Source organism: Cygnus atratus, chromosome 18, assembly GCF_013377495.2.
Source record: "Cygnus atratus isolate AKBS03 ecotype Queensland, Australia chromosome 18, CAtr_DNAZoo_HiC_assembly, whole genome shotgun sequence".
NCBI lineage: Eukaryota > Metazoa > Chordata > Aves > Anseriformes > Anatidae > Cygnus > Cygnus atratus.
In genome coordinates this window covers 330841-402929 of record NC_066379.1, presented here as the reverse complement: position 1 = coordinate 402929, position 72089 = coordinate 330841, and the positions used below count along the sequence as shown (strand labels likewise).

General features: G+C 41.7%; 1 protein-coding gene and 1 pseudogene across 2 annotated transcripts; both read left to right on the top strand.

Annotated features, from left to right (window-relative positions):
• The first annotated feature begins 13049 nt into the window (after nucleotides 1–13049).
• LOC118255618 (myosin-1B-like) lies at nucleotides 13050–30512 on the top strand (annotated as a pseudogene).
• An 11313-nt stretch (nucleotides 30513–41825) lies between these two features.
• Nucleotides 41826–65973, top strand: LOC118255619 (myosin-1B). Of its 2 annotated transcripts, none has more exons than XM_035561951.1 (38): nucleotides 41826–42029; nucleotides 42119–42262; nucleotides 42355–42511; nucleotides 43072–43099; nucleotides 43190–43301; nucleotides 43381–43473; nucleotides 43593–43656; nucleotides 43744–43842; nucleotides 43951–44054; nucleotides 44149–44287; nucleotides 46447–46565; nucleotides 46670–46819; nucleotides 47420–47590; nucleotides 48353–48658; nucleotides 49453–49524; nucleotides 49776–49863; nucleotides 49950–50067; nucleotides 50966–51089; nucleotides 51176–51312; nucleotides 51843–52098; nucleotides 53727–53969; nucleotides 54060–54236; nucleotides 54316–54461; nucleotides 54543–54633; nucleotides 54721–55110; nucleotides 55739–55865; nucleotides 56880–56998; nucleotides 57331–57527; nucleotides 57964–58147; nucleotides 58225–58390; nucleotides 58560–58684; nucleotides 58891–59199; nucleotides 59298–59501; nucleotides 60575–60700; nucleotides 60798–60968; nucleotides 61055–61159; nucleotides 61430–61525; nucleotides 65824–65973. In XM_035561951.1, the coding sequence occupies exons 1-38, from the start codon at nucleotides 41826–41828 to the stop codon at nucleotides 65971–65973; spliced, it is 5811 nt and encodes a 1936-aa protein (XP_035417844.1). The 2 variants fall into 2 exon arrangements, with proteins under 2 accessions (XP_035417844.1, XP_035417842.1); XM_035561949.1 differs by having other exon boundaries at nucleotides 48353–48662; nucleotides 49451–49524.
• The last annotated feature ends 6116 nt before the right edge of the window (nucleotides 65974–72089 follow it).

Sequence of the window (72089 nt, the reverse complement as noted above, 5' to 3'; positions counted from 1 at the left end):
GTGAGCCTTCTCTTCTCCAGACTACATAACCCCAGTTCCCTCAGCCAATCCTCATAGGACTTGTGTTCCAGGCCCTTCACCAGCTTCGTAGCCCTTCTCCGGACACGTTCCCAGGCTTCGATGTCCTTCTTGTACTGAGGGCCCCAAAGCTGAACAGTACTTGAGGTGCTGCCTCACCAGAACTGAGTACAGGAGAACGATCACCTCCCTGGTCCTGTAGGTTACACTATTCCTGATACAAGCCAGGATGTCATTGGCCTTTTTGACCACCTGGTCACACTACTGGCTCATGTTCAGGTGAGCATCAAGTCTGACAAACCTCTAATAGTGAAAAAACAGGATCACACAGTAGAATAACAGGGAAAAATGGCATCAATATAAAGAAACTAGCAGATTCCTGTCTTCCTGAATGCCAGAGGAAGGCCATTTAACCTCCTTCTCCAGACCTTTCTCACTTTCAACCCATTGCAGAAAAGAGGTCCATGCTACTCAACACATCATCAAAGAGCAAACCACTGCATGAAATGAATGGGGATCATTATATTCTAATACTGCACTTTATGCTAAAGCATTAGACCACCCTTTCAAGCATTAGCCACTCTTAGAAAGCAGTTGTCCAACATGACAGGAAAAGAGCCTCAGGATGACTTGTCTGTAAAAGTTTGTGCAGCAGTAAGAAGGGGCCTGCCATTTTTATTTACTGGAACTGACAAAAAAAAAAAAAAAAAACTGATATATAATTGTCCTGTTTGTTCAAAGAACTCTAATGTTCCCTGTTACTGAATATACAGTGTTTCCTTAGCATTTTCCCCCTTCAATTTGGAAATTCTGGAGTCCTGCCTTGCTTTGCCCTTGATCATTTTCACAATTAGTATACAAAGAAATGTTTGGAAGTGCAATGTTGCAGTCTTTTAACTTACAGCATTACTCGCCCTTGTAGGTTGTTTGCTCACTTATTACTTCCTAGAGTGTGGGGTGTGAGCTCTGCCTAACGGCCAAGCACCCACCCAGCCGCTCACTCTGTGCTGCCCCTCACACTCAGTAGGACAAAGGGAGAAAATAGGAAAACCAAGAATGATAGAGGTCATGAGTTGCAATAAAGAACATGAGATTGCTTACCAATTACTGCCATGGGCAAAGCAGACTCAACTTGGAGAAAATTAACATTGCCAATTAAAATACATATTTTTGAGAAGTAAGAAACAAAAAGACAAATATTAAAACAACATTTTTCTCCCTCCTTTACCCAGGCTCGGCTTCACTCCAGGCTCTCCACCAAGCAACGCAGGGGTTTATCGTCAGTACACAGCAGTTCCTCTCTGTTACACCTTCTTTCTCACACTTCTGCTCCAGCATGAGTTCTCCACAGGCTGCAGGGAATACCTACTTTACTATGGAGCACCTCCTCCTTCTCCTTCTCTGACCTTGGGTCCCTCTGCTGTTTCTCAATCTTTTTGATCCCTCCACCTTTCTTTCTTCCAGCATTTTCTATACTTTCCCAAATACATTTTCACAGAGAAACCACAAGTTTCACAGATGGGTTCAGTTGTGTCCTGCAGTAGGGAACTGTCTGTGTCCAGCATGGGGCAGCTTCTGGTCTTTTCTCACAGAGGCCACCCCTACAGTCCCCAATACTAAAACCTTGATAAAGACACCCAATACACAGAGTTAAGTCACTTACCACTATTTTTTTTTCTTGAAGTGGGAATTGTCTGTGGTATATGTTTAAATGGAGATCAAAACAAGAACTTAAAGAGGATAGCTGGCACAAAGTTAAGGGGGGATTTTAACCACCCTAATAACTACAGTAATGTTAGTACATTACAGCACAAAAAATCCAGAAGATTTGAGTGCATTTATTACAACTTACTGACACAGGTAATTGAGGAGCTGACAAGGAGATGCTCTGCTGGATCTGATACTTACAAACTAGGAAGAATGGGTCAAGGATGTGAAGGTCTGGCTGTAGTTAGCATGAGATGGTGCGATGCAGGATCCTGAGAGGAGAGAAAAAATAAAATTGCAAGATCATAATCCTGGACATCAGGAGAGCAGACTTTGGCCTGCTCAGGGATCTATTTGGAAAAAAAACATGGGAGATACCCTAGAGGGAACAAGAAAGCTAGCTAATTTTCAAGGATCACCTCCATCAAGCTCAAGACTCATCTATCATGACATGCAGGAAGTCCCAGAAAAGTGGTAGGAGCCATGCATGGATGAACAAGGATCTCCTGACTAAAATCAAACAGAAAAGAGAAGGCAAACTGGAGATAGACGCAAGATAACATGACCTGGAAGAAATATAAAGACACTGTATGAATGTGGAGGGAAGGGGTTAGGAAAGCCAAAGTCCATCTCGAGTAGAATCTGGCAAAAGGTTGTGAAGAGCAACACGAAGGGCTTCTAGAGGTGTATCAGCAGCAAAATGAAGACTAGAGAGAAGGTAGGTCTGCTGCTGAATAGAGCAGGGTACCTGACAGCAGGGGACATAGAAAAGGCCAAGATACTGAAAGTCTTCTTTCACCTTCATTTTCACTAGTAAGATCAGTCTTTAGAAACCTCAGAACCCTAAGACTAAGAAATGTCAGGGAAGTATGAAACAATGAAGACCTAACCTCAGTAGAGTAGAATTAAATTAGACAAAATGGCATGGTTTCAGCTGGGATAGTGTTTTCTTTGTAGAGGTTCATATGATGCCCTGTTTGGGATTTTTGATTAAAACAGTGATGACAAAACACCAATGTTTTTAGTTGTTACAGAGCAATGCTTAAACAGAGCCAAGGACTTTTCAGCCTCTCATGCTGCCCTGCCAGTGAGGAGGCTGGGGCTGTACAAGAAACTGGGGCAGTATAAGAAGCTGAGAGGGGACAGAACCAGGATAGTTGACCTAAAAAGAACAAAAGGATATTTTATATATACCATATGATGTAATGCTCACCAATAAAAGTTGGGGTAAAGGGGGAGGGGGAGGGGAACATGGGGGGGACACATGTTCGGAGTGATGGAGTTTACCTTCCCAAGAAACTGTTACGCGTGATGAGCCCTGCTTTACTGAAAGTGGCAGAACACCTGGCTGCTGTTGGGAAGTAGCGAGTGAATTTCTTGTTTTGTTTGGTTTGCAGGCACAGCTTTTACTTTACCTACTAAACTGCCTTTATCTCAACCTGTGTGTTCTCACACTTTTACCTTTCCAGTTCTCTCCCCCATCCTACCTGGGGAGAATGGGAGAGAGGCTGTGTGGTGCTCAGCTGCCTGCTGGGGTTAAACCACAACACAAAAACTGAAGAATTTGGATGTACTCAAATCCATGTGACCTGCTGGGATACATTCACAAGTGCTAAAGGGGGTTGGCCAATGTCACTGCAAAGTCATTATCAATAATCTTTGAAAGATGGTGGTGACTGGGGAGGTTCCTGAGGACTAGAAGACAGGAGGAAAGAAACCAGGAGGTTCCTTCAGTTCACTGATGATAACTTTCTGATGTAAATGGTGGATGTGCCAACTAGGAGAGGAGTGCTGCTGGATCTTGTCCTCACTAACATGAAGGGTCTGGTTGAAGTGGTGAAGGTTGAGGGCAGCCTTGGTTGCAGTGACCATGAGATGGTGGATTTCGGGATCTTGTGTAGCAGAAACAGAGAACCGAGCTGAATCACAACCCTGGACTTCAGTAGGGCCAACTTTGTCCTTTTCAAGCAATTGTTAGGGGAAATCCCATGAGACAAGGTACTTGAAGAAAAAGGGGCCCAAGAGCTGGTTAGTGTTCAAGGGATGCTTCTTCCGAGCTCAAGATCAAAGCATCCCAACAGGTAGGAAGTCAAGAAAGGGAGCCAGGAGACTTGCATGGTTAAACAGGGAACTGCTGGGCAAAATCAAGTGGAAGAGGAGAGTCTACAGGTCACGGAAGGAGGGGCTAGCCACTTGGGAGGAATATAAAGCTGTTGTCAGAGAATGTAGGGAGGCAACTAGGAAAGCTAAGGCCTCCATAGAATTAAAACTTGCAGGAGGGGTCAAGAACAACAGAAAGGGTGTAGTGGGTTTACATGGCAAGGTTTTGGTAGCATGTGGGCCATAGGGGTAGCCCCTGTGAGAAGAATCCAGAAGCTGCCCCATGTTAGATAAGGGCCCCACTGCTGGCCAGAGCCAGGCCAAAAAGCAATGTTCTTTGCGCCTCTGTGAGAGCATATTTAAGACAGGCAAAAAAAGTTGCTGGGAAACAGCAGCTGGGAGAGAGAGAGGAGGGAGAAAGAGCCTTGCAGGCACCAAGGTCAGTGAAAAAGGCTGGGGAGAGGTGCTCCAGGCTCCAGAGCAAAATTTCCCCTGCGGCCTGTGGTCAAGACCATGGTGGAGCAGGCTGTCCTTCTTCAGTCCATGGAGTACCATGGTGGAGCAGGGTTCCATGCTGCAGCCCATGGAGGAGACCACGGTGGAGCAGGTGGAACTGCACTGATGGAGGCTGTGGCCTGTGGAGGACCCCCATCGGAGCAGATTCTGGGCCGGAGCTGTAGCCCGTGGAGAGGAGCCCATGCAGGGGCAGGTGACCTGGCAGGAGCTGCTGCCCATGGGGGACCCAGATTGGAGCAGTGTGCTCCTGATGGATGGACCCCGTGGTATAGACCCATATCTGGAGCATCTTGAAGAGCTGCTGTCTGCTGGCCACACCACATCAGTTCAGCGAGGGACCCCACGTTGGAGTAGGGGAAGAGAGTGACCGAGAAGGAGCATCGAAGACAAAGTGTTATAGACTGACCACAACCCCCACTCCCCCATTCCCCTGCACCACTCAGGGGGAGAAGGTGGGAGAGGGTGGATGGGGGGAAGGCGTTTTTGGTTTCTTCCCTTTGTTTCTTACTTCTCTAGCTTGTTACTAATAGGCAATAAATTTTACTATCTCCCTGCTCTGAGTCTGTTTTGCCCATCATAATAATTGTTGAGCGATCTCCCCGTCCTTATCTCAACCCTTGAGCCCTTTGCATCATATTTTCTCCCCCTTACCCTTTGCGGAGGGGAAGTGAGAGAGCAGCCATAGTGTTACTTGGCTGCTCACCCGAGTAAAACCACCACAAAGGGCTTCTTCAAATACATTGCAGATAAAACTAACACTAGAGGCAATATAGGCCCACTAATGAATGAAGTGGGTGCCCTGCTGGCAGAAGATAAAGAGAAGGCAGAAATACTGAGTGCCTTCTTTGCCTCTGTCTATAATGCCAGAGGCTGTCCCGAAGAGCCCCGTATCCCTGAGGCCCCAGAGGAAGTCGGAATAAAGGAGGAGTTTGCCTTGGTTGATGAGGGCTGGGTTAAGGACCAATTAAGCAAGCTGGACATCCAGAAGTCCATGGATCCTGATGGGATGCATCTGCGGGTGCTGAGGGAGCTGGCAGAAGTCATTGCTAGGCCACTCTCCATCATCTTTGGTAAGTCATGGGCATTGGGAGAGGTGGCTGAGTACTGGAGGAAAGTAAATGTCACTCCAGTCTTCAGAAAGGGCAAGAAAGAGGTCCCGGGTAACTGTAGATGGTCAGCCTCACCTCCATCGCTAGTAAGGTGATGGAACAACTTATCCTTGGTGTCATTTCTAGTCATATCAAGGATAAAAGGGTCATTAGGGGCAGTCAACATGGCTTCAGCAAGGGGAAGTCATGCTTGACCAACCTGATAGCCTTTTATGAGGATATATCTGGGTGGATAGATGATGGAAAGGCAGTGGACGTGGTGTATCTTGATTTCAGTAAAGCCTTTGACACCATCTTCCACAGCATCCTCACAGCTAAACTGAGAAAGTATGGTCTGGATGATTGGGTAGTGAGGTGGACTGTGAAATGGCTGTAGGGAAGAAGCCAGAGGGTTGTGGTTAAAGGGATGGAGTCGAGTTGGAGTCTTGTATCTAGTGGAGTCCCTCAAGGGTTGGTGTGCACTGCCAGCAAGTTTGCTGATGACATTAAACTGGGAGGAGTGGCTGACACGCCAGAAGGCTGTGCTGCCATCCAGCAGGACCTTGACAGGTTGGAGAATAGTGCGGGGAGAAATTTAATGAAATATAATGAGGGCAAGTGTAGAGTCCTGCATCTGGGCAAGAACAACCCCAGACATCACTGTAAGTTGGGGACTGCCCTGCTGGAAAGCAGTGAAGGGGAGAAGGACCTGGGGGTCCTGGTGGACAGCTGGATGACCATGAGCCAGCACTGTGCCCTTCTGGCCAAAAAGGCCAGTGGCATCCTGGGGTGTATTAGAAGGGCTGTGGTTAGTAGGTCGAGAGAGGTTCTCTTCCCCCTCTACTCTGCCCTGGTGAGACCTCATCTGGAATATTGTGTCCAGTTCTGGGCCCCTCAGTAAAAGAAGGACAGGAAACTGCTTGAGAGAGTCCAGCACAGAGCCACAGGGATGATTAAGGGAGCGGCGCATCTCCCTTAAGAGGAAAAGCTGAAGGAGCTGGGTCTCTAGCTTGGAGAAGAGGAGACTGAGGGGTGACCTTATTAACATTTATAAATATGTAAAGGGCAAGTGTCAGGAGGATGGAGCCAGGCTCTTCTAAGTGACATTTAATGATAGGACAAGGGGCAATGGGTGCAAGCTGGAACATATGAGGTTTCGCTTAAATATGAGATGAAACTTTTTCACAGTGAGGATAACAGAACACTGGAACAGGCTGCCCAGGGTGGTTGTGGAGTCTTCTTCTCTGGAGACACTCAAAACCTACCTGGACACATTCCTGTGTGACATGATTTAGGTGTTTCTACTCTGGCAGGGGGATTGGACTTTTTCAAGGTCCCTTCCAAAATCCCTAACATTCTGTGATTCTGTGAATCTGTGATTTCCAGAAGGAACTGCAGCCCATGGAGATCCCATTCTGGAGTAGGGGAAAGTGTGAGGTGGAAGAAGCATGTAGACACTATTAAGGAATGACTGATACCTCCAATTCCATATTCCTCTGTGCCCTTTGTGAGTAGGGGCAGAGGAGTCAGGAATGAAGGAGTGAAGTTGACTTTGGGAAGTGGTGGTGGAGGGTGTTGTTTCAATTTTTTGTCTTTGTTTCTTACTATCCAACTCTTTTTAAATTGTCAATAAATTAATTTTCCTCAGATTGAGTCTGTTTTGCCCATGACAGTAACTGGCAAGCAGTTTCCCTGTCTTTATTTTGTCCCATCATCTTTTCCATGCTATTGTCTCCCCCTGTCCTGTTGAAGAGGGAGAGTGAGTGAGCAGCTGGGCTGGAGTTTGGCCCATATCTGAGGTAAAACCATGATATTATTATGACTCTTCTCTGTGGTATCCAGTGACAAGAAGCAATAGGCACAAATTGAAATAACAGAAATCCCATTTAAACATAAGAAAAAAAAATTAACAGCAAAGGCAAACAAGTGCTGGAACAGATAGTTGAGAGAGGCAAATCCGGAACAAAGTCCCAGCTCCTACTTATTCAATGCAACACTAAAAACTGTAGTTTCAACTTTGAGAAAACTGGAGTTACAAACTTTTTAGTTATTTCAGTTGCAACTCATCTGCTTAATCATTTTATTTCTTCAAGATGAAAGTCATTTAAATCAGATTATTAGAAAAGATCATATAATGAAAATTAATCAGAAAATGTCATGAACCATGTAGTTGTTCCAATCTGTTTGAATTCCAGTTCTTTAGGTGCAAGGTGACCTAAACAACATGAAAAAAAAAATACAAATTGCAGATTAGGTAAAGTAGATTTGTTCATTATTTATAATCTACTTTTATTTTGAAATTGAGTGAATTTTACATTATTGGTTATATTTTTTCATCTTCCTATTCTTTTTGAGTGTGTGTGTGTGTGTGTCTGTGTGTCTGTGTTTTTCTTTGTTTTTGATTTGTGTCTTTTTTGTATCATTGCAATATAGGAGACTGAATGGATAAGCAGGTTTTTTAATAAGTATTTTTTACTTCATTGTATTTTTTTTCACTCTCTCTGGCTTTTAAAAACTTAAGTAGCCCTCAGAAGTTATAGGACACCTAACGAAGTGAAGAAAAAAAGGAAGGAAAAAGAACTGCAATGGAATCACAGAACCACAGTATCACAGAAGGTTGCCCAGGACCTATCCAGATAGCTTTTAAAGATCACCAAGGAGGGAGACTCCACAGTCTCTCTGGGCAACCTGTGCCACTGCCTTATCATCCACACAGTAAAGAAGCGCTTCCTGATGTTTAGATGGAAAAGAGATTCCTCTGCCTGATGTTTAGATGGAAGAGATTGTTTCTATGATTAAATAAATAGATATGGGGATAAGGGAAAAGACTTTGAAGATATGGGAATAGGTAGATTTAATAAAGACTTTAAAAATATAAAAGACAATAGATATGGGGATAAATAGACTTTAGTAAGGGTTTTGACATTGTATCCTATGAAATCTCATTCAGAAAAATGGACTAGATAGATGGACTATTAGGTGGTTTGTAATTGACTGGACACCTGAGGTCAAGGGATTGTGATGAATAGCATGATATTCAACAGTCAATAACAAGTACAGTGGTTCAACACTGTGACCCATATTGTTCAACATTTTCATAAACACCTGGGACAATGACGATACAGAGTGTAACCCTGGCAAATCTGCAGAAGTCAAATCCAAACACAAGCCAGAAGTGCATTCTTATTGTGAAGAGAAACAAATCATATATGAGGCTACATTAGGAAGAGTGTGACTGCTACTTTGAAGGAAGTTATTATTCCCCTGCTATTCAAGAAGGATGTGGAGAAAGTGGCGAGGGTGCAGTGGTGGGCTACCAAGTTGGTCAGCGCACAAAACCTACAAGGAATTTAGTTTGGCAATAAGGCTACATGGTGGTATGGCAGACAACTATTTGGCAAGCAGTTAAAAGGATGATGAAGACAAGTTCTTCTTTTAGTGTCAGAATATGAAACAAAGGCAATAGCCACAAGTAGTAGCTTGGAATGTTCAGCCTGGACATTGTTTTTCACTAGACATATAGTGCACAATTGCAACAGATTTTCAAGAGAGGTGGGATATTTTCATGACTTCAAAGCATGACTATGAACCTCCAGAGGTCCTTTCCCACTGACATTTCTGTGGTTCTATGAAGTTACCGTTTATTTTTCTACTGCAGACAGATGAATTTGGGGAGCATTAACCACTGTTTCCACTCAGTAGCCTTAGAATCAGGACAGGGTAAGAGGAACATCTCATCTCATACAGCAAAGTAAGGAAAAATGCTTCTGACTTGGCAAGGCTCGTCTCAGAGAGATGATAGATATAAAGGTTGTTTATAGTCACTTTTCCAACCTAGATGGAGAGCGAAGGCAATCCAAAAGAACTCTAGAGCCACAGAACATCGGGTGGGATCTGGTGGTATACTTACTGCGGGGAGAATATGTGAAAAGTGCTGTATCTTGAAATAGGCAGATGAAGTCCACGGATTGTAGAAAGCTGTCCTTTTTTACCAGGTTTCTAAGAAGGGAAGATAAAGACACAGGGAACAGAAAAATGACAAGTCATCTGTCATTCCCTCTTTAATCCATTGCCTTCCCAGATGATTCCTATTAGACCTAGGAGGTGAAACAAAATACAAAATGTCAGACAGACAGACAGGATGATATACTGTGTGATCTTTGAACCAGTGTACTGGAATCCAAGTCATCTTCTTCAATTTACATGTGCAGAGGAACCAAGAAGGAAGCTGAAATATAAAAAATAATTTTGAACCAATACTAGACTTATGAACAAACTAAGGACTGTATAAGAGGGTATTGCCAAGGTCACAGAGAGCCTTAATCAGAACTAAAATGTTGAGAGGTTTCTTACAGCTGTACGGATTTCAGCTGCTAAGCTTTCAGGTCCTGAACAACTTGATAGTCATTATGTCAAAAGTGAGAGGCAAGTTTATCAAAAAACTACAGATCCAACTTGGAGTTAATTTCATATAAAGAATAATCAAGTCCATTCTTTGTTAATTATATAATTTATTAGAATAAGAGAAGAATTAGAATAAGAATATTAATTAGAATATATTTTCTCTCTCTCCCTTTATCCTGTTTCTCATGCTAGATGATGAATAAAACCTTTCAATTTTCTTCTATGACATTCCTGCAGGAACTCAATATTATTTTTCAAGTATAAACTATAAAGTCTCTATAAATACATGCCATCATTTTTCTTCTATCACTTTAATTGTTCAGAAGGATACTGGCAGCCTCATAAAAGAATACTTTATCTCAGATGTTTTAGTTGTACACGCAGTATTGGAAACATATGGAAGATCTTTAAAGCAGTGAGTTGAGAAGACTGGTGATCCTCTGTGACCCCTCTTGCAGTGCTACAGCTCCCAGATATCTGAAGGAGAGTGTGAGCCTTTAAAATATGATACAGAATCATAGCAGCTCATCCTTGCTCCATGCAAGGACTTCAAATGGGAAATGGTACCTAACTCTTTGCAAAGGAAATGACAGATCTGTAGGTCAGAGAAGGTATACACAGAAACCTCAAACTTTTATTATATAGAACAGCTACACTATTCTACTTGTGTCTTTTGCCCTTAATCCCTTCCCATATACATTTGTTCTTTCTATTGCCTATCTGTAGCACCAGAGAATATGGACACACCATGGTACATAAAATGTCAAACAAATTTCGAAAAGCCATGTAAGTGGTTTTTCATTATTTAATGCACCTCTTCCCAAGTTTACCTAATTTTCCCCTTCACTGAGAACTATCATGCTTATTCTAATAGCTATTTGAACAACAAAACTTATTTGTGGACGGATAAGCAAGGTGACTTTCTTAAGACACAATGCACTGTCACTGAGGTATTGGAACATGCCAAGCGCTCTTCTTCCTCCATATACAGCATCCAAAACCTTAGTGAATTTTGTTCAAAATAATTATTATTTCTTGTTTTTGTTTTTGAAATGACAAGGCATTCTAAAATTAAGAAAAAACATCCTCCATGATCTAAAACTGTATGTTATGGCTAACAGGTTAGTTTTGTTATTACTTTATGTTGAATGAAGTATCTGGCAGAATAAATCTACCTAGACTACCTAGAATTTGCACTGCTTGCTATGGGAATCAAAAACATCATGCCTATATCCACTGCCAATAAATCTAAAAGAAAAAAAAAAAGAAAAAAAAAAAGCTGATAATCACTGTTAATTTGACCTGACTGAAACCCCTGCTGAACATGTCTGAGGGAACTAGCTCAGCCAGATATGGAGAACAGCAAGACAATACCTTTGAAATCTGATTTCCAGCCATAGCCAATGTGAAATAATTCAGAGAATGTAAAAGGTGGTATTAAATGTATGGATTAAGGGTTATAAAGACCCTTCTCTGATCTTTTGAAATTGACCAGCAAAATCCCAGAAGAAAAACACTGAGAAGGTGTAAATAGTTGCATTAACATTAACATGATGTGGTTGCCCAAGCTTTTTCAATTAAATTATTCTAGATGTTCCTATTCTTTATTTGCAGAAATATCTCAGAATAGAAACTCTCCAAAGGTCTTTGCAATATCTATCCATCTCACTACTGCTGAGTTGTGAGGAACACAAATCTTGTATGTCAGACAACAATTCAGGAATCAGGAGAACAGAAGCCAATAACTCCAAGTCTCAGTGTCCTGCTCTATTTGCTGGACAGCATTTCCTCCTTTCAGATTCCTAGTCAAAATATTTATAGGAGATTTATTCGTGTAGCAAGTAAGACTTCAGATATTCCTAAATATATCCATGATGAGCATGAATGGGAATCATGTACTCAGTCAAGTTTGCCAAACGGTGCTTTGCCAAAAATTTTTATACCTAAGAAAGTGGAGAAGGGAGTTGTATGTACAGATCAGAACCTATAAAAGCACTGGTAGGACAAGTCTTTTCTGTCTTCACAGAAATCTTCAAGGTAAGAATATAGTTGTCTGAGTGCTGGCAGAATCCCATTGAATTCCTGCTGCCTGTGGAACTGCTTTCCTCAAAGGACTCTCTGTATCAATTGAGATTTTTTTTCTGCTTTCAAGCCACTTGCATATTTTCACCCTGTGGTTTATCCTTGACGTTCTGTGCAATAATAATAAGGAACTTGTCTTTTCTATTCACCAGTATTCACCAGCCTCCAGCCTGCAAGCCAGCTGGTATTAAAAAAGGTAAGACTTTAATTTACCTATTCCATAGGAATAGACCCTCCAAGATGGGTTTTATGCAACTGTATGTGCACTTCCCATAATCCCATACAACTGTGCATTCCTACTTGGGTTGTGCAAAACAAATAAAACATCAAATTTGCCTTCATAACACTGATTCACACATTTGTTTGATACCTGCTGATAAATAAATAAACTCTTACTATACAGAAAATTTAATAGGAAATTGACTGTAAATAGAAATTAATGAAAAAGAAGATGAATTAACTGAACTTATACAGCTAAGACTTTGTCAAAACCCTCTCAGTGTTTTTTGTTGAGAAGTTTTCTTATTTTGGTACAGCTCACCCGTAACAGATCAGCTTGAACTGGAGAAGACAGAACCACTGGAGATGCTAGAACTCCAATTTCTAGCTCAGGAAAATGTGTTGCTAAAGAACATAAAATTCACACTTCCGCTTCTCCTTACTACAGATCAATTTTACTATGCTGCTCCATTTCCATAGTCAAAAAACAATACATAGTCTAAAATATGGAAGAAATACAGAATATAATTGTGTCTTCATAATTTTAGTAAGATAACTTCCATTGGTATCTTTGTTGCTAGATATAAAGTACGTTTACTGTGACAATCAATACTTTTTTTTTTCACTGTAGGATACTGAAAGACTACTAAAGAATCTAAATCTAAAGAACAGAAAATGTAAACTGAAAAAGGGAATGAAAGTAAAAATAGTCTAACTCAAAGACCACTGTCATGCTTAAGATTTAAATAAATGAAAGGATATCTAGGGGACAACAGCTTTTGCAGAGAGAGAAATCTTAAGAATAGTCACAGTAGAACACTACAAAGTCATGTGTATGGTACAAAGGCATTTCTTCCTTCATTCAGACTTGAGTACATTTGTTCCATTTAGCCCCTTGCAGAATAAATTGCAGCCATGTCATCAGACTCTGAGATGGCCATCTTTGGGGAGGCAGCTCCCTACCTCCGAAAGTCAGAAAAAGAGAGAATCGAGGCCCAGAACAAGCCCTTTGATGCCAAGACATCAGTCTTTGTGGTGCATGCTAAAGAATCCTATGTGAAAAGCACAGTCCAGAGCAAAGAAGCAGGAAAGGTCACTGTCAAGACTGAAGCAGGAGAAGTGAGTAAAAAATCAAGGCTTAAGAATACAATTTAATCTTACGCTAGACTCTTAGATGACAAATATGGTTCTTTCTTTTCTTTGGCAGACTCTGACAGTGAAGGATGATCAGGTTTTCTCCATGAACCCTCCCAAGTATGACAAAATCGAGGACATGGCCATGATGACCCACCTCCACGAACCCGCTGTGCTGTACAACCTCAAAGAGCATCCACGCAGCCTGGATGATCTACGTAAGTACCAGCAGCTGTCTTCCTTTGGGTAGCTGGAAGGCCTGCTGTGCCAGGCTGAGCAGAAGCCAACGTGCTGTCTCCCTTCCTCACAGACCTACTCGGGTCTCTTCTGTGTCACCGTCAACCCCTACAAGTGGCTGCCGGTGTACAACCCGGAGGTGGTGTTGGCCTACCGAGGCAAAAAGCGCCAGGAGGCCCCTCCACACATCTTCTCCATCTCTGACAATGCCTATCAGTTCATGCTGACTGGTGAGTGCTTGATCTCATTCAAAGCAATCTAAACCAAAAAGCCTCATGGCTCTTACTGGAGCATGTGACAAGACAGCTTCAAACACCATGGAGCTGAGAGAGAGAAATTGGCAATTGCAAGCCAAACTGTACCAGAAGCATGCATAGATTCAGCACTGTGTATTATTGTACCAAATTCCACACTCTCCCATCGCAGAAAGAAACACTGGACTCACAGTTTGCTACTTTTTTACATTGAGGGACTAGAAAATATTATTATTCCATACAGTCCTTTACCTAATCACAGGTAGGCAGTTTGATTCGATTCCTTGATGAGAACTGTGTGAAGGGCAAGTGCATACACAGTTTGTCTGAGGACCATGTGCCTCTGACAGTTGCGTGGGTCCAGCAGAGCTTATACTTACTACTGAGGGATGTGGAAGGAAATCCAGTACTGTCTTCTAGGAGTCAGTGCTTAGACTTTCCAAAGAAGCCCCAGCTTACATTTACAGCTTTACTTTTCAGTCAGGTCAGTGCTATTCAGGACAATGGCTAAAACTTTCATTCTGCCTTTTTTGCAGACCGTGAGAATCAGTCAATCCTGATCACGTAAGTACACTCACTCCCTACTCGAGTCCCTGAGGGGCTGCCCCATGCCCAGGAACCACACACTCTCTGGTTCCATGTTTGATTTGACAGCGGAGAATCCGGTGCAGGGAAGACTGTGAACACAAAGCGTGTCATCCAGTACTTTGCAACAATTGCAGCTAGTGGGGATAAGAAGAAGGAGGAGCAGTCTGGCAAGATGCAGGTGGGCTCCTAGAAGTAGGGCCCTGCAAGTGTCTGATTGATTTCTGAGCTATAACATGACAATGAGGTTTCTATTTTAGGGGACACTTGAGGATCAAATCATCAGTGCCAATCCCCTGTTGGAGGCTTTTGGTAATGCCAAGACTGTGAGGAATGACAATTCCTCACGCTTTGTAAGTTGTCGCCCGGCGTAAGAAAAAATGACTTTTTTCTTATCAACACAATGCAGTCAGATTTGGTGAGGTGGACCTAGATCTTTTTTATTATTATTATTATTATTATTTAATTTCAGGGTAAATTTATCAGAATCCATTTTGGTGCCACGGGAAAACTGGCTTCTGCTGACATTGAAACATGTAAGACCAGGCCTCCAGGCCTGATCACATTCCTTCTGACTTTGATCCTCAGTTCCTGTGCTAACTCTCTCCTACCGTCCTTCCCAGATCTGCTGGAGAAGTCCAGGGTCACTTTCCAGCTCAAGGCTGAAAGAAGCTACCACATATTTTATCAGATCATGTCCAACAAGAAGCCAGAGCTAATTGGTAGGAAATACCGGTAACTTCTCCAGACACAGTTCACTGAGCAACATTTTTCATTCCTTTCCATGCCAACTGTCTTTTGATCTGTATATGTTTTGTCCTTCTTCTCAGAGATGCTACTGATCACCACCAACCCATATGACTACCAGTATGTGAGTCAAGGGGAGATCACGGTTGCCAGCATTAATGACCAGGAAGAGCTGATGGCCACAGATGTAAGCAATGCACAGAAGGTTTCTTAGGTGGACTCTGATCTATGGACAGGCATGGTCCTTGCTTTTACGTATTCTTTAATTATTCCTTCATTAGAGTGCCATTGACATCCTGGGCTTCACTCCTGATGAAAAAACAGCCATTTACAAGTTGACAGGGGCTGTCATGCACTATGGGAACCTGAAGTTTAAGCAGAAACAGCGTGAAGAGCAGGCAGAGCCAGACGGCACCGAAGGTATTATTACTACAATAAATACTGAAACACTCACTACTACAGGAAGGGTTCAGGGTCCATGATTCAGGGTCGTGATTCATGTCATGAATCCATGATTCAGGGTCAGAATCATGGACTCCATCTGCATTTTTCCCCCGATGCTAGTATTGCAGCACATCAGTGTGTCCTAACAAGAGGTCTTCCCTGGAAGAACACAACTGAGCAAAAGATGCAGGTTTCTTTGGACTATGCAAAGTACAAGGATCAGTAAATCCCAAACCACACTTCCATCTGCTGACAGAGTAGTAGTCAGGCAGAAGAAAGTTGGGCTTTGCTGCTCTACTGAATGGCAGTTTCCCAGATGTGGCCCGTAACCAAGAGCCGCTGTGCTCACTGACTTAAGTTTAAGTACCCAGGGAGAAAACAGTCATTTATCATCTGCTGTCATCACCTCCTAAAGCTATTGATTCCAGGTAAAACTAAGCCAAAATCCTGAAGCTGTTCTGCCCCAAAGCCAGTATTCTTGCAAGCAACTCCCAGTGCCTGAAGTGAGAGCATTGTGCTATTCTATTTTGCGTAGAAGGTTAAAAAGGAACATCAGTTAATACTGCAGCTATGGCTCTTACGTTCTACATTTTCTGTAGAGTTTCAGCATGTTTCCAGGAATTCCATTTGAAAAATAGGCAGCTAACATATGTCTGCTGTGTTTGCTTTGCCTAGAATTGTTCAAAGGTATATTCCTTTACAAGGTCATGGAAGTATTTTCATGAAACCAGAGTTATTTTTGTGTATTACGAACGTGTCTTATTGTCAGGGGGAGGTTCTTGTTTTGTTTTCATTTGCTTTTTAGGAAGGTTAAGGCGTTAAGTGAAAATGCATGGAATACAATAGCAATGAATCTGATAATGATGAATATTCATAGTACAATATACCACAAATAATGTCTTTCATCTGCCTAAGTGATGTCAGGTGTGGTATTTTGCTGACAAATCTTGGAAGCATTTGGAGCCGTGTATGCAACACCGATTCCATTGGAATCAGTTTTGTTTCCGAGTCTCAGGTCAACGTAAAGTTTGGCCATTACTCTGAACCTGTGAACAAATTTCTCAGTGTGGCAAAATCATCTATTATTGTGCCAGTTCTGTTTGCTCTTAAACCTGGGAGAAGACTGTGGCAGTTTATCTTCTCTGCCCTCTGTTTACTTCATTTAGTGTGCATTTCCTCCTACTTTGCATTCTTCTGAAGGCACCAAGGAAAACAAGCAATTTATTCCAGTATTACACTATCTTTACTCATTGGATTTTCTTTTCTGTTTCTAACCTGAATATCTATTGATGTAATTTAAGGATGTTTGGTCATTTCAAATATTAATGCAGCAGTCTGCTGTGTTTTTTTCCTATGTTTTCACATGATATATATAGGCATTCTTGGGCAAAGCGTTTTGCATACCATGCCTGTTAACAGGGTCCGCATCTAAATTCATTGTTACAAGTAATAGTAGAAAGTAAAATGACAAACTTTTTGAATTCTGCTTGAGCATGCACTTCTAAAAACTGGTATTCATTTCAGGTGTAGGTTCTTTAAGGCATAAATTGACACCTAAGCATTGTCGTCTCTTGAGTATTATGTTTTTAAGGTTACTTTATCAGCAGTCACTGAAAGAGATTGCACTGTCTGGTTCTGAGAACATCTGTGATTGTCTACAACCTCACTGTCATCCCAGACTTAGTTTTCCCTTTTCTCTTTTAAAACATTTCTTTAGTTTTGTCTACCTAAATGCCTCTAAATTAAATTTTCATTCAATAAAATTCAAAATAAGCCAATGGTGAAGAAAATATACCCAACACAAATGCTCCACAGCTTCTGGGGAATGCTGCTTATGATGAAATACAAATATGTTACATTTTTATCTTAATTGGCCTTCTTATCTTGACTACAATTGCCTTTCACTACTAGTTGTTTTGTTGTTGTTGTTGTTTTCTATTTAAAACAACAACAACAAACACAGTAGTGTCTCCTATCAAGAGACGTATCAATATCTCCTATCAAATCAAGAGAAGGTTCTATATCTGTATGTATGTGTCTTAGAGTATTTATAATTTCTGCAGAAGCCATTCTGAATTTCTACAAGATACACCTGCTGGTAAGCTAATACACGCTGCTGCTGTGTGTTTGTATAGTTGCTGACAAGGCTGCCTACCTGATGGGTCTGAACTCAGCAGACCTGCTCAAGGCCCTGTGCTACTCCCGAGTCAAGGTTGGGAATGAATATGTAACCAAGGGTCAAACTGTGCAGCAGGTAAGAAAAATTTGGTGTCTGGCAAGAAGTGTTTTGATAACAAAAACACTGGACTTCCATTTTTGCTCCACATGATAACTGCATACTTTCTGGTTTTGATTTAGGTATACAATTCAGTAGGTGCTTTGGCAAAGGCTGTCTTTGAGAAGATGTTCTTATGGATGGTTGTTCGCATCAACCAACAGCTGGATACGAAGCAACCCAGACAGTACTTCATTGGTGTCCTGGACATTGCTGGCTTTGAGATATTTGATGTAAGAGCAGTTTTTTATTAACATAATTTTAGAAGTAACTCTGTTTGCTGAAGAATTTAAGAAGAAATTATGCCTTTCTTTTTACAGAAATGGGTTTGATACATTCAGATTGCATCTAAAGCATCATGATTGCTACAAGCTTTTCATTGAGAATAGTTTTTTGCTGCACATATGCCAATTGAAATTCATAAAGGCAGAAAATTTGCTTAAAAAGTTCTTTATCCCTACCTTTCTGAATTTACATTAATAATAATCTGTCTCTATTCTGCAGTTCAACAGCCTGGAGCAGCTGTGCATCAATTTCACCAATGAGAAACTGCAGCAGTTTGTGCTGGAGCAGGAGGAGTACAAGAAGGAAGGAATTGAATGGGAGTTCATTGACTTTGGGATGGACCTGGCTGCCTGCATTGAACTCATTGAGAAGGTATCTTTGTAACTCACAATGCCTTATGTTTTCAGAAATGCACCAATTTAATATATATACAAATTTAAATTGAAAGGGTAAATGTGATATTGTAAATACACAGTTTTATATTCTTCCATAGCTTGCTCTGCTGTGTAGAATAAAAATTCCACTTTAAAAGTGCATGGGAGTTTTAACATCCTCCCACTCGGTAAGATACTTCTTTATCTGTGATTCTTTCTGCCTTTTCATGTCTTACTTCTGCATCCTCCAGCCCATGGGCATCTTTTCTATCCTGGAAGAGGAGTGCATGTTCCCCAAGGCAACTGACACCTCTTTCAAGAACAAGCTCTATGACCAGCATCTGGGCAAAAGTCCAACAACTTCCAGAAGCCCAAGCCTGCCAAAGGCAAGGCCGAGGCCCATTTTTCACTTGTGCACTATGCTGGCACAGTGGACTACAACATCTCTGGCTGGCTTGACAAGAACAAGGACCCCCTGAATGAAACTGTTGTGGGGCTGTACCAGAAATCATCCCTGAAGACACTGGCCTTACTTTTTGCCTTTGCTGGTGGAGAGGCAGGTTAGTTTTTTGATTGTTTTTTTTTAATGTCTCCTCCAGAAGATTAAATGTGAGTAAAATGCACTCCAGGAACTGCATTTTGTGCAGAGTCTTCCATGGCTTTAATTTATTAAGAAACGAAAAGATCAAATATATGTCAGGCCTCCGCTCTGCCATGTTAATCCCGCAGATTCCAGTGAGCACCTTATTTTGATTCTCTACTCCTTTAGACTGAATGTTCTCTTATTTCCCACTGCATACTAGTTTCCTTTTTAGCATGATTGATACTTATGACCAACATTCTTGCAGTCTCATAGAGAAAAATTCTACAACTCAAAGTTGTAATACCATCTTTTTTTGCTATTCTTCAGAGAGTGGTGGCGGTGGCAAGAAGGGAGGCAAGAAGAAGGGTTCTTCTTTCCAGACTGTATCAGCTCTTTTCAGAGTAAGTACAGAAGTAATTGTCTCTCTTTATTTTTTTCTCCTTTTTCCCTTTTTTCCTTGAAGATTCTGACCCCTCACAGTAAATCCAACAAGGCCACTTTACTGTACGTGTTAACGTTTTTCTTTGTGTCAAAAACATCTTCTAAGTTATTCATAAAAGAGCTAGCATCAAATCAGCTGAGGCCAGGGGTAAGATACATGTCTATTTTGTCTTTCTATGAATGTTGGAAAAAGTACTTAGATCAGGCTACAGTTTCATTTACTTGCGAGTATATCAGTTAGTAGGACCAAGATCCTCCCCCTCTCCTCTGTCTTGGGAGGACAATGGTGAATGTATCTGCCTCCCTGAGGTATCTATAATCTGGATCTGCACATAAATTTGCATATGAATATACATAGGAAGACAAGACAACAGGGAAATGCCAAAGCTTCCACTCCACCAATGGACAGAGCATAAGGCACTCTTGTTTGAGCACTAGCTACTATCTGGTATCCTGAACAGTTTTTCACATTGTGTGAAAGAGGTGTATGTCTGAACAGCTTTGCCACTACTCCAAACCAGGACCTCAAGACTAAAAGGTAGAAAAAAATGCAAATTAGCATGGCTCTAGGTGCAAATAATAGATCCATTATTCCTTTCCAACAATTATCATATCTGACAGTAATAACCGAAGAGGTAACATTTGTTAATGAAAAACATTTGCACATAATTCTACAGGAGAACCTAAACAAGCTGATGACCAATCTACGGAGCACTCATCCCCATTTTGTGCGCTGTATCATCCCCAATGAAACAAAAACACCTGGTAAGAACCTCAAGTAGAGAGAAATCTGACTGTGATGCAACCGTTACGCTCTATGCTTTATAATGAAATATCAAATAATTGTCTCAATTGCTTAGGTGCCATGGAACATGAACTGGTGCTACACCAGCTGCGCTGTAATGGTGTTCTGGAAGGGATCAGAATTTGCAGGAAGGGATTCCCCAGCAGAATCCTCTATGCAGACTTCAAACAGACGTCAGATTCCTTTCTTCTCTCTCAGCTTCATCTTTACTGCATAAGCTGCTTACGTTAACTATTTTAACACGGTTATTATTAATGTGGTTATTTCTGAATTTCATAACTACCTAAAACTGAAAGAAAGGCAAAGTTGCTGGAATATATAGCCAAACACATGTATGGCAAGGGAGAAAATGTTGAGAAATGAAGGGCTCCTCAGGTGTCCTTACTGATTTTTGCTCATAACACTACCGAGCTTTGCCAAAGTTTCTGATTATGAAAGCAAGCTAGAGCTACACAAACCTGTGCTTACAAGATTATAAAATGAAGATTGATATGTAGATACAACAAATTCTCATATAAAAATTACAAACTTGTGTAGAGTGCTTTAAACATCACGTCAGCTGCTAGTTTCAGGGGAAGATGATTTCTTCCTACACACATGGTAGCAACGTTCCTGTCTAGAAATTTTCTATTCAAGAACAACAGCACAGTTTAAGAAAAAACAAAACAAAACAAACAAACAAACAAAAAACCAATGAAATAGTTAGCAATCCACATCCCATTTTCAACTAAAGACTGTAAAATTTTCCTTAATTCTGTCCTCGGATTATTGACTTGATTACAAATGTCATCTCTAAACAAGGTATGGAATACTAACTTCCACAGCCTCCTTCTGCTGCACAGAATACTGTTAATTTCAATAAAGAGTCTAACCTTATGACTTGAGATTGCATTAATTCATATTTCCTTTCATTCAATAGGTACAAGGTGCTTAATGCCAGTGCCATCCCAGAGGGACAGTTCATTGATAGCAAAAAGGCTTCTGAGAAGCTTCTGGGGTCAATTGATGTGGATCACACCCAGTATAAATTTGGTCACACCAAGGTACAAACTCTTCCTGACTCAATCGCTATATGCCTGTGCTTTGTTCTACCTGGCAGTGATGTGTTGCAGCATTCCCTTTCTCAAGGTGTTCTTCAAAGCTGGGCTGCTGGGGCTCCTGGAGGAGATGAGGGATGAGAAGCTGGCACAGCTCATCACTCGCACACAGGCCAGGTGCAGAGGCTTCCTGATGAGAGTGGAGTACCAGAGAATGGTGGAGAGGAGGTAGATATCGCTCATCTTCAGTTCAAGTCACTGTCCTGTGGGGGGAAGCGTCACCATTCATCACACTGAAAATAATCAATGTATAATTTAATTATGCTTCAGGGAGTCCATCTTCTGCATCTAGTACAACGTTCGTGCATTCATGAATGTCAAGCACTGGCCCTGGATGAAGCTGTTCTTCAAGATCAAGCCCTTGCTGAAGAGTGCAGAATCTGAGAAGGAGATGGCCAACATGAAGGAGGACTTTGAGAAAACTAAGGAAGAGCTTGCAAAGTCTGAGGCAAAGAGAAAGGAGCTGGAGGAGAAAATGGTGTCTCTGCTTCAGGAGAAAAATGATCTGCAGCTCCAAGTACAGGCAGTGAGTATTATTAATATATTTATACCAGGGGAAAATAAGCAAGGTCTTGCTTATTGCAAGGTTGCTTATTGCTTGCTTGCTTGCTTATTGCAATTGCTCTTGCAAGGTCTTGCTCTTTCATGGTACAGAACTCTCAAGCTGCACACAAAACTGCTTTACAAAATATTCTAACTTGTATCACTAAAGGTAAAATTGAGACACCTCAATGTCACCATTGTAATGTTGGTGTTCCAGCTTGGGAAAATTTTCTAAGTCTCAGAACTCACAGGTATGCGACTCCATGTAAGCTCACTGTATGTGGCCCAAGTGTAGTCACTAGAGATTTGGTATATACAGTTTATGGAGTCAAGAGAGTGACCCAGTTGACTACACATTCTGTCTTTAAACAGTTGCCTAAACAAAAGGGCCTTCTGATATTTCTTATTATATATGGTATCTCACCTGTAATCCTGCAGCTACTACTCAAGGAAGACAAAAATACCCTCTACAACCAAACACAACTGCCAACCCTATGTAGGTCTACAACGCCCTTTGGAACACCAAAAGTTTTGGGAATATTTTGGCAATCCTCAAATGCCTCTAAGTGTCTACTTTACAGCTTTAAAATACTGTCAAATCGACACTACGAATTGCAATTAGATTATGTACTGACTTAACAAATTCTAAATTAGTTATGCCAAAAAAAGCTCTTACAGAGATAAAACAAAAAGATCTGTGCACAATTCAGTTATTAACTTTCAAGCAAATCAATCAAAATCCTCAGTTAAAAAAAATTAAATTTTACATATATTATACACCTTCATTATAAATAAAGCAAGAGAATACCTGATAAGAACATTTAAAAGATGAGACAAAAAAAAAAAGACTTAAAACAGGCAGTGCAAAAATCATTTCCCACAAGATAAAGTCATAATTCCATGTTTGTTTGTTTGTTTGTTTGTTTGTTTTCTGTATGAAATACCCTTTTCCTATTCCAAGTTTCCTAAAGTTGAGACTAGAAAACATGACTATCTTTCTCCCCATCAGGAAGCTGATGGTTTAGCTGATGCTGAAGAAAGATGTGATCAGCTCATCAAAACTAAAATCCAGCTGGAAGCCAAAATTAAGGAGGTGACAGAACGGGCCGAGGATGAGGAAGAGATGAATGCTGAGCTGACAGCCAAGAAGAGGAAACTGGAGGATGAATGTTCAGAGCTGAAGAAAGACATTGATGACCTGGAGTTAACATTGGCCAAGGCTGAGAAGGAAAAACATGCCACTGAAAACAAGGTATGAGGCAGAAGACGTCACTCACACTGTGCTATTATGGGAGTCTTGTACCTATTTGCTTTAATTACACTTGCTCCCTTCTCATCAAAGGTGAAAAATCTCACAGAGGAGATGGCATCCCTGGATGAGACCATTGTGAAGCTGACAAAAGAGAAGAAAGCCCTCCAAGAGGTCCACCAGCAGACACTGGACGACCTGCAGGCCGAAGAGGACAAAGTCAATACATTGACCAAAGCTAAAACCAAGCTGGAGCAGCAAGTGGATGATGTAAGCACACGTGCCTCCAGCAAGACAGGACAGGTATGGAGTTCGACCTGCCTGGCATTAATGGTGTTGTTGTGTTTAGCTGGAAGGGTCCCTGGAGCAAGAGAAGAAACTGCGCATGGACCTTGAAAGGGCTAAGAGGAAACTTGAGGGAGACCTAAAGATGGCCCAGGAATCCACAATGGACTTGGAAAATGATAAGCAGCAGCTGGATGAGAAACTGAAAAAGTAAGTGTGGTTGTGAGAAACCTGATTGCAGGTCAGGTGCATTTATTAGGTACATTTATTCAGGTGTTAACACTGTATGCTTTGTGCAAAGGAAAGACTTTGAAATCAGCCAGATCCAGAGCAAAATTGAGGATGAGCAAGCCCTGGGCATGCAATTACAGAAGAAGATCAAGGAGCTGCAGGCAAGTCTCTGGTCCTTGCCTTCCACCCTTCAGAAGGACACCAGTACAAGGAGGGCATGGGTGTGAAGGGTCTCGCATTTTCCCCAGGCCCGTATCGAGGAACTGGAGGAGGAAATTGAGGCAGAGCGAACCTCTCGGGCAAAAGCAGAGAAGCACCGTGCTGACCTCTCCAGGGAGCTGGAGGAGATCAGCGAGCGCCTGGAAGAAGCAGGAGGGGCTACAGCAGCTCAGATTGAGATGAACAAGAAGCGTGAGGCAGAATTTCAGAAGATGCGCCGTGACCTCGAAGAGGCCACGCTGCAGCACGAAGCCACAGCTGCCACCCTGCGGAAGAAGCACGCAGACAGCACAGCTGAGCTTGGGGAGCAGATCGACAACCTGCAACGAGTCAAGCAGAAGCTGGAGAAGGAGAAGAGTGAGCTGAAGATGGAGATAGATGACTTGGCCAGTAACATGGAGTCTGTCTCCAAAGCCAAGGTACAGAAGTACTTTATGGGATCTTTGCCCAATTGAAATTCTACAGAATTCACCTTCACCTATCAGTTTTATTGAAAGTGTGAACTGCTTATTCCTCCCATTCTGTATGTTGACACACAGACAAATCTAGAGAAGATGTGCCGCGCACTGGAAGACCAGCTGAGTGAGATTAAGACAAAAGAAGAGGAGCATCAACGTATGGTCAATGACCTCAATGCTCAAAGAGCTTGTCTGCAGACAGAATCAGGTGAGACTTTCATATCTCTAATGTGAAAATGAACAATGTCACAGAATTGGGACTTCCTGGATAAGGGAATCAGAGTGGATCTCATCAATGTCTATAAATACCTGAATGGAGGACAGAGACAGGCTCTTTTCAGTGGTGCGCAGTGTCAGGACAATACACAATGGGCAAAAAGTGGAATACAAGAGGTTTCATCTAAACATTAACGAACACTTATTTACTGTGCAGGTGATAGAGCTGCCACGGTTCCACAGACAGGTTGTATAGTCTCCTGCCTTGGAGATTTTAAAAGCTATCTAGATGGGTCCTGGGCAACCCTTTCTAGGTATCCCTGCTATAGCGGGAGTTGGGGTGGAGCAGATGACCTCCAGAGGTTCCTTAAAACCTTAACAGTTCTGTGGTTCTGTGATTCAGCTAGTGTATAAATTACCCTTCTGGGCACATGGCCTGTCCAAAACAGTTGTGTCTCCTGTAAGGAGAAATGTATGTAATAAGATCATAAGCTTTAGTAAGCTCTGCTAAACACACTGTCTTAAAGCCCTAACTATGCACAACACTGCCATCAGTGAGAATGAAAGGCCTATGTATCTGCAAACTTTCCCAGGTGAATATTCACGCCAGGTGGAGGAGAAAGATGCTCTGATTTCTCAGCTATCAAGAGGCAAGCAGGCGTTCACCCAACAGATTGAGGAACTCAAGAGGCACTTAGAAGAAGAGATAAAGGTGAGGAGGCTTTCCAAATTCTGTCTTGTCCACTGGATTTTTCCTCACCAAAATGTGCTTCAGACACATATGAGATTATAGAGACATCATGCTGAGAGGGAAAAAAACACAAGCACTTAGTTCATTCAGTGCAACTTACCTTTGCTCCCTGACACCTACCATCTATCCATTAGATTTCCATTTTGCAAATTCCCAGCTCTCCCGTCCTCATTCAATACATTGCGATCATTCTCATGGGAGAATAATCCAGTGTGCAATAACATTTCAGTCAGGACATTTCCACATTTCCCAGGAGATTTCTATTCCTTGTCCCACAACTATTTTTCCCCCAGGCCAAGAATGCCTTGGCCCACGCCTTGCAGTCTGCTCGCCACGACTGTGACTTGCTCCGGGAACAATATGAGGAGGAGCAGGAAGCCAAGGGAGAGCTGCAGCGTGCCCTGTCCAAAGCCAACAGCGAAGTGGCCCAGTGGAGAACCAAATATGAGACAGACGCTATTCAGCGCACGGAGGAGCTGGAGGAGGCCAAGTGCGTGGGGAAAGTGGGGAAGGCTGAGAGAAAGTAATAATGGAAATTTCAGGAGACCACTATAATAGTGTCAGGAAGAATCCAATGCTGCACTTTGGGGTGGGGTGGCAGGAAGAGGGAAAATATAAGCAAGAGAGAATATGCACTGAGAAAAGCAGAAGCACCAAAGCTCTTCAGACGCAGAATAGAAGAGTGACCAGTGCTAGAGTGAATACCAGAGTGAACAGCAGAGAGTGACTTGCTAGAGCTCAGCATTCAGACACGGAAATACTATGACTGTCTAGAAGAGGTCTTACACTCTGTATAAATGGGGGTCACACAGTACAAAGTGGCCAAGTGTGCTCTCCTGTAAAAAAAAAAAACACGCAGGCTGTATGGTTTTTTTTTTGACTGAGAACTTGCTTTCTCACTGGGAACTGTGCTTACCACCTCCCAGGAAGAAACTGGCACAGCGCCTGCAGGATGCAGAGGAACACGTTGAAGCTGTCAATGCCAAATGTGCTTCCCTGGAAAAGACAAAGCAGAGGCTGCAGAACGAGGTGGAAGACCTGATGATTGACGTGGAGCGATCAAATGCTGCCTGTGCAGCTCTGGACAAGAAGCAGAAGAACTTTGACAAGGTATTTTGACCTCCAGTGTGTGGATCCTGGGCAGAGCATCTCATCACAATTGCCACTCACGCCTTGTTGCTCCTCAGATCCTGGCAGAGTGGAAGCAGAAGTACGAGGAAACACAGGCTGAGCTGGAAGCTTCCCAGAAGGAGTCTCGCTCTCTCAGCACGGAGCTGTTTAAGATGAAGAATGCCTATGAGGAGTCCCTGGACCACCTGGAAACGCTGAAGCGTGAGAACAAGAACTTGCAGCGTAAGTTGCTGGTCCTCTACTCCTGGCAGAGCTTTCTCACAACCGTGTCTGACTTTCCACAGGTTTTTTTTGCCTCCAGGTCTGCAAAGATGCCTGTTGCCTCGGTGTGGCAGGGCGCTTCCCCTTTTGCCCTGTGTATGAAAATGCTGTTCATCTTTTGTTTCCACAGAGGAGATTTCTGACCTCACAGAGCAGATTGCGGAGGGAGGAAAGGCAATTCATGAGCTGGAGAAAGTCAAGAAGCAGATTGAGCAGGAGAAATCAGAACTTCAGGCTGCTCTGGAGGAAGCAGAGGTAGCTGGCATTATTTATTTCTGTCTTACAGGTCTTGGATCTCTCTCTCGTTATAAGCACTATGAAGTCATTCCAGATACAAGAGGATAAGAATGCTTCTATAAAACTGTAGAGATATCATCAGAAACACTACACTTTCCTTTACTTAGAGCTTGAGGTTCAATATTTTTCACGTAAGTATTTAATTTGCATTCATTCCTGTACAGGCCTCCCTCGAACATGAAGAAGGAAAGATCCTACGTCTCCAACTTGAGCTCAACCAGGTCAAGACTGAGATTGACAGGAAGATAGCAGAGAAAGATGAGGAAATTGACCAGCTGAAGAGAAATCATCTCAGAATTGTGGAGTCCATGCAAAGCACCCTGGATGCTGAGATCAGGAGCAGGAATGAAGCCCTACGGCTGAAGAAGAAGATGGAGGGAGACCTGAATGAAATAGAGATCCAGCTGAGCCATGCCAACCGCCAGGCTGCAGAGGCACAAAAGAATCTGAGAAACACACAGGGCGTGCTCAAGGTCCATTGAACTAAAGATGCTCATAGACAAGTCTTGGCTAAAATTTTCTGTTCCAAAGGACTCAGGTCTGCTTATAATTTCTTTCACTTGTACTGCAGGATACCCAGATACACTTGGATGATGCTCTCAGAACACAGGAGGACCTGAAGGAGCAGGTGGCCATGGTGGAGCGCAGAGCAAACCTCTTGCAGGCTGAGATTGAGGAGCTGCGGGCAGCCCTGGAGCAGACGGAGCGGTCAAGGAAAGTGGCTGAGCAGGAGCTTCTGGATGCAAGCGAGCGTGTGCAGCTCCTCCATACCCAGGTCTGTGAACAAATATATTTAATATTTATATTTCTGCTCCATACAAAGGAAGTACCTGGAGACTAGCTGAAGTGTAACAGCATTTAGTTAGTTATAAGTAAGTGTAGTTAGTAGTTATAAGTAAGTGTAAGAGCATTTACTAAGTTATATGTTGCAAAGGTCACAGTATGGATAAGAAATACTAAAAGTGAGTTTTCAGCCTCAGAAACAAGATGGAATTCATTAGACTATAGTAGAGATTATTTTAAAAGTAATAAATTAAGAGGAGAATTGGAGGTTCATGCCCTATTGCTTCTGTAAGTTCACCAGCTTTCCTACGTCTGAGGTTGTAAAGTCAGACTTAGGTCGATGATTACGCTTATCACAGGAATTATGTTCAAACAGGAATACACTAATACTGTCCTTAACATCTTTTAGCAAAGTTAGTGTAAGTATTCTGTGGAACTGCCACTAGACTGAAAATGATAAGGAAAGATTATGTTGTTTTTCTTTGCAAGTATAAATTCCTTCTGTGTTGACTCACAGACTGTGTGGAAATTTTATGGAGGACGTTCTTGAAATATCGGAGCTCATCACTAAGAAACTAGCTAACAGCTACTTAAACAGCTAAACTAGCTAAACAGCTAAGAAACTAATAGCTACCACCACAGCTCCTTTAGAACAGAATTCCATGGGACCTGACGGCACAATTTACATTAAAAAAGAATATTTTGCAGTGTTCTTGATTTGATATTACAAGGTAATGGAAAAAAAATTGTGATGTTTTTGCTCTTCAGCAGCACACCAACTTGATCAACACCAAGATGGAGCTGGAAACAGTTATTTCCCAAATTCAGAAGGAAATGTAAAAAACTGTTCTTAGAGAACTGACATAATCATTAAATCTATTTTCATTTTTTAACAAGTGTATCTCAATGATTCTTTGGCAGTCTTCTACCACAGCTATTAATCAGCAGTGTATATTCTTCATATAACACGTTAACAGAACTTTAAACAAAAGTGGGGAAATTATTTATTGCCAGAGATGGTATATTAAAGCTGCTGGAGAAAACACTATGTTTTTTCTCAAACAGAACACCAGCTTAATCAACACCAAGAAGAAGCTGGAAACGGACATTGCCCAAATTCAGGGTGAAATGGAAGACACCATCCAGGAAGCCCGCAATGCTGAAGAGAAGGCCAAGAAGGCCATCACAGATGTGAGCTGGGGGCTCCTTTCACTGCTGATGGTGGATGTATCCCCCCCCCAAAAAAATGTCTTCATCCGCAAAACGCCTTTGATTCTTTCTTCTCCAGGCAGCCATGATGGCAGAAGAGCTGAAGAAGGAGCAGGACACCAGTGCTCACCTGGAAAGAATGAAGAAGAACCTGGACCAGACAGTGAAGGACCTGCAGCACCGTCTGGATGAGGCTGAGCAGCTGGCCCTGAAGGGAGGCAAGAAGCAAATCCAGAAGCTGGAGGCCAGAGTGCGTGGGGCTGGTATTTGTGCACAAGTGAGCACGTCCCTTGGAGAAATACCAAAGAAGCTCCAAAGACAGATTTTTCATTGCAGGTGCGGGAGCTGGAAGGGGAGGTTGATGCTGAGCAGAAGCGCAGCGCTGAAGCTGTGAAGGGTGTGCGCAAGTACGAGAGGAGGGTGAAGGAGCTGACCTACCAGGTAAGGTAGAAGAGAGTTTTTTTGTGGTTACACACCCTTCTCTCTGGAGGTCAATATGTTGGCATAGTGCTTTCATGAGGGTTTTCTTTCCATCCTTCTCAGTTAGTCATTGACACAATTAGCAAGTTTTTTAGCTCTGTCCGAATGAACAGCGGTGCTCTGTAAGGCATGTAACTCTCTCTGTTTCATCTAGAAGAAATTTAGGCGGATAGCAAAAGAAGCGTTGCTATTATTTACCATTTTCTTGCTGTTGTTTAACATTGTCTGTAGTCCGAGGAAGACCGGAAGAATGTTCTCAGGCTCCAGGATCTGGTCGACAAGCTGCAAATGAAAGTGAAGTCTTACAAGAGGCAAGCTGAGGAGGCTGTAAGTATCATTCTGAAAAGTGCCAGACTTCCTTCTGGTGAAGCCAGAACTCAGTTTTGGTGTTTCCTTCTGTCTAGGTTTTTAAATTTTTTACTCTTTTGATGTTTCTTCTCCCACAACACCAACACATTTAGTTATGCAAGAGTAAGAACATTTGGAAGTGACTACACTGCTTCATCTCTAGTTTTGCTCTAAGCCTCAATTCCCCCCTCTATCCCTTCATCTTTACCCGGGGTATTAGAAGCAGCTGCCAAACTTTCTCTCTGCCATGGACTCACCTGTTACTGTGCTCTGTCTACACTGGCCATGGCCTTTTTGACAGCCTAATGTCCTTTTCTCTTCTGGCACACACGGCACCCTTAACAGCTTCTTTCCTTATGTTTGGAAGCTGCCCTGCTTGCCCAGCATTTGAATTTTTGTTTGGCCAGTTCTAAGATATTAAATGCCTTAGAAATACTTTCCCCATTAGGTACCCTGACAACACAAAAAGCCTGTTGTTTTCATGACTCTCTCTCCCTGCACAGGAGGAGCTGTCCAATGTCAACCTCTCCAAATTCCGCAAGATCCAGCACGAGCTGGAGGAAGCCGAGGAGCGGGCTGACATTGCAGAATCGCAGGTCAACAAGCTCCGAGCAAAGAGCCGGGAGTTTCATAAGAAGGCAGAAGAGGAGGAATAAGGCTCATAAGGCTAAAAAGTGACCTGAGGCATGCATAAAATGTAAACTTCTGTGTTGCTTTTTTACGTAACTACCATTTATATCTAGGTAATAAAGACAGTAGAAACCTTCGCATATGAACAGTGATTAGCATGTTGTCATTATTTATTCCAGTATTCATTACTTTTAGAGTGCATGTATACTGCTTATGTTTACATTTAAGAGTATGTTAAATAGGAATACATTTTTGCAATAACATTTTTAAGAATGCATGGGGAATAATGATGACTAGCACAAAACAATTGCCATTTCACAGATGAGGAGAGTAGAAAGAATCCACAGTTTAAAGAACATGGAGAGAAAAAGAGCTGGGCTGCAGACTCTGAGGTGTAGACAGAACCGTGTCTTTTATGGACAAGAGAAACATAATTGAACATATATTATCAAGACAGACAAAGGTGATGGAGTGTTTTTGTTTGGTTGGTTGGTTTGGTTTGTTTTTTTGAGATACAATGTAATATAAAAAAATAACATCATAGATAAATAAGACAAAGTCAAAGTGAAAATGACTTCCAAGTAGAATGGTTAGAGGTTTTTGTAAGGTGTTAGTATGGTATTGGAAAGTTTGCTACACTTACGAAACACTGGACTTGAATACAGATGGGTATTTCTATATTGGAAAAAAAAAATCCTGCAGTTTCTCTAAAAAACAGTTACCTAGTTTCTAGTCTGTGAAACAAAAGAAGACTGCAATCTACTGTTTATTTTGCTAACTAGCAGTATTAGAAATGAATGTCTGAGTGCAAGATAATCATCTCATATTAAGTGATGATAACTCATTCAGTTAAGATTAAGAGAAAGGATACACAGAATCTACTCCAAGTTTGATTTAAGGTTTTTACACAGTAAGGAAAATCTTTAACACAACCATTCATGGATTTAAACAAAAGTTTAGACTGCAAGAGGTGTAGCAGCTATCAACAGTGGATGGAGATCTTTTATATCTGTTGATGTACATATGCAAAAAGTGACTTCTGTAGAAATCAAGCATCGTTTCATAGTGAATTACACGTTCTGAATGAGAATGCCAAACAAGTCCACTATCTTCTTCTTGCCTATGCAACCAACTCCATGGCAGGCAAATCTTCAGTCTGGGCAGTTTCTTAAAAAATTTAGTTCTCTTCCTCAAATGCCTAAAGCAAAGCTTTGGCACTGGATGGAAGAAATCTGCACCCTTTTCCACAACTCACAAGCTAAGACCAGTGCTGTGGGCAGGTGTGCCATGCTGTAAGAAAAGTTAGCCTCCAGCAATCCTCAAGAAATATCGCAGTGAGAGGGGGGTGATGCATGCCTCACCCTCATAACAAGAGGAAGAGGCTGTTGCACTCTGCCAAGATCCTCTGTGAACAAAATTAATCAACCTTTTACTCTGCCCATAGGCCCATTTCAAGCATCAGGACCAGTGGCTCTGCCTGTCCTACTCAGGCCCACCAGTTCTCCTGCCTCCTCCTTCCCCTCATCACTTAATAACCCTAAGTTCCCCGTCGTCTGTTCACAGACTATCTTGCCTGTTTATTGCCATTCTCAGCATACTAGGCTTTTCCATTTTCCTAACAACAGTTTATTAGCCCAAAACCATGGTGTAATTAAAAATATGACCTGATTGCTATCACAGACACTTGGTGGGGTGGATCACATAACTGGAACATTGGAATAGATGGCTATAAACTCTTCAGAAGGGATAGACAGGGAAGGAAGGGAGGGGGTATTGCCCTCTACACTAGGGAAGGAATTGATTGGGAAGAAATGCTTCTGAGAAACAGCCACAGACAGGTTGAGAGCTTATGGGTGAGAGTTAAGGACCACATCAATAAAGGACAGCTTGTGGTTGGGGTCTACCACAGGCCGCCTGATCAACGGGAGCCTGTGGATGAGGCATTCTTGCTTCAACTACAAGAAGCATCGCACTCGCACGCTCTCATCCTGATGGGGGACTTCAACCACCTGGATGTCTGCTGGGAAAACTACACAGCAGGCTGTGAGCAATCCAGAAGATTCCTAGAGTACACTGAGGATAACTTTCAGGTCCAGGTACTAGACAAACCAACCAGAGGAGAAGCATTACTTTACCTGGTGCTCACCAATGCAGAAGAGCTCAATAAAGAGGTCAAGATTGGAGGCAGTCTGGGCCACAGTGACCACACCCTGGTTGAGTTTACAATCTCGAGGAATACAGGCCTGGCAAAGAGCAAAGTCAGGACCCTGAACTTCCGAAGAGCAAACTTCAAGCTATTTAAAGACCTAGTAGCTGAGATCCCCTGGAACACTGTCCTTAGGGACAAAGGAGCTGAGCAGAGCTGGAGACTCTTTAAGGATGTTTTCCTTAGAGTGCAAGAATTCTCCATCCCGCTGCATAAAAAAGCAGGCAGGGAGGACAGACAACTGGGATGGCTGAGCAAGGACCTGCTGGTCAAACTGAGGTGCAAGAAGGAAATGCACAGGCAGTGGAAGCAGGGACACGTGGCCTGGGAAGAGTACAGGGATGCGGTCCAGATGTACAGGAATGGGATAAGGAAAGCCAAGGCACAGATGGAACAGAGCTTGGCAAGGGATGCAAAGAATAACAGGAAGGGATTCTAGGTACATTGCTCATAAAAAGAAAGGCCAAGGAGAGTGTACCCCCTCTGATGGATGAGAAGGGTGAACTGGCAATGACAGACATGGAGAAGGCTGAAGTACTCAACAACTTCTTTGCCTCAGTCTTCACTGGTAGTCAGGCTTCCCAAGTCTTTCATTTTCCTGAACCCATAGATGGAGGCTGGGGGAGCAAAGTCCCACCCACTGTAAGTGAAGAGCAGGTTCAAGACCACCCCATGAAAATAAACACATACGAGTCTATGGGGCCTGATGGCATGCATTGCAGGGTCCTGAAGGAATTGGCTGATGTAGTTGCCAAGCCTCTCTCCATCCTATTTGAAAAGTCCTGGAAAGTCAGGCAAAGTTGTACTGGGTCTGGCTGGGATGGTGTTAACTTTCCCTGCAGCAGCCCATACAGGGCTGTGCTCTGCATGTGTAGCTCGAACAGCATTGGTACCACATCAGTGTTGTGTCTGATGAGCAATATTGGCACAGCATCAGGACTCCCTCCAGCCCCTCAAGAGCCGGCAGGCTGGGGGTGGGCAAGAGGTGAGGAAGGAACACCACCAGTCAAAGGCATATTCACTACCATATGATGTCACATTCAGCAATAAAAGGTGGAAAAAGGAAGGAGAGGGAAGGGGTGGGCTCTCATTTTGAAAATGTCTGTCCTCCCAAACAACGGCTACATGAGTTGAGGCCCTGCTTCAAGGACGTGGTCAAGCATCGCTTGTTGGTGGAAAGTAGAGAGTAATTCCTTTCCTCCATGCTTCCACATGGCCTTTGCTTGTTTGTTTGTTTGTTTGTTGTGTGTGTGGTGGTTTTTTTTGGTGGTGGTGGTGGTCTTTTTTGTTGTTGTTTTATTTTCCCCTTTCCCTTTTCTCTTTAGCTATATTATTTATTTAATAATAATTTTCCCTTAATAATTATTTTTCCTTTAATTAAATTATCCTTATCTCAACCCATGAGTTGTTTCTTTCCTTTTCTTCTTCCCCTCCTCTACTGATGAGGGGGAGTGAAAGAGTGGTTGTGGTGGCATTCAGCTGCCTAGCAAGATAAAACCATCACAGAAGTCCCTGGTGACTGGAAAAAGGAAAACATCACTCCCCTTTTTAAAAAGGGTAGAAAGGAGGACCTGGGGAACTACAGACCAGTGAGCCTCACCTCTGTGCCTGGCATATGTAAGGCAAAGAGGTGGTCTGAGACAGCCAGCATAGCTTCACCAAGGGTAAATCACACCTAACCAATTCGGTAGCCTTCTATGATGGAGTGACTGCATCAGTTGACAAGGGAAGACTGATCGATGTCATCTGCCTGGACTTCTGTAAGGCTTTTGACACGGTCCCACATGACATCCTGGTCTCCAAATTAGAGAGAGATGGATTTTATGGGTAGACCATTCAGTGGATAAGGAGTTGGCTTAAAGGTCACACCCAGAAAGTGGTGGTCAATGGTTCTATGTCCAAGTGGAGGCCAGTGATGAGTGGTGTACTGCAGGGGTCTGTACTGGGACTGATACTGTTTAACATCTTCATCAGTGATATAGACAGTGGGATCGATTGCACCCTCAGCAAGTTTGCAGATGACACCAAGCTGATTGGTGAGGTTGATACAATAGAAGGAAGGGATGCAATCAAAAGGGACACCATCCAAAGGGACCTGGAAATGCTTGAGAATTGGGCCCACATGAACGTAATGAAGTTCAACAAGTCAAAGTGTAAGGTGCTGCACCTGGGCCAGGGCAATCCCGGACATAAGTACAGACTGGAAGAAGAACTCAATGAGATCAGCCCTGCAGAGAAGGACTTGGGGATTCTGGTGGATGAAAAGCTTGTCATGAGCCAGCAGTGTGTTCTTGCAGCCCAGAAGGCCAACTGCATCCTGGGCTGCATCAACAAAGGAGTGGCCAGCAGGGGAGGGAAGTGATTGTCCCCCTCTGCTCTGCCCTTGTGAGGCCCCACTTGGAGTACTGTGTCTAGGTGTGGAGCCTCCAGCACAAAAAGGATGTTGATCTGTTAGAACAGGTCCAGAGGGCCATGAAAATGATCAAGAGGCTGGAGAACCTCTCCTACGAAGAAAGGCTGAGAGAGCTGTGGATGTTCAGCCTAAAGAAGAGAAGGCTCCGGGGTGACCGCATTGTGGCTTTTCAGTACTTAAAGGGGACTCATAAAAAAGATGGAAAGCGACTCTTTGCTCAGTCAGATGACAGCATGAGGTGGAATAGTTTTAAACTAACAGAGGTGAAGACTTAGATTAGAGGTTAAGAGAAAATTCTTCACTCAGAGGGTGGTGAGGCACTGGAACAGGTTGCCAGAGAGGTTGTGGATGCCACACGTGGATGGCTGTGTTGTGGATGCACTGTGGAGGTGTTCAAGACCAGGTTAGATGAGACCCTGAGCAACCTGATCTAATGGGTGGTGATCATGCCTATGGCAAGGGGGTTGGAACTAGATGATCTTTAAGGTTCCTTCTAACCCGAGCCATTCTATGATGATTCTATGATTTTGTATTGTGCTGAGCTAGACATTCAACACTTACATGTTGATTGCAAATACAACATAAGATAGGGTACAGCATTTTTTGTATAAGCTCTAACTACTGTCCATCATTTACAATCTGGTAAGTAAATTAGATGGTTTAGGAATGCATTCAGTGTGTCTAAGGGCTCCGGTAAATTAGCAGTGAAGTTGTTATTCAGGGACTACAAGGACTCCTGTTACTGGTAAATAAATTTGTCTTTACCAAGCCACAGGGTAAGAGCATGAGTTTGACTTGGCTGGTATTTTTGGCATACATAACAAGCTTTAGCAGCTACCTCAAACTGGCTGTTTATTTAAAGTAAGTGCTAAACATCTCTGGCTGTCTCTCCAGAATTGTCAGTCCCTAGATGACCTTCAAGTGTCCTTTCTGGATATCTTTTCTAATCCTCCAGCCACCCCTCAAGTGCTGTAAAAAAAAGAAAAAAAGAAAAAAAAAAAAAAAAACAACACTGGCTGCAAATGCTAAGGGTTTTTTAATACAACGTGCAAATAACATTTGAGCAGCAGAAGACAGCTAGAGATAGGAAGGGACACTTGTCAGTCCATTTTAGAAATCACAGTTCAGGATCCACCATAGCTGAGCACCTCTGGTGCACTTAGTGCCCTTTGAACCTGTTAGGTTATTGCAGCACCCTTTATATAAGCAGCACCTATCTTCTCTGTGACTCTTGTAATGCTGAACACAACCAAAGTGGCAGTGAGAAGACGTCTCACCCACAGCAGAATTTTTAAGTATACTAATATATGCCCTGTTATTCCAAAGGTTCCATCACAGAACTGTAAAAGATCACAGTTTTTCATACCAGCCACTTCTCAGAAAGGATGGCAGGAGGTGTGCAAGGTGTTTTTGGTAATGCACTTACTTGTTTGGCATTACACCAGCCAAGAGATTTTTTTATTTCTTCCTGCAGCCATTCACCTCCAGCTCCCACACCACAGTCACTGGGTGTGGGAGGCAGGCAGCCACTGCCTGAGTGCAGCCCCAGAGGCAGGAAGCCTCTGGCAGCACCCCACACTGCCCTCTCCTGTGGGGTGATGGCCACTGCCGACTGGCTCTTGGTTGGGCCGTTCCAGGTCAAGTGTGCAGTGACATAGGCCAGCGAATGCCATCTACAAGCTGTTTTTAAAATCCCATTTGGTGGTCTAGTCAGCACTCTGGGCATTTCAACAGTCCCTTTCCACTATTTGCTCAGCCCCAATCACCCTGTGCTGTGCCTACAACACCTCATGTCCGGAGTCTGCCTTGAGTTCCAGCCAGGTCTCCTCACCTGGCACAGCCTGCCACAGGCCCAAGTAGGCCAAGGGCCCCTTCCCTCAGCCACGGGACAACTGAGTCATTCTCCAGAATCCAGGATCTTGAGCTCCATCAATGACAATGGAATCTCAGATACCTGGCTCACAGGTGGATGTCATGCATGTCTGCATATAGATTGTTGTATGGTGAAGGACTGTTGTTAATGGAGGACAATGAATGCCTGTTGTGAAAAACTGTGAAAACTTGTGGCTGACTTTGTTCCACCTGATTGAAAAGTAATTATTGTTCATTTAAAACAAAAGATTTCCTGACATTATAGAGGAGGCAAAAAAGTGAATTTATTTATGAGCTGCCACAGTTAAAAGTATTTAATTTTGTGGGTGTTTTTTGTTTGTTTGTTTGTTTTTGTTTGTTTGTTTGTTTTCATTTACCCTCAAAGGAAACAAAATATATACATGGCTTAATCCCCCCAGTTTCTCTCTCTCTCTCTTGGCCTCAAGCTTTTACTCACCTGTATTTTTTCCGAGATTTTTCCACCTCAGGCTTCAATTTTTCAAAAGGTTTCAATTTTTATTTGATGGCTACAGAGTTTCTTCAAATTAAGAAAACTGCTCTTAAAATGACAAAAATGAAAAAACAAAAGCAAGAATAAATACAGAGAGAAAACCAGTAATCGCATTCTGTTGCATTGTCAAGCAAAATGAAATGCAAGCAAAAGTAAAGGAAAAGAATGAGAAAAACAGACCAAGCAAAATTTTATGGGTTATGAAGAATTTGAGTTTCAATATTTTGAAATATACTTTGAAAAATTATTCATAAGTTCTTTAGTCTTCCAAAAGTTATGTACATTTTTTTTCTATTTGAAAAAATATTGCAAATGAAGACTTTTAGCCAGCTGTCATCTTAATACCAGTATTATATATAATTCTGACAAAACCTTATATGCTAAAACATGTGTTTTTCTTTTGTTTGTATCCAATTTTAATTCAGATCTAAAGTGAATGCATCATTGAAATGAGACAACACAAAGTCACTGAAATATCTGAAATTCACATCAGATTGCAGTTCTCAAGCAGTATAACTGCATTAAAGACATGAAAGAAGTCCTGTTTTCTACTCAGTTAAGGAACTAGCTGTTAAGGTTAAACCATATGCCTGTTATATTCTTCAGTGTGGATTTATTTACTCCAGATGTGAAGCTGACCTCTGCCAACTTCGTCCCCAGCCCCAAGATTACAGTGCCATCACAGTGCCATCAGCTGAAAGAAGAGGAAGAAGGAATTTCCTCACTTTCTTATCCAGACCTCTGCGTAGGTGATGCTAAAAGGGAGTGAAACACAACAGGTGTTGCTAAGTGGGCTGGCAGTATGCTATGGGATCAGGTGAAGCTGCTGAGGTTTGATTTGGTTCAGATTTCCTTGTTTGTCATAGGAACTGGAATTTGGAAAGTGAAGAACAACATATGGAAAGAAATCAAGATACACTGCGTGGGCGTGAAAGTGTTTCTCAGCAAAGCAAAGGGTTGCACTGCCCCCCCTCACTTTCACCTCCTTGTGCTGTTGCAAAACATGTGTAACACCCTCTGTCATCTGAGTTGAAGGTATCCTGGGCATCAGCACAGTAGAGAGACTTTTTAATATACTATTATGGGGTTCAACTCCTTCTAACAATTACTGCCTCCCTTCCAGGCTATCACTGGATGTGACAGTTTCTCTTCCAGAGAAACTAAATTTATTCATCCTTTCCTCCATCTAGCACACTTATCCTGCAGAAGTAGTGCTAGTCCCTTAAGTTGACAGCTGTTTCCAGTGAGATACGTGTATTAAGTTCAGTATAACAGCTCAAAAGCCTTTTTTATATGATCCTTGAAACCCTTCAGCCCCAGAAACAACAGAGTTGGATTTCTGTACCTTCCATCAGGGATCTGTCAGTGACTTCAGTCTTAAAGAGTTTTGTCCTCAACTCTAGACTTGTTTAACTTGTTTTGCCCTTTTCATGGTCCTTGTATCTGTGGTGACCTGCTGTTATCACCTTCTACTCACACTCCTATTTACTCCCTTTTCCTTAACCCTTTCTTCCTTATCACTACCTTTAGACTCATCCTTTTCCCCTTCTCTTGCTTTGGCTTCAGTGCATTTTGCTACTTTGTCATTAACAAAATCCCTTTATTTACACTCCTTAAACCTCAGCTCCTATTCAGATGCTTCCTCTTGTACTGTGATTCCCTTCCCCTAACAATAACTCTGCATGTCAGTGGGAGACCTTGAACTTATCCACACTGCAGACTTAGAGCATTTGCAGAATGCAGTAATCTGCACCTTCACCTCTCCATCCCTATATGTTTCCTTACAATAAATACGCTGGCTCTTCTGTTTCTCTACTCAAGTCAGCATCTGCCTGATTACAGTAGCCATGTGGCCCTTTTCATCTCCTTCTTGCACCGCACCGCACCGCACCGCACCCCACCCCCCCATCTCATACTCTCTTGTTAAATTATTTATAGGAGATAGATTCACAGACCTGTTATGGCTAATTATATCCATTCACTTCTAATGAATGGGAATTCTGCTAGCAGTTAAGATTGCCAAAAATGTTTGACCTAAGAAAGAGGAGGTGACTGCTACGTATGTAGATCAGACCCTATAAATGTATCCTGGGATCAGTGTGTCTTGTCCTTCTTCAGAAATCTTTAAGGTAAGAGTGTCAGAGGCTTTGGTCTGGGGAGGTGGGGGATGAAGGAAATTGGCCCTGCATTCCGCAAGCACCACCACTGCATTCCTGCAGGCACTTACATTCATTCCACAGGGAACTGCCAATGTCAGCTGGGACTTTCAATCTGCTTTCAAGGCATCTGTACATTTTCTGTCTGTAAATTTTCTCTGGAATTCTGTGCAGCAGTAAGAAGGAAGTTGCTAATTCTATTTTACAGTACTGACCAGCTTCCAGCCTTGCAAGCCATTCATCTCGTCTCTCAAAAGGTAAGATACTGATTTATTTGCTCTTTAGGGACAGAGAGAGATGCTTTAAGATAGGACTTCTATGCAGCTGTACTGGCCATCCCTGCATCCTTTATATTTATTTCCATTTTATAAATACAGTATACTTGGGCTGGGTTGCTTATAACGACAGGATTCACAAAGACAGTAGTCTTAAAGGTGCTTTGTTGCCTACAGGGAGTGGAAGAATCCTACATTTACACACATTAAGTTGTAAGCTTAGGAAGAATGGTCCTAAGAAGAAAAAAACATCACGTAGCAGTTTCCAATTTCTTACTCAGAAATTAAATATTTTCGTGAAGCCAACAATCATCCTTTGCCTTTGCCTCAAACATGAAGTCACTGGTAATAGCTTTGAAGAAATGGGAAAAAACATATACATATTTGAATAATGTTATGCAATGCTAAAACTGCTGTTGAAAGATTGGATCCATTTTAAAACCTTATATATTATTTTTGTGAGGTGGTCTCATTTGTTTAATAATATTTAATAACATTTTAAGTCAACAATATGGAAATTATGTAGTGAGAAACAAAACAGTGGCTTGTAGCACCAGGTTGTATTGATGCATTTGAATTTATAGCAAATAAATTGTGTCATGAACTCTGTCTTTGTTGGCTAAGAAGACAAAACAATTTTTGTCACATGTGAACAGCGGAATGCTGAGTGGAATTAGTTTTATAATGTACAAAGGTGCTGTGAATATTATTAAAATATTACTTCAGTGAGGCTAGACACACTTCAACAAGGAGGTTGTTAAATAGTAAAGGGTTCATAAAATAGTTTTAAAATTATTCAAAGTTCAAAATATATTTCCTGCAACCAAAGCAAAATAGCTTCTCAAGAAAAAGCAAACAGTTTATTTTATTGTCACCTAAAGGTCCTACATAGGTGAAAATATCTGATATAAATGAGCTTCTTAATTATTAGGAAAAACTTTTCAAATTCCAAATTGAAGGTGATGGATCTAGATAAAATTAGGCTAAAAACAAAGCATTGATTTGAAACACTATTAATTTTGGAACAATATACCTGAATTCCAGCTTAACAATTGCATGGAGCTTTTCAGTCAAGATAATTGTTTAGCAATAATAAACAGGGTAATTCAAAAATAAAAAGTGAATGAATGTAAGATTACTCAGTTTCTGTTACGAAACAGATCAACACAGAGAATATCAACACTGTTAGCAGATATATCTGTGGAATAATTGGAAGATTTGACACCTTGGACTATTTTATCCCAAGGGAATGTCTGTAATGAGAAGTGCTAATAATGTTAGCTCTCTGCATATGAAGTGTACTTCCAGTCTTTTCTTGTAGACATATAGTCTGAAACAGATAAACAGAAAAGAAAAAAAAAAAAAGGAAAAAAAAAAGCTTTTACAATTCTAAAATCTGGAATATTTACTGAGAGCAGCATTTGGAATCTCGGCAAATATCTGTTTATCCTGTTAATACAACAGATAACAGAACCATGAGCATTCCATGAACATGTTCTCCATGAACATTCCTACATTCCTCTGAAAATGCAGTAGTATAGTAGGCCTAGTGTTCTCACTCTATAAAAAAGATATAAAGGAAAGAATATTATAGGACAGAGATCTAAGTTAGCAGAAGACTGAAAGAAAGAGTCAGTTAAATTAGATTATACATATAGTAATGTGAACATTTAATATTTTTGTCGGTGACATGGACAGTGGGATTGAGTGCACCCTCAGAAAGTTTGCTCACAACACCAAGCTGTGTAGTGTGATTGACACACTGGAGGGAAGGGGTGCCATCCAGAAGGACCTAGACAGGATTGAGAGGTGGGCCTGTGCAAACCTCATGAGGTTCTGCAAGGACAAATAACATATTTCATACCCTCACAGATACTTGCTGCATTACTCCCAGTAAACACCAGCCATGGCTACAGACTCTGAGATGGCCATCTTTGGGGAGGCAGCTCCCTACCTCCGAAAGTCAGAAAAAGAGAGAATCGAGGCCCAGAACAAGCCCTTTGATGCCAAGACATCAGTCTTTGTGGTGCATGCTAAAGAATCCTATGTGAAAAGCACAGTCCAGAGCAAAGAAGCAGGAAAGGTCACTGTCAAGACTGAAGCAGGAGAAGTGAGTAAAAAAATCAAGGCTTAAGAATACAATTTAATCTTACGCTAGACTCTTAGATGACAAATATGGTTCTTTCTTTTCTTTGGCAGACTCTGACAGTGAAGGATGATCAGGTTTTCTCCATGAACCCTCCCAAGTATGACAAAATCGAGGACATGGCCATGATGACCCACCTCCACGAACCCGCTGTGCTGTACAACCTCAAAGAGCGTTACGCAGCCTGGATGATCTACGTAAGTACCAGCAGCTGTCTTCCTTTGGGTAGCTGGAAGGCCTGCTGTGCCAGGCTGAGCAGAAGCCAACGTGCTGTCTCCCTTCCTCACAGACCTACTCGGGTCTCTTCTGTGTCACCGTCAACCCCTACAAGTGGCTGCCGGTGTACAACCCGGAGGTGGTGTTGGCCTACCGAGGCAAAAAGCGCCAGGAGGCCCCTCCACACATCTTCTCCATCTCTGACAATGCCTATCAGTTCATGCTGACTGGTGAGTGCTTGATCTCATTCAAAGCAATCTAAACCAAAAAGCCTCATGGCTCTTACTGGAGCATGTGACAAGACAGCTTCAAACACCATGGAGCTGAGAGAGAGAAATTGGCAATTGCAAGCCAAACTGTACCAGAAGCATGCATAGATTCAGCACTGTGTATTATTGTACCAAATTCCACACTCTCCCATCGCAGAAAGAAACACTGGACTCACAGTTTGCTACTTTTTTACATTGAGGGACTAGAAAATATTATTATTCCATACAGTCCTTTACCTAATCACAGGTAGGCAGTTTGATTCGATTCCTTGATGAGAACTGTGTGAAGGGCAAGTGCATACACAGTTTGTCTGAGGACCATGTGCCTCTGACAGTTGCGTGGGTCCAGCAGAGCTTATACTTACTACTGAGGGATGTGGAAGGAAATCCAGTACTGTCTTCTAGGAGTCAGTGCTTAGACTTTCCAAAGAAGCCCCAGCTTACATTTACAGCTTTACTTTTCAGTCAGGTCAGTGCTATTCAGGACAATGGCTAAAACTTTCATTCTGCCTTTTTTGCAGACCGTGAGAATCAGTCAATCCTGATCACGTAAGTACACTCACTCCCTACTCGAGTCCCTGAGGGGCTGCCCCATGCCCAGGAACCACACACTCTCTGGTTCCATGTTTGATTTGACAGCGGAGAATCCGGTGCAGGGAAGACTGTGAACACAAAGCGTGTCATCCAGTACTTTGCAACAATTGCAGCTAGTGGGGATAAGAAGAAGGAGGAGCAGTCTGGCAAGATGCAGGTGGGCTCCTAGAAGTAGGGCCCTGCAAGTGTCTGATTGATTTCTGAGCTATAACATGACAATGAGGTTTCTATTTTAGGGGACACTTGAGGATCAAATCATCAGTGCCAATCCCCTGTTGGAGGCTTTTGGTAATGCCAAGACTGTGAGGAATGACAATTCCTCACGCTTTGTAAGTTGTCGCCCGGCGTAAGAAAAAATGACTTTTTTCTTATCAACACAATGCAGTCAGATTTGGTGAGGTGGACCTAGATCTTTTTTATTATTATTATTATTATTATTTAATTTCAGGGTAAATTTATCAGAATCCATTTTGGTGCCACGGGAAAACTGGCTTCTGCTGACATTGAAACATGTAAGACCAGGCCTCCAGGCCTGATCACATTCCTTCTGACTTTGATCCTCAGTTCCTGTGCTAACTCTCTCCTACCGTCCTTCCCAGATCTGCTGGAGAAGTCCAGGGTCACTTTCCAGCTCAAGGCTGAAAGAAGCTACCACATATTTTATCAGATCATGTCCAACAAGAAGCCAGAGCTAATTGGTAGGAAATACCGGTAACTTCTCCAGACACAGTTCACTGAGCAACATTTTTCATTCCTTTCCATGCCAACTGTCTTTTGATCTGTATATGTTTTGTCCTTCTTCTCAGAGATGCTACTGATCACCACCAACCCATATGACTACCAGTATGTGAGTCAAGGGGAGATCACGGTTGCCAGCATTAATGACCAGGAAGAGCTGATGGCCACAGATGTAAGCAATGCACAGAAGGTTTCTTAGGTGGACTCTGATCTATGGACAGGCATGGTCCTTGCTTTTACGTATTCTTTAATTATTCCTTCATTAGAGTGCCATTGACATCCTGGGCTTCACTCCTGATGAAAAAACAGCCATTTACAAGTTGACAGGGGCTGTCATGCACTATGGGAACCTGAAGTTTAAGCAGAAACAGCGTGAAGAGCAGGCAGAGCCAGACGGCACCGAAGGTATTATTACTACAATAAATACTGAAACACTCACTACTACAGGAAGGGTTCAGGGTCCATGATTCAGGGTCGTGATTCATGTCATGAATCCATGATTCAGGGTCAGAATCATGGACTCCATCTGCATTTTTCCCCCGATGCTAGTATTGCAGCACATCAGTGTGTCCTAACAAGAGGTCTTCCCTGGAAGAACACAACTGAGCAAAAGATGCAGGTTTCTTTGGACTATGCAAAGTACAAGGATCAGTAAATCCCAAACCACACTTCCATCTGCTGACAGAGTAGTAGTCAGGCAGAAGAAAGTTGGGCTTTGCTGCTCTACTGAATGGCAGTTTCCCAGATGTGGCCCGTAACCAAGAGCCGCTGTGCTCACTGACTTAAGTTTAAGTACCCAGGGAGAAAACAGTCATTTATCATCTGCTGTCATCACCTCCTAAAGCTATTGATTCCAGGTAAAACTAAGCCAAAATCCTGAAGCTGTTCTGCCCCAAAGCCAGTATTCTTGCAAGCAACTCCCAGTGCCTGAAGTGAGAGCATTGTGCTATTCTATTTTGCGTAGAAGGTTAAAAAGGAACATCAGTTAATACTGCAGCTATGGCTCTTACGTTCTACATTTTCTGTAGAGTTTCAGCATGTTTCCAGGAATTCCATTTGAAAAATAGGCAGCTAACATATGTCTGCTGTGTTTGCTTTGCCTAGAATTGTTCAAAGGTATATTCCTTTACAAGGTCATGGAAGTATTTTCATGAAACCAGAGTTATTTTTGTGTATTACGAACGTGTCTTATTGTCAGGGGGAGGTTCTTGTTTTGTTTTCATTTGCTTTTTAGGAAGGTTAAGGCGTTAAGTGAAAATGCATGGAATACAATAGCAATGAATCTGATAATGATGAATATTCATAGTACAATATACCACAAATAATGTCTTTCATCTGCCTAAGTGATGTCAGGTGTGGTATTTTGCTGACAAATCTTGGAAGCATTTGGAGCCGTGTATGCAACACCGATTCCATTGGAATCAGTTTTGTTTCCGAGTCTCAGGTCAACGTAAAGTTTGGCCATTACTCTGAACCTGTGAACAAATTTCTCAGTGTGGCAAAATCATCTATTATTGTGCCAGTTCTGTTTGCTCTTAAACCTGGGAGAAGACTGTGGCAGTTTATCTTCTCTGCCCTCTGTTTACTTCATTTAGTGTGCATTTCCTCCTACTTTGCATTCTTCTGAAGGCACCAAGGAAAACAAGCAATTTATTCCAGTATTACACTATCTTTACTCATTGGATTTTCTTTTCTGTTTCTAACCTGAATATCTATTGATGCAATTTAAGGATGTTTGGTCATTTCAAATATTAATGCAGCAGTCTGCTGTGTTTTTTTCCTATGTTTTCACATGATATATATAGGCATTCTTGGGCAAAGCGTTTTGCATACCATGCCTGTTAACAGGGTCCGCATCTAAATTCATTGTTACAAGTAATAGTAGAAAGTAAAATGACAAACTTTTTGAATTCTGCTTGAGCATGCACTTCTAAAAACTGGTATTCATTTCAGGTGTAGGTTCTTTAAGGCATAAATTGACACCTAAGCATTGTCGTCTCTTGAGTATTATGTTTTTAAGGTTACTTTATCAGCAGTCACTGAAAGAGATTGCACTGTCTGGTTCTGAGAACATCTGTGATTGTCTACAACCTCACTGTCATCCCAGACTTAGTTTTCCCGTTTCTCTTTTAAAACATTTCTTTAGTTTTGTCTACCTAAATGCCTCTAAATTAAATTTTCATTCAATAAAATTCAAAATAAGCCAATGGTGAAGAAAATATACCCAACACAAATGCTCCACAGCTTCTGGGGAATGCTGCTTATGATGAAATACAAATATGTTACATTTTTATCTTAATTGGCCTTCTTATCTTGACTACAATTGCCTTTCACTACTAGTTGTTTTGTTGTTGTTGTTGTTTTCTATTTAAAACAACAACAACAAACACAGTAGTGTCTCCTATCAAGAGACGTATCAATATCTCCTATCAAATCAAGAGAAGGTTCTATATCTGTATGTATGTGTCTTAGAGTATTTATAATTTCTGCAGAAGCCATTCTGAATTTCTACAAGATACACCTGCTGGTAAGCTAATACACGCTGCTGCTGTGTGTTTGTATAGTTGCTGACAAGGCTGCCTACCTGATGGGTCTGAACTCAGCAGACCTGCTCAAGGCCCTGTGCTACCCCCGAGTCAAGGTTGGGAATGAATATGTAACCAAGGGTCAAACTGTGCAGCAGGTAAGAAAAATTTGGTGTCTGGCAAGAAGTGTTTTGATAACAAAAACACTGGACTTCCATTTTTGCTCCACATGATAACTGCATACTTTCTGGTTTTGATTTAGGTATACAATTCAGTAGGTGCTTTGGCAAAGGCTGTCTTTGAGAAGATGTTCTTATGGATGGTTGTTCGCATCAACCAACAGCTGGATACGAAGCAACCCAGACAGTACTTCATTGGTGTCCTGGACATTGCTGGCTTTGAGATATTTGATGTAAGAGAAAGGTCTTCATATAAGTTTCGCGGAATGGGCATTAAGAAACTGGAATATTTCTTTTTTTATTTTTCTTTATGGATTTTATTATTTGTTGGATATTCCTAACATTTCTGTAGGAATAGCACTCGTTTGGCTAGTTACCCATAAGGGTTACAGGTTTTTTTGTTGTCTGTTGTTCCATGCAGAAATTAAATTTGCATTGAAGAGTGATATCAGAATGTTTAACAACTGATGGGTAAGACAAATTATGAGGAAATTAAAACTTGTCATCTTGAAGATTTTGTTAATGCTGAAGCCAGATTCCCTCTGAACAGTCTATCAGTATAGCTAAATCATAGCAGGGAAAGAACTGTGATGACTAGCATTTTGAACTAAGCTCTGCAATATTTTTCAGTGCTCAGAAATATGTTCAGGTGGGGCTATGGCTCCAAAGTGTAGCTATATTAGAGGATGGAATGCCCCAGTCACCCGTCCAGGTCCACATTCAGGATCCCAATCATGGAGACCTTGATGGGTTGAAAATAAAACATATTGGAACATGCAAAGTGTTCATGGAACTGAACCTTGAAAGTCAGTATATCTCTTTGCATTCTGCAGTTCAACAGCCTGGAGCAGCTGTGCATCAATTTCACCAATGAGAAACTGCAGCAGTTCTTCAACCACCACATGTTCGTGCTGGAGCAGGAGGAGTACAAGAAGGAAGGAATTGACTGGGAGTTCATTGACTTTGGAATGGACCTGGCTGCCTGCATTGAACTCATTGAGAAGGTTCTTGGACACTGTACACTTAATAGCTTTTCAGATGTAAAAGCAAATTTCTATGCTGAGATTTTCTGAATTTTTCCAAAATTTGCTGAATTTTCTATGCTGAAATGACCACTTTAATATGTGGCACCCACATTTAATGCAGCACATAACAACTTTTTTGGACTGTGAGCACACCATATATGTTTTCATGTGTCTGTTCATGAGGTGGTTAGTCTGTTCCTTACATTACTGCCTGTGTGCTTCTGTTGAGTAGTGCATATGATTCACAGGGGGGCAAAAATTTCAGTCCTAGTCATAGTAATAAGTCTGTCTTAGAATCCATACTGAAATGTATGTATTCATTTAATTTATGCCAAGAGGGTAATTACACTGAACAGCTTCTATTTTAATGTTTGAAGAAATTTTCTATCCTGCTTCAAAGAAGAAGCATTTATTTAACGTAAACTCTTTCCTCCTCAAACCTGAGTGTATTTTCATACATCTTACTTTCATTCATTTCATTTTCAGTCTTCAACTAACATGCACACAGTGTATTTCTACATGCCAGTTCTTTACTACATTAAAATCCTGAAATAGACAGGTGAACTTGTTTACATGTATCTGATGACATATCCACTAACAAAATGCACTTTCTGGAAAAAAAAATGAGATGACACACTCTGAGGAGGATTTTTTTGTATCACCTTATCTTCCATTCCTCTGTCTTATATTCTGTCTCCCTCATCCTCACTTTCTTTATTCATGTTTTGCTATTTCTTCCAGCCTATGGGAATCTTTTCCATCCTGGAAGAGGAGTGCATGTTCCCCAAGGCAACTGACACCTCTTTCAAGAACAAGCTCTATGACCAGCATCTGGGCAAGTCCAACAACTTCCAGAAGCCCAAGCCTGCCAAAGGCAAGGCCGAGGCCCATTTTTCACTTGTGCACTATGCTGGCACAGTGGACTACAACATCACTGGCTGGCTTGAGAAGAACAAGGACCCCCTGAATGAAACTGTTGTGGGCCTGTACCAGAAGTCATCCCTGAAGACACTGGCCTTACTCTTTGCCTCTGTTGGTGGGGCAGAAGCAGGTGATTTCTTTTAAATCAATTCTCTTATAGTTTACAGGAAAAAAAAACAAACAAACAAAAACCCCAACTTGCAATAATATTTTGCAGTATTTTGCAACAGCATTTAAATTTTATAAATGTACAACTTCTGTTTTCATAAGTCAGTGTAGCTAGTATTACTTTAACCACAATAGTTTAAAATATATGGAAAATATGGTTCGTATACACAAAAGGTTTCTTAATATAATGAAAGGTTTGTGTGCCGAAAACCTTCTCTACTTTTTGGCACTCAGTCACTCAGATTAATAAAGGATATTAGATTTTTCTAGAGACCTTTATAGATGTGTTGTCAGAGTGGAGATCAGAAAGAAAATTTGCACAGGATCTGTGACACAGCAGATAATTTCTACAATAAAACATTCCCAAATACTTCAAGAAATACTATCAAACCCATCATCATGACATTAAATTTATGCATAGTTTTAGATATCAAGTTATGGAAAGACACTTATGTTGATGTATTTGATGTATTCATTCATGAGTTATTTAATTCCTTAATTTTCCTACTGTACAGGATGTTGCATTTTATTTCCTGTTTTAATTTTCTTTACTTAAGAAAGTCATTAGATTTTGTTCAGCTATTATCTGAAAAAAATCTTTGAAACGATAAACGCTCTAGGCATTTATGAATTTTGCTCATATTATTACATTTTCTATTTATTAAGATGGACACACAAAGTTTTTCAAGTTCTAATCACATTTTTGTTGTTCAATTCTTTTTCTTTTTTTTTTTTTGTATTATTTTTCAGAGAGTGGTGGCAGTGGCAAGAAAGGTGGCAAGAAGAAGGGTTCTTCTTTCCAAACTGTCTCGGCTCTTTTCCGGGTACTTTAGAATAATCATTATAAATTCTACAGCATTGTGAACAAAGATACAGAAAATTCTGTATATAAAAAGTTTTAGATCAATCTAGTATATAAAATCTTTTTGTTCAGAAAGGGTAAAGGCATGCACTTCATAACAAAGAAAGATTCTCATTGAATTATCGGAAGAATTACTTCAGAAGTGCCCAAAAGGTTGTTCTGATCATGATATTATTACAGTGGTTTTAATCCATCTTTGCTCTTGCTCTTAAGGAAAATTTAAACAAACTGATGAGCAATCTGCGAAGCACACATCCACATTTTGTGCGGTGCCTCATTCCCAATGAAACAAAAACACCTGGTAAGTTGTTCAGGTTACATAATGTAAGGAATCTATCCATCTCTGTGCGATACAATGAAGTACCAATTCATGATATCATTTGTTAGGTGCCATGGAACATGAGCTGGTGCTTCACCAGCTACGATGTAACGGTGTGCTGGAAGGGATCAGAATTTGCAGGAAAGGATTTCCCAGCAGAATACTCTATGCAGACTTTAAACAGAGGTCAGTCTTCCCTTAATCCACCCTCCATCATATCCTTGCTGAACAGTTTGCATTTACTAACTGTTTTAAATTCTATGGGGGTTACGGGAAGGTTCATAGTAACTACATATTCATAGTATTCATACATATACATATTCATTCATATACATAGTTCATAGTAACTACATAACTGGCATATAAAAGTCTGTTGTCCAAGTTAGTCATCCAGTTTCTTTGAATAGCTAGCTAGAAGAAAAGACATCTCCAAATGGCAATTATTTTTATTTATTCCTGCCCTCTCCCTCTCCCTCTCCCTCTCCCTCTCTTTTTCTTTTTCTTCTGTGATAAAACATTTTTTAATTAATTATCCAGAAAGAATGTTGACTAGCTTGGACTTAGTTAACTTCTAGGTAGCAAAGTAGGATGACTTGCAGCCATCAGCACACAAATGTGAATCAAGCAGCTACAAAATGTTCTAGACTAAAATGTTGGAAAACCAAATAATATCAAAAGGTCTTGCTTCTTGCTCTGTATCAGCTGGAAAACACTCCGAGTATGTATTGACACTATCTGGGTGAAGAACTGTTTCTCATTCCCACACATTTTTTTCTTGCACATAGAGTTCTCATTTGAAGATAACTCATTAAATAAAAGGACATGGGAAATATGCCAGTAGTTACCCATGGAAATCTGTATTCATTCTTTGTCAAGGATTTCGGGACTAAGGAAAGTGCAAGTTTTACTCTAAAAACATTTATCCATGGAAATATCATTTCTAAGCAAAAGAGTAGAGTTCAGGCTTACTCACTTCTCATCCACTCATTACCACTCTGCAGAAAATCCTGACAATGGAATCAGTTTGTACAGGCTTGAATGAGCTTTCAGGAAGCTGTTCTTCATATTCTACTTCCTCCCATAGGTACAAGGTGCTTAATGCCAGTGCTATCCCAGAGGGACAGTTCATTGATAGCAAGAAGGCTTCTGAGAAGCTCCTCGGATCTATTGATGTGGATCATACCCAATACAAATTTGGTCACACCAAGGTATAAATACTTATTGACTGAAATACTGTGTATCTGTACTTTGCAGTACCTGACAATTATGTGCTGCAACCATTTCCTTTCTCAAGGTGTTCTTCAAAGCTGGGCTGCTGGGACTGCTGGAGGAGATGAGAGATGACAAGCTGGCACAGCTTATAACCCGTACACAGGCCAGGTGCCGAGGCTTCCTGATGAGAGTGGAGTTCAAAAAAATGATGGAGAGGAGGTAGTTACATACAGTTATTTGGCATGCTGGGCCAATCCTCCTAACATATCAATGGTGTGAACAAAACTGAAAATAAGCTCCTTCTCGATGAAACTCATTTATTTGTTATTAGTTCATTTTACCACTACGGATGGAAAAAAAAAAAAAAAAAAGAAGAAGAAGAAGAAAAGACCTTCTTTAAATTATGTCACTCTTTGTAGTTATTTTTGCTACTTTCTATAAATGGCTAAATTCTGTAAATGTCCAGAATTCAGAGATATAGGCCATGGAAGCTGCTCATGTCCAAAATCTGGACTTCAAAACTGTCCATATAGGTTGGCCATCTCTACATCACAATCGACATTTGCTTCCCATAAACATAAAATATATAATATATATATGTCTGTATGTATGTAATTCATTATATAGAGAACTATTACTATAAAGTATTACATACAGAACAGTCACTATATATTATACATATTTATATATACAAGTTAATTATGTAATATACATTCAAAAGTATAAAACATACTTTCTTTACCTTTCAGGGACTCTATATTCTGTATCCAGTACAACATACGTGCATTCATGAATGTTAAACACTGGCCCTGGATGAAGCTGTTCTTCAAGATCAAGCCCTTGCTGAAGAGTGCAGAATCTGAGAAGGAGATGGCCAACATGAAGGAGGACTTTGAGAAAACCAAGGAAGAGCTTGCAAAGTCTGAGGCAAAGAGAAAGGAGCTGGAGGAGAAAATGGTTTCCCTGCTTCAAGAGAAAAATGATCTACAGCTCCAAGTGCAGGCAGTGAGTGTTGCTAATGCTTTTGGCTCATAATGCCCCGTGTAAAATAATCCATATGTCTTGGTAACAGAAACATTATTCCAAACCAGTATTATTTTGAACAACATGTAAATAATAAAATAGGAAGGAAAACCATATAGAAAAGCTAAGCTGGAATAAATAAATATTAAGAAATTTGCAAATAATTATTGCAGCTTGTTCCTTACACTTTTAAATCAAGAGAGAGCTAATCCATTTCCAGTTAGTAAACCCTACTGTTTATAGTATATTATTTTAAATCATATATAACAACTTAGAGCAGCAATTATTATGTCTTTATGTAACCTTATTTACTATATAATTTTGATATGTTATCCTCTGATGAATGAAGTTAGTCTGGATGTCCAACTGATACCTTGATTTGGGGAATTACAAACGGATTCTATTGGAATAAGTAAGAGGGGCTGAGAGTGGGAGGTATTTCTACAGCATTTTTCATTCCTGCCTCTTCAGGAAAAACTGATAAAAGTGAAGTCTCCTTCCATTTTTCCCAGGAAATAAAATTATAGCAACAATGGTACCCTTAGAACTGTCTTTACTAGCAAAAGATTCAGATTTATCTGATCCTATTTTGATGTCTACAGTATAAATGTAGAGTATAAATCTGAGTTAGTAGCCTTACTCTCCCTGTCTTCAGCAAGAAGTAACTCATTCTTGATACAATTCATCCAAAAAATATATTTTTTTGCGGGGGGGGGGGGGGGGGAAGTAGTGAAAATCAACTGCATCTTGATTTTCTCAGTTACAGGAAGTTACATATCAGATAAATAAATCTAGGTGAGATAAAACCCAGACTAGCCATCTTGCTGAGCCATAGGAAGCCTTCTGCCTGGATGGTATCTCTGCTCTTTGTTACAACCATAAGGAAAAGAACATGGAGTACAAAGAAAATAAAGGTTACTTCTCCAAGGACTTCAAAGTTTCCATGTTAGAATGCCTGCAAATTCGGGCAATTTGTACTGGCTAAACACCAGTCTCCTTTCCAAACTGTTCTTCCTGACCACAATGGCTACACATATGTCTGATGCAGTTGATGCCTTTGAAATAGTGATCTCAACACAAAATTTTCCCCTAAACTAAAACTAAAAAATTTGTATTAAAGATGAATTTATGCTAAGTAAATTATTTTGTGAGATTTATAATAAGTATTTCTCAGCAGAATGTCGGAGCACTTAGCATTCAAGTTTTAAATGCTGAATGATGAGAAATCTGCCTACATGGTACTCCAATGACTTCAGGAGAACTCTATGCCATTCATAGATCCAGTGCAATGTAACACTAATAAAATTAAAATACATATATATATATCCTTAGCACCTATTACTATACTATTACTTAGCACCTGTCTTCAGGGCTGGAGGCATTCCAAAATAAATGGTATAAAAAAAAATAAATCAAAAATAAAATACTCTTATTTAAAAAATAAATCAAAAAATAAAATAAACTCTTACGATAAAGAGTTCTAACTTGAAACATCATTATGAAGCTGCTTTGAAAATAAAAATACCTTGCTTTGAAAAAAAGGAGAAAAAATAATGGCTGACATACAAACAGAATTTTGAAAAATATTTTATTCTAATGAATCATTGCAGGAAGCTGATGGTTTAGCTGATGCTGAAGAAAGATGTGATCAGCTCATCAAAACTAAAATCCAGCTGGAAGCCAAAATTAAAGAGCTGACAGAGAGAGCAGAAGATGAAGAAGAGATGAATGCTGAGCTGACAGCCAAGAAGAGGAAACTGGAGGATGAATGTTCAGAGCTGAAGAAAGACATTGATGACCTGGAGTTAACATTGGCCAAGGTTGAGAAGGAAAAACATGCCACCGAAAACAAGGTATGAGGCAGAAGACGTCACTCACACTGTGCTATTATGGGAGTCTTGTACCTATTTGCTTTAATTACACTTGCTCCCTTCTCATCAAAGGTGAAAAATCTCACAGAGGAGATGGCATCCCTGGATGAGACCATTGTGAAGCTGACAAAAGAGAAGAAAGCCCTCCAAGAGGTCCACCAGCAGACACTGGACGACCTGCAGGCCGAAGAGGACAAAGTCAATACATTGACCAAAGCTAAAACCAAGCTGGAGCAGCAAGTGGATGATGTAAGCACACGTGCCTCCAGCAAGACAGGACAGGTATGGAGTTCGACCTGCCTGGCATTAATGGTGTTGTTGTGTTTAGCTGGAAGGGTCCCTGGAGCAAGAGAAGAAACTGCGCATGGACCTTGAAAGGGCTAAGAGGAAACTTGAGGGAGACCTAAAGATGGCCCAGGAATCCACAATGGACTTGGAAAATGATAAGCAGCAGCTGGATGAGAAACTGAAAAAGTAAGTGTGGTTGTGGGACTAATAACATGGATTTATTAGGTACTTTTATTCAGGTGTTAACACTGTATGCTTTGTGCAAAGGAAAGACTTTGAAATCAGCCAGATCCAGAGCAAAATTGAGGATGAGCAAGCCCTGGGCATGCAATTACAGAAGAAGATCAAGGAGCTGCAGGCAAGTCTCTGGTCCTTGCCCTCCACCCTTCAGAAGGACACCAGTACAAGGAGGGCATGGGTGTGAAGGGTCTCGCATTTTCCCCAGGCCCGTATCGAGGAACTGGAGGAGGAAATTGAGGCAGAGCGAACCTCTCGGGCAAAAGCAGAGAAGCACCGTGCTGACCTCTCCAGGGAGCTGGAGGAGATCAGCGAGCGCCTGGAAGAAGCAGGAGGGGCTACAGCAGCTCAGATTGAGATGAACAAGAAGCGTGAGGCAGAATTTCAGAAGATGCGCCGTGACCTCGAAGAGGCCACGCTGCAGCACGAAGCCACAGCTGCCGCCCTGCGGAAGAAGCACGCAGACAGCACAGCTGAGCTTGGGGAGCAGATCGACAACCTGCAACGAGTCAAGCAGAAGCTGGAGAAGGAGAAGAGTGAGCTGAAGATGGAGATAGATGACTTGGCCAGTAACATGGAGTCTGTCTCCAAAGCCAAGGTACTGAAATACATCTTCACAGTAGTTCAAGCTTAATCAAGTACTCATGTTTTAAGATTTATGTTAGTCATATTTTAAAATACATAGTAGTTCCTTACAACTTGAATTTGTGTTTAAATTCTTTAATAGTAGTATAATAATTGTTCCTTTTTCTGAAAGCCTTATATCTTTAGCTGAAGCACCTAACCTAAGGATCTATAGACTGTCATTGCTTGGGTCACTATATGTTTGCTTGGTTCACGATTCTTGGTTCTCACTGTTTGGTTCACAATATTATACTGAACGATGCTGACATTAACAGTTTTTTAGCTTCTTTTTTCAACTAGAAATTGCTCCTATTCTACATTTCTTTTTTCTTCCTATTTTTCTTCTCTTCCTGTAAATACTTCAATTATGTAATCTGTAAGTGACAAACAGAAATGCCCCCTGTTACAGTGTGCCATCATCTTGTATTTCAGAAACTGGGTGCATGTTAATTAAGTAGTTGTACAAATATTGGAACTGGAGATGCAAGTTTTATAGAACTGAGACATTTTGACTCTCTTTGAACTCTCTTCATGAGAATTCAGATTCCCAGTAATTGTGTTGAACCACCAATTATCCTTCATTCTGTTCTTCATGAAAATAGGCAAATTTGGAGAAGATGTGTCGTTCCCTAGAAGATCAACTCAGTGAGATTAAAACAAAGGAGGAGGAGCAACAACGCACAATTAATGACGTCAGTGCTCAGAAAGCTCGTCTACAAACAGAATCTGGTAAGACGTTTATGTTTTTTAAGAGAACATTGTAAATAAAAAAAAAAAAGGGCTTAAAAAAAGGGGGTTAAAAAGGCATCACAAAGACCTGGAGTCTTGGTGGAAACCAAGTTAAACAAAAGCCAGCAATGTGTTCTTGTGGCAAAGAAGGCCTACAGAATCCTGAGCTGCATTAGGAGTGTTGTCAGCAGATGAATGGAGGGTGATTCTTCCCTGTTCTGCGGCACTGGTAAGGTCATACCTGGCATGCTGTGTCCAATGCTAAGCTCCCCAGTGCCAGAGAATTGCACATATTCACAAGCAAGTCTAGCACAGAACCAATTATATGATTAAGGCGTACTAGTTTGAAGGAAGAATTCATCTCTCTCATAACCTAGACTTCTTCCCTCTGCTTCACAGGAGAAATTCAGGAGACGTTGGGAATATATACCTTAGCACATGCACCATTTAGTATTCATGTTGTAAGCTTGAAGTGACCACCAAACTTAGTGCAAACATAAAGCAAGAACGCTCAGGTATCAACAAAGAGGGAATGATGTATCTCATGTCCTACCTCTAAAATGAATATTTTATTCAGAGATGTATATGAGGATCAGTGACTAATATTCAAAGAAAGGAATACAATTTTGTTTAACAAAATAACTTTCATATTCATTTGATTATCAAGGTTAATAAGTTTTTAAAAGTCATATAAAGGTTCTCTTACTCAGTGTAGAGATGACCCTCCTGGGCAGATGACCTGTCCAACACATATGTGAGAAATGTAAGGAGAAAATATATGTAATAAGATCAATGTAATAAGATTCTGTGGTTCTGTGATTCAGCTAGTGTATAAATTACCCTTCTGGGCACATGGCCTGTCCAAAACAGTTGTGTCTCCTGTAAGGAGAAATGTATGTAATAAGATCATAAGCTTTAGTAAGCTCTGCTAAACACACTGTCTTAAAGCCCTAACTATGCACAACACTGCCATCAGTGAGAATGAAAGGCCTATGTATCTGCAAACTTTCCCAGGTGAATATTCACGCCAGGTGGAGGAGAAAGATGCTCTGATTTCTCAGCTATCAAGAGGCAAGCAGGCGTTCACCCAACAGATTGAGGAACTCAAGAGGCACTTAGAAGAAGAGATAAAGGTGAGGAGGCTTTCCAAATTCTGTCTTGTCCACTGGATTTTTCCTCACCAAAATGTGCTTCAGACACATATGAGATTATAGAGACATCATGCTGAGAGGGAAAAAAACACAAGCACTTAGTTCATTCAGTGCAACTTACCTTTGCTCCCTGACACCTACCATCTATCCATTAGATTTCCATTTTGCAAATTCCCAGCTCTCCCGTCCTCATTCAATACATTGCGATCATTCTCATGGGAGAATAATCCAGTGTGCAATAACATTTCAGTCAGGACATTTCCACATTTCCCAGGAGATTTCTATTCCTTGTCCCACAACTATTTTTCCCCCAGGCCAAGAATGCCTTGGCCCACGCCTTGCAGTCTGCTCGCCACGACTGTGACTTGCTCCGGGAACAATATGAGGAGGAGCAGGAAGCCAAGGGAGAGCTGCAGCGTGCCCTGTCCAAAGCCAACAGCGAAGTGGCCCAGTGGAGAACCAAATATGAGACAGACGCTATTCAGCGCACGGAGGAGCTGGAGGAGGCCAAGTGCGTGGGGAAAGTGGGGAAGGCTGAGAGAAAGTAATAATGGAAATTTCAGGAGACCACTATAATAGTGTCAGGAAGAATCCAATGCTGCACTTTGGGGTGGGGTGGCAGGAAGAGGGAAAATATAAGCAAGAGAGAATATGCACTGAGAAAAGCAGAAGCACCAAAGCTCTTCAGACGCAGAATAGAAGAGTGACCAGTGCTAGAGTGAATACCAGAGTGAACAGCAGAGAGTGACTTGCTAGAGCTCAGCATTCAGACACGGAAATACTATGACTGTCTAGAAGAGGTCTTACACTCTGTATAAATGGGGGTCACACAGTACAAAGTGGCCAAGTGTGCTCTCCTGTAAAAAAAAAAAACACGCAGGCTGTATGGTTTTTTTTTTGACTGAGAACTTGCTTTCTCACTGGGAACTGTGCTTACCACCTCCCAGGAAGAAACTGGCACAGCGCCTGCAGGATGCAGAGGAACACGTTGAAGCTGTCAATGCCAAATGTGCTTCCCTGGAAAAGACAAAGCAGAGGCTGCAGAACGAGGTGGAAGACCTGATGATTGACGTGGAGCGATCAAATGCTGCCTGTGCAGCTCTGGACAAGAAGCAGAAGAACTTTGACAAGGTATTTTGACCTCCAGTGTGTGGATCCTGGGCAGAGCATCTCATCACAATTGCCACTCACGCCTTGTTGCTCCTCAGATCCTGGCAGAGTGGAAGCAGAAGTACGAGGAAACACAGGCTGAGCTGGAAGCTTCCCAGAAGGAGTCTCGCTCTCTCAGCACGGAGCTGTTTAAGATGAAGAATGCCTATGAGGAGTCCCTGGACCACCTGGAAACGCTGAAGCGTGAGAACAAGAACTTGCAGCGTAAGTTGCTGGTCCTCTACTCCTGGCAGAGCTTTCTCACAACCGTGTCTGACTTTCCACAGGTTTTTTTTGCCTCCAGGTCTGCAAAGATGCCTGTTGCCTCGGTGTGGCAGGGCGCTTCCCCTTTTGCCCTGTGTATGAAAATGCTGTTCATCTTTTGTTTCCACAGAGGAGATTTCTGACCTCACAGAGCAGATTGCGGAGGGAGGAAAGGCAATTCATGAGCTGGAGAAAGTCAAGAAGCAGATTGAGCAGGAGAAATCAGAACTTCAGGCTGCTCTGGAGGAAGCAGAGGTAGCTGGCATTATTTATTTCTGTCTTACAGGTCTTGGATCTCTCTCTCGTTATAAGCACTATGAAGTCATTCCAGATACAAGAGGATAAGAATGCTTCTATAAAACTGTAGAGATATCATCAGAAACACTACACTTTCCTTTACTTAGAGCTTGAGGTTCAATATTTTTCACGTAAGTATTTAATTTGCATTCATTCCTGTACAGGCCTCCCTCGAACATGAAGAAGGAAAGATCCTACGTCTCCAACTTGAGCTCAACCAGGTCAAGACTGAGATTGACAGGAAGATAGCAGAGAAAGATGAGGAAATTGACCAGCTGAAGAGAAATCATCTCAGAATTGTGGAGTCCATGCAAAGCACCCTGGATGCTGAGATCAGGAGCAGGAATGAAGCCCTACGGCTGAAGAAGAAGATGGAGGGAGACCTGAATGAAATAGAGATCCAGCTGAGCCATGCCAACCGCCAGGCTGCAGAGGCACAAAAGAATCTGAGAAACACACAGGGCGTGCTCAAGGTCCATTGAACTAAAGATGCTCATAGACAAGTCTTGGCTAAAATTTTCTGTTCCAAAGGACTCAGGTCTGCTTATAATTTCTTTCACTTGTACTGCAGGATACCCAGATACACTTGGATGATGCTCTCAGAACACAGGAGGACCTGAAGGAGCAGGTGGCCATGGTGGAGCGCAGAGCAAACCTCTTGCAGGCTGAGATTGAGGAGCTGCGGGCAGCCCTGGAGCAGACGGAGCGGTCAAGGAAAGTGGCTGAGCAGGAGCTTCTGGATGCAAGCGAGCGTGTGCAGCTCCTCCATACCCAGGTCTGTGAACAAATATATTTAATATTTATATTTCTGCTCCATACAAAGGAAGTACCTGGAGACTAGCTGAAGTGTAACAGCATTTAGTTAGTTATAAGTAAGTGTAGTTAGTAGTTATAAGTAAGTGTAAGAGCATTTACTAAGTTATATGTTGCAAAGGTCACAGTATGGATAAGAAATACTAAAAGTGAGTTTTCAGCCTCAGAAACAAGATGGAATTCATTAGACTATAGTAGAGATTATTTTAAAAGTAATAAATTAAGAGGAGAATTGGAGGTTCATGCCCTATTGCTTCTGTAAGTTCACCAGCTTTCCTACGTCTGAGGTTGTAAAGTCAGACTTAGGTCGATGATTACGCTTATCACAGGAATTATGTTCAAACAGGAATACACTAATACTGTCCTTAACATCTTTTAGCAAAGTTAGTGTAAGTATTCTGTGGAACTGCCACTAGACTGAAAATGATAAGGAAAGATTATGTTGTTTTTCTTTGCAAGTATAAATTCCTTCTGTGTTGACTCACAGACTGTGTGGAAATTTTATGGAGGACGTTCTTGAAATATCGGAGCTCATCACTAAGAAACTAGCTAACAGCTACTTAAACAGCTAAACTAGCTAAACAGCTAAGAAACTAATAGCTACCACCACAGCTCCTTTAGAACAGAATTCCATGGGACCTGACGGCACAATTTACATTAAAAAAGAATATTTTGCAGTGTTCTTGATTTGATATTACAAGGTAATGGAAAAAAAATTGTGATGTTTTTGCTCTTCAGCAGCACACCAACTTGATCAACACCAAGATGGAGCTGGAAACAGTTATTTCCCAAATTCAGAAGGAAATGTAAAAAACTGTTCTTAGAGAACTGACATAATCATTAAATCTATTTTCATTTTTTAACAAGTGTATCTCAATGATTCTTTGGCAGTCTTCTACCACAGCTATTAATCAGCAGTGTATATTCTTCATATAACACGTTAACAGAACTTTAAACAAAAGTGGGGAAATTATTTATTGCCAGAGATGGTATATTAAAGCTGCTGGAGAAAACACTATGTTTTTTCTCAAACAGAACACCAGCTTAATCAACACCAAGAAGAAGCTGGAAACGGACATTGCCCAAATTCAGGGTGAAATGGAAGACACCATCCAGGAAGCCCGCAATGCTGAAGAGAAGGCCAAGAAGGCCATCACAGATGTGAGCTGGGGGCTCCTTTCACTGCTGATGGTGGATGTATCCCCCCCCCAAAAAAATGTCTTCATCCGCAAAACGCCTTTGATTCTTTCTTCTCCAGGCAGCCATGATGGCAGAAGAGCTGAAGAAGGAGCAGGACACCAGTGCTCACCTGGAAAGAATGAAGAAGAACCTGGACCAGACAGTGAAGGACCTGCAGCACCGTCTGGATGAGGCTGAGCAGCTGGCCCTGAAGGGAGGCAAGAAGCAAATCCAGAAGCTGGAGGCCAGAGTGCGTGGGGCTGGTATTTGTGCACAAGTGAGCACGTCCCTTGGAGAAATACCAAAGAAGCTCCAAAGACAGATTTTTCATTGCAGGTGCGGGAGCTGGAAGGGGAGGTTGATGCTGAGCAGAAGCGCAGCGCTGAAGCTGTGAAGGGTGTGCGCAAGTACGAGAGGAGGGTGAAGGAGCTGACCTACCAGGTAAGGTAGAAGAGGGTTTTTTTGTGGTTACACACCCTTCTCTCTGGAGGTCAATATGTTGGCATAGTGCTTTCATGAGGGTTTTCTTTCCATCCTTCTCAGTTAGTCATTGACACAATTAGCAAGTTTTTTAGCTCTGTCCGAATGAACAGCGGTGCTCTGTAAGGCATGTAACTCTCTCTGTTTCATCTAGAAGAAATTTAGGCAGATAGCAAAAGAAGCGTTGCTATTATTTACCATTTTCTTGCTGTTGTTTAACATTGTCTGTAGTCCGAGGAAGACCGGAAGAATGTTCTCAGGCTCCAGGATCTGGTCGACAAGCTGCAAATGAAAGTGAAGTCTTACAAGAGGCAAGCTGAGGAGGCTGTAAGTATTGCTGTGAGCACAGTCAGTCTCCCTCGTGGCAGAGGTGGAATTTTGTGTTGATAATTTCCTCTGCCTAGCTCTGTTCAAGACCGTAACTTTTTTGTCATTTTATGGCTGTGCAGTACAGAAAAGATCAGGAATGTATAGAGGTGTAGAATACCTTTTGTTCTGAGCATTGTTGCATCACTGGGAAGAATGTTGAAGGTTAAGAGTAACACTTCTTTCTTTAACTTTCTTTATTTCATATTTCATCATTCCCTCACGCAGAAAACAGAACTGCCTTCAAAAAAGTTGTAATACATAATTTAATAGCAGTAAATAAGTGAAAAATGATTTAATGGAATTAAAAGTTCCTTGGAGCAGCTGTAAGCCATTGGAGCAGCCTTAAGAGGCTCTGGAGCACAGGTGATCTGCTCTTTGATCCTACCAGTCAAAGGAAGAGGCTTTAAAAGGACCCATCGAAGCTGGCAGATCAATGGATGCTTACGGTACTACTGGTCTTATAGCCTGGGATCTGGCTTTTTAGATGATGTAACTCTCTGAGATAACTGGGGTATTGGGAATTGATGGGGTTCATCTGTTGGAGGAGGGGAAGACCATCTTTGTTTACAGGCTTGCCAGGCTGCTGAAAGGACGTTTAGACTAAAGTTGCCATAGGAGGGGAACCTCAATACACCTGACTCTTAAGAAGCGAAGGAAGGAGGATCCCAGGAATTACAGGCCTGTCAGTCTGACTTTAGTACCAGGGAAGTTTATGGAACAGGTCATTTTGAATGCCATCACATGGCTCATACAGGACAATCAAGTGATCAGAAGTAGCCAGCATTAGTTTATGAAAGACAGGTCCTGCCTGATTAACCTGATCTTCTTCTATGACAACATGACCTGCTTATTAGACGAGGGAAAGGCTGTGGATGTTTTTTACCTGGATTTTAGTAAAGCATTTGGCACAGCCTTCTCCTGGAGAAACTGGCTGCTCATGGCTTGGACAGGTGTACAATTTGCTGGGTGAAGAACTGGCTGGATGGCTAGGCTCTAAGAGTCCTAGTGAATGGAGTTCAATTCATTTGGTAGAATCATAGAAACATAGAATGGCTTGGGTTGGAAGGGATGTTAAAGATCATCTAATTCCAACCCCCCTGCCATGGGCAGGGACACCTCCCACTAGACCAGGTTGCTTAAAGCCCCATCCATCCTGGCCTTAAACAGTTCCAGGGATGGGGCATCCACAATGAATCTGGGCAACCTGTTCCAGTGCCTCACCACACTCATCATGAAGAATTTCTTCCTTATATATAATCTAAACCTACCTACCCTCTTTTAGTTTAAAGCCATTACTTCTTGTCCTATATATCACTACACTGCCTGGTAAGGAATCCCCCTCCAGCTTTCTTGTAGGTCCCCTTTACGTATTGGAATGTTGTTATAAGGTCTCCCCAGAGCTTTCTCTATCCACTCATTACACAGCCTATATTCATATTCGGGATTGCCCCAGCCCAGATGCAGAACCTTGCACTTGGCCTTGTTGAACTTCATGAGATTTGCACAGGCCAACCTCTCAAGCAAGTCCAGGTCCCTCTGGATGGCATCCCTTGTCTCCAGCATGTTGACTGCACCACACAGCTTGGTGTCATCAGCAAACTTGCTGAGGAAGCACTCAATCTGTCCCTGTCACCATCAAAGATGTTAAGTAGTGCTGGTCCCAATACTGACCCCCGAGGAACACCACTTGTTACTGGTCTCTACCTGGACATTGAACTGTTGACTGCAACTCTCTGAGTGCAACCATCCAGCCAATTCCTTACCCACTGAGTGGTCCATCCATCAAATCCATGTCTCTCCAATTTAGAGGAAAGGATATCATGGGAGACAGTGTAAAATGTCTCAAATCCAGGTAGGTGATGTCAATTGTTCTTCCCATATCCACTAATGCTGTAACCACCAAGGTCACCAGATTTGTCAGGTGACCAGCCAGGTATCTGGTCACCAGTGGCATTCTCCAGGGCTCAGTATTGGGGAGCATTTTGTTTAACGTTTTTATCAGTGACCTGGATGTGGGCATTAAGTGCACCCTTGATAAGCTTGTACGTGGTACCAAGTTAGGTGGGACTGTTGATCTGCTTGAGGGTAGGAAGGCTCTGCAGAGGGATTTGGATAGTCTAGACAGATGGGCCAAGTTCAATCACATGACATTCGAGAAGGCTAAATGCCTGGTCCTGCATTTGGGTCATTACAACCCTGTTCAGTGGTATAGGCTTGGACAAGAGTTGCTGGAACACTGCCCAGTAGAAAAGGACTTGGGGTGCTGCTGGTTGACAGCTGGCTGAACATGAGCCAGTGGTATGCCAGGTGGACAAGAAGGCCAATGGCATCCTGGCCTGCATAAAAAATAGCATAGCCAGTGGGGCTAGGGAAGTGATTATTCCATTGTGCATAGCACTTGTGAGACCATACCTCAAATACTGTGTTCAGTTTGGGGCCCCTTACTACAAGAATATTAAGCTGCTCAAGCATGTGCAGAGAAGAGGAAGAAAGCTGTTGAAGTGCCTAAAACACAAGACATCTGAGGAACAACTGAGGGAATTGAGGTTTAGTCTGGAGAAGAGGAGGCTGAGAGTGGACCTCAGCACTCTCTACAACTACCTGAAATGGGATTGCAGTGAGGAAGGTGTTGGTCTCTTTTCTCAGGTGAGAAATGATAAGATGCAAGGAACTGTACTCAAGTTGCACCAGAGGTGGTTTAGATTGGTTATCAGAAAGAATTTCTTTATGGACAGGGTACTCAAGAACTGGAACAGGCTTGGAACTCCAGGGAAATGGTGGAGTCCCTATTCCTGGAGGTATTTAAGAGATGTATGGACATGGCACTGAGGGACGTGGTTTAGTGATGTAAATCAGTATGTCAGGTTGACAATTTTACTTGATGATCTTGAAGGTCTTTTCCAACCTAGATGATTCTATCATTCTATGTATAATTATTCAGAAATGTCAAAGTCCATATTCAGAGACTCATATATTCACTTCATATTCAGAGAGTCATATATTCTTGTCCTATATTATTAACCATCTAAATATTTAGCATTTAAGTAATTTCTTCGGATTCCCCCCAGAAGTATTGGAAAGAATTACATACTAACACAGCCTTTGATTTTTTTCATTATGTAAAGGGAAAATACCACAGTATGTCCAGCATAGTGTTACAATAAGAACAAATTATCGTTAAACATTTAAAAATTATTTTAAATTAGTTTTAGGGAGTTTTCTAAAGAAATCAGCATGAATTTGATAAACTTAATATAATTTCCAGATAAGAAATTGTGTGTGACAAGTGACATTCTGAAACTCATTCCACTGGCCTCTGCCCATCGACCTATCCTGTACAAGGCCTTGCAGACGGACCTGGACAGGATGGGTCAATGGGTAGAGGCCAGTGGGATGAGGTTCAACATGGCTAAGTGCCAGGTCCTGCACTTTGGCCACAACAACCCCATGCAATGCTACAGGCTTGCGGGGAGAATGGCTAGAAAGCTATGTGGAGGAAAAGGATGTTGGGGGTGCTGATTGATGCTTGCCTGAACATGAGCTGGCAGTGTGCCCAGGTGGCCAAGAAGGCCAATGACATCCTGGCTTGTATCAGGAATAGTGTAGCCTGCAGGACCAGGGAGGTGATACTCTGCTCTGGTGAGGCAGCACCTCAAGTACTGTGTTCAGCTTTGGGCCCCTCACTACAAAATGAAATCGAGGCCCTGAAACATGTTCAGAGAAGAGCTACAAAGCTGGTGAAGGGCCTGGAACACAAGTCCTATGAGGAGCGGCTGAGGGAACTGAGGTTGTTTGGTCTGGGGAAGAGGAGGCTCAGGGGACACCTCATTGCTCTCTACAACTCTCTGAAAGGAAGTTGTTGGGAGCTGGGGATCAGTCTCTTCCTGTAGGTAACTAGTGATAGGACTACAGAGAATGGCCTCAAGTTGTGCCAGGGGAGTTTCAGGTTGGAAATTAGGAGACATTTCTTCTCCAAAAGAGCATTCAGGCATTGGGACGGGTTGCCAGGGAAGTGGTGGAGTCACCATCCCTGGGGGTGTTCAAGAAAAGGTTGGACCTGGTGTTTAGGGACATGGTTTAGTGGGTAACGTTTGTAGTAGGGTGATGGTTGGACCAGATGATCTTGGAGGTCTTTTCCAACCCTGATTCTATGTTTCTGCATCTTCCCGTTCCCTTATTGAATCTCACATCAACACACTGGAGGAAAATTGGAAATGACATTTTTTAAATTTTCATAACTTTTTTCCTGTCCACAGGAGGAGCTGTCCAATGTCAATCTCACAAAGTTTCGCAAAATCCAGCATGAGCTGGAGGAAGCAGAAGAGCGGGCTGACATTGCAGAGTCACAGGTCAACAAGCTCCGAGCAAAGAACCGTGAAATTGGCAAGGCAGAAAGTGAAGAGTAAATGCCTCCTGTGTTGCAAAGTGAAAGATAATTGCACAAAATGTGAAATTCTATCACTTTGATTTGTAATTACTGTTTAGTTCTTCAACAATCTATAGAGCATTAATGTCTAGATAATAAAAATTGTAGAGGTTTTCTCATGGAAGATGAGAGGTTCAGAGCTGTATTTTAATCACTATCCTGAATTCGTATAAGGTTTAAATTTTTTCCTTACACATTTATATTCAATCAATGAAAAAATCTGACTTCGGGTATTTTCAAAATGTTTCAGCCACTGTTAAAGTGGTTCATTCAGACATCCTGCTTCATCCTCATCATGGATTTCACCCAAGAAAATGATTTTCTCAAGGGAGAAAATGATTATTTCTTTGCAATTGCATGTAACTATGCCTTAAAAATTTTGCTTTAGGAAGACACTAGGTTTTAACTAAAAGGTTCTTTCCAGAAAACAAAAATTAATTGAATTTTCTGGTAATCCAGTCAGTAACTGATTATTCTATTAAGTCATGTAGCTTAGTTACAAGAAGACTTTTTTCAGGTTAAACCTCTAATTCTTCAAGACTTTTTGAAACAGAATTTAGAGGACGTTTAAACCCAAAATGAGATCTGCTTTTAATTTTTGTTCATCAAAGTGATATGCAAGGAAACATTCCAGGGGCAGCAAAACCAACTGTCTCATGTAGTTGTTCATTATCTTCTGTTCCCTAAAGTCATCTAAATATTCTAAGCTGGCCAGGCAGAGACTGTGGAGAAGCAGGACCTGATCACTCCCTTCAGGACATTTCTACATTTATAAATTTCTGAAGTGTTTCCCCTCAGGACAAAAACTGCTGTTTGGCATACTACTATTTTGTCACCTCCCCATTTGCCTTCTTTTACACATTGTGAAGATGTTGAAAAGTACAGACCTAGCACAAATATTTGTAGGATTCTATTACTGAACTGCTTCTTCTACTGGAATTTTTACCCATATGAAATACTCATTGCAACAACAACAACTTCTGCTGCACCTCACTTTGCTGTTCTCACTGATCTAGATGATGCTATTCTTGTATCTATGCCATACTGCTGTATTGATGCCTTCCCTATTTTTTTTATCCAGAGTAGGACCGGTCAAATTCCTACCAACAACATGGATCTGAATGTATGATAGGCCTCCTCCTCAGACTCAGGGATCTCTATCAGTTCATTACAGAAACCAGGGCTGACAGGCCAAGTCCATTGCATCAACTCAAGATGGCAGCTCAGACATGAGTTTGTAAGCCTATAGTATTCTTATGGGACAGATACCACCTCAACACCATGGTGTGGTCCAAGCAGCGTGCAGTGCTGTGGTATTTACACCAAATTTCCTCTGACCTGCCACGGGTCATATGTACACTTAACTGTGCCTAACAGACTGACTATGAGTAGGCAAACCCTAAAATAAAAGGCTGGGTAACACGTTCTCCCTTATTTATTTGCCTGCCCCACCTTGAAAACACCCTGTAAGTGTTGAGACTCTACACCCACATCAGCCAGTTTCTGCCTTCTGTGTAACAGAGGTAATCTGATAGATAGTCTAATGTCCTCTGAAGAGACCATTTCAATGCCATGCCTGTTACAAAGCCGTGGCATTGCTGCAGCCAAGACTTAAAACATAATGGCAGAAAGGAAAAACACCTCTGGTCTGGTCAAACTTTTCCAGCAACAAACATTAAATAGCTTGTATTCCAGCTAAAACCATTCACTTAAAGCCATCATACCTCAGCTGAGTCTGAAGGAAAAGGCTTGGTCCTACACACACTTCTACAAAAAGAAGAAAATAACGCATCAATCTGTTTCAGCCATGATACTGTCTCTGCCTTGCTTACGTCTGCTGAACATCTTCAAATGTCTTCTACAGCTTCTACATCTTCTACAGCTATTGTTCTTCCCCATCTGGCACCATGGGCTTCACAAACTGGAATCAAAGGAGGATCTGATCCCATTCCTGGTACAGGTAACACCAAAAACATCTTGGAGAAGGACAATCAGGAATTAAAACAAAAACATCCTGAAAGGTGTCTGTGTGCTTCTTAAGACCTCCCTTCTACCTCCTATTGCAGATACCAACTTATTCACACAGAGAAAGCTGAACTAGCATATAAACAACATATGAGTGGCCTGTGTTAGGTTATGTGATAAAAACTTGTCTGCACACCCACAAAGGAGTACAGAGAGACAATGGCAGAATGTGGAGCCCAAATAGCCCTGTCCAGCTACTCCCAGGCCCATCACAGGTACCATCAGCCCATCAAAGGCACTCCTTCAACAGCCCAGAGGAACACAGGTGGCAGATGGGAACCCAAATCAAGGACCCTGAGGGTTGAACACTTACCCTGGGCCCTTCCAGGGCCATTCCAGAATACGCTCAGCCCCGGTGTCTAGACATGTAATCTACTGCCACAAGTTACCAGGAGCAGCTTTCCAGATCATCTTTTGGATTGTCCAGGGCGTGGGACATGTGCAATGCAGAGGAAGAGCAGTTTGGGGGCAGACAGGATTTAGGGATGAGGAGAGGACTCAGAAGTGGGGAAAAGGAGGGTTTTAGGTGATCTGAGCATGAACAAGTGTAGGAAAATATATAAGTAAAAAAGGTCCAATTGAGTGTAAATAGTGTATAAATAAATATGTAAAAGTGTATACAGTAAATAGTCAGTATGCTTGTCTGTCTATGCCCTGTGACTGGTCAGCACAGACTGTCCTGTCTTCCAACCTCTGGGTACAAGAGTGCCTGTCTATCCAGGGCAGCTACAGAGCAGACTGAGTGTCTGTGCCCAGGTGCTGCAGAAAACCACCTTGTACATACATATCCTGAGCTGCATCAAAAGCAGTGCGGCCAGAAAATCGAGGGAGGTGATTCTCTGCTCTAGTCTGCTCTCATGAGACCCCACCTGGACTACTGTGTTCAGCTCTGGGGCTCCCGATGTAAGACGGGAGGAAACTGATCCTTTTGCAAATGTGTCTTATCTGCTAGAAATATTTACCAAACTTTTTGAATGTTGTGAGGGAAACTCCTGGGCTAACTAGGGTGATGGGTTGAGAACACAATAGTGTGTATGAGAAGACTGGTATGTGAATTGGCTTTTGTGAATACGGTTGGCTTCTCTTGAAAAAAATGGTAGCCCACCACAAATTGAGACCTAACTGTATTGACCATGAAGCAGGTAGAGACTGGAAAGCTAAGGCCAGGTTTTCTGCAAACTGCCTGTTGGAAGTTGAGTTTCAAGAGGTATTAACAACAGCAGAAGGATGTCCTCAATTTACAGTTTCTAACTTTACCAAATCTGGTAACAGGGCTCCAGTAAAGGAACACTATAGCCCTTTGGAAGGGATAAAAGGCATGAATGTCAGCCTTGCCTTCCTTCCTTTCTTTTAAGTATTTTGTGCTTTTTACCCATTCCCTACCTCCCTTTAAATTCTTTCTCTGAAATGGAATTTGTTGCTGTAAGTACTGTAAACATGGGTATAATGCATGTGTAAATATTGCCAATAATGCACACAGTATAGCTATGCAATTCCCACACACAGTGTATACATGTGCTCTGTGTGTGTGTGTGTCTGCTGGGAATACATCTGCAGCTTTGCTACATTTTGAACCTGCAGGCATGGAGCTGTGGCAGCCTCACCTCTGTTGGGCTGTCACATACAGCATGTTATATTTCCCTCTGAAAGCCTGGGCTTGCTGAACTACTGTCACAAAATTACCCAGAAGCTCCTTCAAATAGCTTCAGTTGGGCAGAAGAAAGGAGCTAACAAGAGTTGGTGCAGTATCTTTGTCACATTAAGGGTTGTAGCCGATTAACCGTTATGGGTCTGGTTGTATTCAGGGTACTGAACTATCACAGTCACAGATTCACCAACAACACATTAACTGATATGGGTCCAGTCAGATTCAGGGTACTGAACTATCACGGTCACGGATTCACCAGTAACATAGCACGCCCTTACTCTAGTCGCGTTCAGTGAGAACTATCATGGCTAGGAACAATGCAATTAAGTGCAATTTATTACAGCAACAGGTACACAGGTTCTTTGGATTGACGGCGACAAATTCACTGTCTGCAAAAGCAAGCTAGCATGCATGAAGTACACAGGTGCACAGCCTGGCTATTAATGCATTAAAAGGCACAAAGGCTCTAGAGATTTCTAAGTTTCCACGGAGATACCTGGTACAACCAAGTGTTCGAATCTTACCCCATGGCATTCCAATGGCGGGGGGGGGGGGAGCGGAGAGAGAGGTTCAGCCCGTAGACTGATCCCAGAAATCAGAAGGTATCCTTCATGATGGTATCTTCCCTCATGATGGTATCTTCCCTAACAACCCCTCTATCTTAAACCAATTTATATTATTTTCTAACTTTTAGGTGGAGCTTGAGTGACTCTCATCAAGCATATCTTGGTTATGACTGGTAAAAAGTTTTCTCACTTTCGTTTAAAGATATATGCTCTGAGAAATTCAGAGTGCATGCTCAGTGAGGTGTGGTCGGCCTTGGAGGTGGGTAGCTTTTGGGATGGAGGTGTGTTTTGGTATTATAATGATATTATAATTATCAAAAGTTCACTAGAGTGCAGCATTTTGTCAAAAACATGACAGGTCTTTGACTCAGGGTAGCAAATGTGCAGCTTATTGGTTTTGGTGTGCACAAGAACAATTGAGTTCCCATATTCCCACAGAGCCCAGCCATGGTATCTCCACTCTGCTCTATGCTCTGTACTGTTCCTTAGAGTCAGCACACCAGGCTCCCCTAGTGCGATAGCATCTAAGGTTGGAAGCCCAGGGAACGCTCAGGTAATGCAGCTACACTCCACCCTGAAAGCTTCTTCAGTGCTGTACATTTTCTTTAAAATGTGAATATTAGTTTAATTTTCCTAGTTACTTTAAGCAATTACTCCACATAATCCACCCCGTGACTATAGTCACTCAAGCTTCACAACATTTGGAATGTTTCGACTATATCACATACATTCTCGGGATGAGGATTATCGAGTGTATGTGTATCGTGTAGGGATACCAAATGTTTCATCATAATCCAAAGTTTAACATATAAACTAATTGTTAGTATAAAGCATAATACACTGAGTATTAACAAAACAACAGGGTGAAACATTTTGTTGAAGATTCCTGTGGTAGTTGGCAACCATCCAAACAAAGTGTCACACCAGCGGTGTTTATAGTCTTTTGTCCATTTTTTCGAACTTGTTTCATCAACTGCTTCAAATCATCATGTAACAGTAATTTCTTCAAGGTTCATTCCAATAGGAGTAGGCAGCAGATCATGAAGAGGAATATAATTGAATGTAACAAGTTGGTAAGAGATGACAGGAGCTGAATAACTAAAATCGCATCCTAGAATTTTGGTAAAATTACAAAAACAAACATTAGAGTGATTACTGGTATCTACAATAGTATTATCTATGACTATAGAATCACAATGGGTTCTCATGCAAATATAGCCTTTCCCAATATATACAAGTACAGTTTCAAGGGTTTCATTAGGGTGTATCTCAAAGTGGCAAATATTTTGTTCAGTGTCAAGACAAATGTCTTGGGCTTTGAACATGTTACTTTCACAGATGTAGCTTTTTTGTTCACGCACAATACGTGCATTTACATCATTTGTTTGCCACTTTCCTCCCTTTTGATGGGACCATACTTTATGCTCCTTAGGATAAAGTGTAGTTCCATTACGATTGAGTCCTAATGCAATGATTGGATATACATTGGATACTGTGGCATTGCTTATGGTAAGTATAAAGGCAATAATTTTATCACTTTCTGCATAATAGGTAAAGTTGACTAATTGCTACCATGCTTGAAACTCCTTTTCGAATTCTGAAGCATTATCCCAAATCAATTTTTGAATTTTGGTGAGTAAACTTCCTCCTTCTCCCTCTCTAATAATAGCTGCTGCTACAGACTGTATCCATAACTGCGTTTGGATGCAGCTCCATCAAGGGAAATACCACCTTGAGTTTTTCCAAGGGTATTTACTATTAATTGATGATCATTTTCTTCAATTTGTTCCCAGTGGGGTAAAATGTCTGATAGAAGCCATTGACTTGCTCCTAAGGCCAATAAGGATGATTTTATTG

Bases quoted from the DNA above. Each gene is read 5' to 3' on its own strand.
- LOC118255619 (XM_035561949.1), top strand. From the start codon at position 41,826: ATGGCTACAGACTCTGAGATGGCCATCTTTGGGGAGGCAGCTCCCTAC. The intron at 43,843-43,950 runs GTAGGAAATACC...CCTTCTTCTCAG, and splicing joins CAAGAAGCCAGAGCTAATTG to AGATGCTACTGATCACCACC. The intron at 61,160-61,429 runs GTAAGGTAGAAG...CATTGTCTGTAG, and splicing joins TGAAGGAGCTGACCTACCAG to TCCGAGGAAGACCGGAAGAA.